The 72,089-nt window shown below is 37.8% G+C and overlaps 1 protein-coding gene and 1 pseudogene across 2 annotated transcripts; one reads left to right on the top strand and one right to left on the bottom strand.

The window, feature by feature from the left end:
* Positions 1 to 6,981: 6,981 nt before the first annotated feature.
* On the bottom strand, positions 6,982 to 7,850 carry LOC119519999 (annotated as a pseudogene).
* Positions 7,851 to 38,038: 30,188 nt separating this feature from the next.
* On the top strand, positions 38,039 to 62,417 carry ZMYM1 (zinc finger MYM-type containing 1). Of its 2 annotated transcripts, none has more exons than XM_037827764.1 (10): positions 38,039 to 38,101; positions 47,123 to 47,292; positions 48,410 to 48,482; positions 48,688 to 48,937; positions 53,476 to 53,650; positions 53,744 to 53,956; positions 56,062 to 56,215; positions 57,403 to 57,540; positions 57,711 to 57,748; positions 58,268 to 62,417. In XM_037827764.1, exons 2-10 carry the CDS (start codon positions 47,197 to 47,199, stop codon positions 60,578 to 60,580), a joined length of 3,450 nt encoding a protein of 1,149 aa, XP_037683692.1. In that variant the 5' UTR covers positions 38,039 to 38,101; positions 47,123 to 47,196; the 3' UTR covers positions 60,581 to 62,417. The 2 variants fall into 2 exon arrangements, with proteins under 2 accessions (XP_037683692.1, XP_037683693.1); XM_037827765.1 differs by having other exon boundaries at positions 38,045 to 38,825.
* Positions 62,418 to 72,089: the final 9,672 nt, after the last annotated feature.

The raw sequence follows: 72,089 nt of genomic DNA, 5'->3' as shown, positions 1-72,089 counted from the left end.
TTTTAGGCATTCGAAGTTTTAAAAAGTTTCATTTTAAATTTGTAATTGCAGTTTAACTTGTTTAAGGGAATTAAATTAATCAAATGTGTATTCTGTGTTTTAATGCCCAAGAAAAAAATGGTTTCAAAGTTTTGTTTATTTGAAGCGTGGCATTAGTAAATTGGGCAATAAACAGCAAACAAATAGCTGTGAGAATTCCTCTCTAGGCACAAAAGCCCCTCAGACATGAAAGAACCTGTCAAAACAACTGAGTCCTAAGGCACAAAGTAGATAATGTGTTCTTACTGCTCCTTAGGTAGGAGGGGAAGTAACAAATGGTACTAGAATGAAGAGTGGTTTGGTGGAAAGAATTCAGGAGACTGTGGCCCATATACTTTTTGAGAAGAAAAACGACCAAACAGATAATTAGCCTACAGTGCGGGATGCTCTGGGAGCAGAGAGGAGGGAAAAGTTAACTTAGCCCTAGACGAGAAAGAAAGTGGGAAGGGAGATAATCTTTTCTGTGCACCTATTACATGACAGACTTAGTATACTATAGAATATACTGTGTACTTTACTAGATGTTTTGTGGCCAAATATCATTTAAGCCTCAAATCAATCCAAATTCCAAGAATTTTTCATAATACAAGGAAACCAGATTAAGTCTAAAATGTCCCCATGGCTGGGATCTAGACATATCCCCCAGCCTACCTAACTGCTAGGATGACCAAGGAGTCTGTTTGCTGAGGGACTTATGGGAGAGAACTCATTTGAAGGGAAAAAGTTAACCAGCAGAAGCCTTATGTGGTAATAAGCCTCATGTAGTAATAAAGCCTCAGACAGGAGAGGAACTGAACAGAATAGTGTCTGTCTGTGGTGTTTGAAACTGTATGTACCCCAGAAAATCATGTTCTTAAAGCCAATCCATCCCTGTGGGTGTGAACCTATTATAAGTAGGACCTTTTGATTAGTAGGACCTTCACTCCAGTGGAGGCATATCCCAGGTTTTACAGGAATTCTTTATAAGAGAATAAAATTCAGATAAAGAAAGAGAAAGCCATGAAAGCAAGAAGCTGAGAGCAACGAAATCCAGAAGAGAAGGGAAAGAACAGCAGTCACTGCCATGTATCTTGCCAGGTGACAGAGGAGTCCAGGAGCTCCAGCAGCCAGTCTTCAGGGAGAAAGCATTGCCTGATGATGCCTTGATTTGGACATTTTTCTTAGCCTTGAAACAGTAAGCTTGTAAGCTAATAAAGTCCCACTGTTAAAAGTCAACCCATTTATGGTATCTGCTTTTGGCAGTCTAGCAAACTAAAACACTGTCGCTTGGATTTGATTCAACCCCAGCCCAAATGGAGTCATGTCTAGGTCTAGGGAGAGGAAGAGGGAAAGAGAGTGGGAGAATGAGGAAGAGGAATCAAGAAAGAGAGCAATAATGAAAACTTGGAAGATCAGTTTTACTAATATTCTGACAGATATTAACATTACCTTGGGACCCTAATAGAATGTACTACAAATACGGGAGAGATAGTCTCCCCACTTTAGTACCCATATTACCAGGGCAAGAGCCAGAGAAATGCAGATTACAAAAAATTTAGGAAACAGACTCAGAAACGTAAAGCAGCTTCCTCAAGTACTCCCAGGTTGTAAGTGATAGAGTTAGAATTTGGACCAAATATTGCGTGGATCCAATTCTTATCCTTTTTTCATTTCAACAGCCTCCTCTGTGGTCTCCTGGTCATGTTCATTTCATCTGCAAACTCCCTCAAGTGGATGATGCTCAGTCTGCCTGGGATCTGAAGTTGAGTCCTTATCCTCCATGATTCTCATTGCTGTTTTGTTTTTGTTTTTGTTTTTCTGATTCATTCAAACATTTATTGAGCAGCTAGGCAAATACAATGGTGATTAAAGTATGGTCAAAGAGGTGAGTCACATGCACAAGTAAAAGAAAGCAGAGTATGGTTCACTGAATCACAGCAGCCAAAAGAGAAGTACTTAGGGTGGGGCAAGATGTCAGCATAGAGAGGTGTGGAATTTAGTTAGTCCTCTAGAGCAACTAGCAAATAGCCAGGAACAACTAGTAAATAGTCTGGAACAACTGTTGGGGGACATCTGTGACCAGACACACATTGTACACTACTCTGGAATGGGTGGAACAGCTGAGATCGCAGCATAGAACTGTAAGTAAAGCTTCCCAAACTATGGAGCTAGCACCCCTCTCCCACTGGCATCACAGGCTGAGTTGGAACACTTCCCTGTGGATAAAAGGAGCAGGCTACTAGTAGAGAGGCAAGGTAACTCAACCAGGCTCCAATTGCAGTTTTAATTAACAAATTTAGACAACTGAATACAAGCTACAAGCACAGATAAACCCAGAGCAAGCAGGAAAGGAACCCTGAGGTCTCTCTCAGCAGAGAGGAGGCAGGGTTGACAGAAGAATAAATAAATAAATACAAACAAAGGCTTTTGGAAATGCCTGAGTCAGAATACTGGAAAATGGCTGTGTCCCAAGAAAAGGGGTACAGAGAACTGGGGTACCAACACTGGTCAAATGGCAAAACTGGGGGGCTGGGAACTGGCTCTGAAAAGGAACTTTCTTTCTTTTTCCTTTTTTTTCTCCCATTCTAAGTAGCTCATTAGAGAAAGCCTTGGGCATTTTCAATTGTCAGCACTGGACCAGGCAAGGGTGGAGTAAAGACAGGGAGACAAAGGAGGAACTCAAGTGTAGGAGATAATTCCCTAAAGGGTGGATCTTCCCTAAGAAAAGGAGGGCAGGGCCCAGCTCAAGTGGTCGCCCTTCCTCAGAGAATTCAGACCCCAGAGACTGGGGGTGGGGTGGAGGGAGACAGAAACAACTTAAGCTTGGCCTCTCACACCTTCAGCCCCTGGCCAGGATGAGGATTCTTTACACCAGCAGGGAGCTGTGGAGTGACAAGCACCACTTGCTGGGCAGGAAAAGAAAAGCACAGAGTCTGGAGGCCTCACAAGAAAGACTAAACACCTGTAGGGTCTCATCCTCTGGGAAACTTGATACTGATTATACCTTCTTCCTGAGACCTATGCCCCTCTGGTCTGAGAAAGTCTGATTGGGGTAATTGTGTCAGTTTGGATGTATTATGTCCCCCAAAACACCATGTTCTTTGATACAGTCTTGTGGGGGCAGGTGTATTAGTGTTGATTAGGTTGGAATCCTTTGATTGAGTGTTTTCATGGAGATGTGACTCAATCAACTGTGAGTGAGACCTTTGATTGGATAATTTCCATGGAGGTGTTATCCCACCGATTCAGGGTGGGTATTTATTGAATCACTGGAGTCCTATGAAAGTGTTCACAGACAGAAGGAGGTTCTACAGCCAAGAGGGACACTTTGAAGAATGCACAGGAGCTGAGAGAGGAGCTGGAACACAACCTGGGATCAGCAGATGCCAGCCATGTGCCATCCCAGCTAACAAATGTTTTCTAGACGCCATTGGCCTTCCTTCGGTGAAGGTATACTTGTTAACACCATAGGTTAGACACTTTTATGGCCTTCAGACTGTAACTTTGTAACCAAATAAACCCCCTTTATAAAAGCCAATCCACTTCTGGTATTTTGCATAATAGGAATGCATAATTTAGTAAAGCCTAGAGTGGTCATTGATGGTGATTAAGTGTACTAATATAAGAATGTTTTAACATGAGGGAGAACAAATGAATGTCAACATTGTAAGGTGTTGAAAACTGGATGATATGGAGAAAAATACAATCACGCAAATTAGAGTCTATAGTTAACAGTAATATCATATTATGCTTCCATTAATTGTAACAAAGGCAATATGCCAAAGCTAAAAGTCAATAAGAGGGGTATATAAGGGAGTGGCATGGGATTCTGGGTGTTGTTGTTGTGGTCTGACCTTTTCATTGTAATTTATTTTATTTTTTCTTCTATCTTTTTTTCTTCTTCATTTTTTTTCTCTTCCTCTTTCATTGCAGAAGAAATGGAAATGTCCTCATATAGATTGTGGTGGTAAGTGCATAACTACGTGACTATACCAGGAATCATTGATTGTTTACTTAGAATGGATTGTATGCTGTGTGAATAAAATTGTTTAAAAATAAACAGAGGGATACAAGTGCTGGAGAAAATGCGGAGCAAGTGATGAACCTATTCACTGCTGATGGAGAAGTAGAATGGTGCAGCCCATCTGGGGGGCAGTGTAGTGGTTCCACAGGAAGCTAAGTATGGGGTTGCCATATAGTCCTGCAACCCTGTTGTTTTAGTTTGCTAATGCTGCTGGAATGCAAAACACCAGAAATGGATTGGCTTTTATAAAAGGGGGTTATTTGGTTACACTGTTACAGTCTTAAGGCCATAGAGTGTTCAAGGTATCACATCAACAATCGGGTACGTCCACTGGAAGATGGCCAATGGCACCCAGAAAACCTCTGTTTGTTGAGAAGGCACGTGGCCAGTGTCCGCTCCAAGTTCTGGTTTCAAAATGGCTTTCTCCCAGATGTTCCTCTCTAGGCTTCAGCTCCTCAAAAATGTCACTCTTAGTTGCTCTTGGGGCATTTGTCCTCTCTTAGCTTCTCTGGAGCAAAAGTCTGCTTTCAAAGGCCGTCTCCAAAATGTCTCTCTAAGCTGAAGCTTCTCTCTCAGTTCCAGTGCATTCTTCAAAGTGTCACTTTTGGCTGTAGCTCCTCTTCAAAATGTCACTCTCAGCTGCACTGAGTTCCTTCTGTTTGTCAGCTCATTTATATGGCTCCAGTGATTTAATTTAAACCCACCCTGAATGGGTGGGTAACACCTCCATGGAAATTATCCAGAGTCATCACCCACAGTTGGGTGGGGCGCATCGCCACAGAAACACTCAAAGAATTACAATCTAATCAACACTGATACGTCTGCCCACACAAGATTACATCAAAGATAATGGTGTCTGGGGGGACATAATACATTCAAACCAGCACACCTGTTATTGATTGTATATTGGGAGGAACTGAGAGTGGGGCACAAGTGGACATTGGCACACTGCTGTTTGTGGTGGCAGTATTCACGATTTGCAAGAGATGGAGGTGGCCTAAGATACATTGACTTACAAACCTAATGGTGGGTGAACTGTATGGTGTATACATACAATGGAATACTGAGCAGCAGCAAGAAGGAATGGAATTGTGAGGTACGCAACAAGGTGAATGGACCTTGAGGACAGTATATTGAGTGAAATAAGCCAGAATTGAAAAGACAAACATTATAACACCTCACTAATATGGACTAACAATAATGTGCAAACTCTGAGAATTGAATCTGAGAGCATGAGTTATCAGGGGAAGGCTTATATAAAGGTTCCTAGATTGCAAGCTCTTATAGCAGTCACATCTATTCATGAGTTGTAACAGTTATTTCTAAATTCTGAGGTGCTGAGCTGTTTGTGTGTGACCTGGTCAGTCCACGGAGCTTTGGGTATCTATGTGGCACCTGGGCCGCAGAGCCAGAGTTCAGCAACTGTGAGTGTTGTCATTGTCCCACGCAGCAATTGTTAAAGAGGCTGAAAAGGAGATCAGACTTCGACTGGAGATATGAACGAAATGGACTTGGTTGAGATTGGTGTAGATCAGACTAAAGTATAGAGGATGATATTAACTGTGTTTTAAAACTTCAGCTTCTGTGTGGAAGCAAAGGAAGAGATGTTTATTTGGTGCAAAATTTATATTTTCTGTAGCACACTATATAGTTTAACTTGTATGGTCAATTTACTCAAACACCGTAATTAGATGGAATCTTTATATGGAATCAAATCAGTTGGTTTGTATGGGTTAGCATGAAGCCCCAATACATCCAGAGTAATTTGGGCAGAGAATAAAAAGAGAAGCCCCCTTGAGGGACTCAGGGAAAATGTGGAAATACTAAACTTCCCCAGCTGGGGAATTCCTGATGTTCTTGCAAGCATTAGGGGCTAAGAGTTTAGTAGGCCAAGCCCTCAATCTTGGGGCTTGCCCTTATGAAGCTTGTTACTGCAAAAGAGAGGCTAAGCCTACTTATAATTGTGCCTGAGAGTCACCTCCAGAGAACCTCTTTCGTTGCTCAGATGTGGCCTCTCTCGCTAAGCCAACTTGCAGGTTAACTCACTGCCCTCCCCACTACGTGGGACATTACTCCCAGGGGTGTAAATCTCCCTGGAAATGTGGGACATGGCTCCCGTGGATGAGACTGTCCCTGCCATTGTGGGATCAAGAAAGTCATCTTGACCAAAAGGGGGAAGAGAAATGGAACAAAATAAAGTTTCAGTGGCTGAGAGATTTCAAATGGAGTCGAGAGGTCATTCAGGAGGTAACTCTTATGCATATATAGGTACCCCTTTTTAGTTTTTAGTTTACTAGAATAGCTAGAAGGAAATATCTGAAACTGTTGAACTGGAAATCCAGTATCCTTGATTCTTGAAGATGATTCTATAATTATATAGCTTATCTGGGATGAATGTATGATTGTGAAAACCTTTTGGCCCCCACTCTCTTTACCCAGTGTATGGACAAATGAGTAGAAAAATGAGGACAAAAAGTAAATGAATAATAGTGGGAGAGGTGGGGTATGTGATGTTTTGGGTGTTCTTTTTTACTTTTATTCTTATTTTCATTTTTTTGAGTAATGAAAATGTTCAAAAAATGATTGTGGTGATGAATGCACAACTATATGATGATTCTGTGAACACTTGTACACTTTGGATGATTTTATGGTATGTGAATATATTTCAATAAAATTGTATTAAAAATTTTAAAAATAAAAAAATAAAATTAATAATACTAAAAATAAAGAAAGAAAAGAAAAAGAAAAATGCTTAGGAAATGAAACGATTCCTTCCAGCCTGGAAGGGGGCATGGGCAGGAGCAAATCAGGAAAGGGGATTGAGATTAAAATAGAAGACTTCAGTCTGGATTGTTGATGATACTCAGTATGGACTGTATTTGTCTCCTTTTCCTGTCCCCATCCTTGGGCTTTAATTTACCAGAAGTGCCCAGGACTGTTCAATATGCTTTTTCTATACTTACTTGCATTTTTGCTTTAATGTCTTCTATAGAACTAGGCCCTTTTTGTGTTTTAGGAGTTTTGTTTTGTTTTATTTTTTGAAGGATTCTTGACCTTTTGGTCTTGGTGTAGATGGTTTTGAGTCTTTTCCATTCTGGTTTGATTTCTGTGCATTTTTGGCTGGAATATCTCATGTAGATTCCTTCACTTTTCTTCCATTTCCTCATCATCAGAATCATCATCGGTACTGTGGACAGTTGACTGTACTCCATGGATGATTGTATGGTATGTGAACATATTTCTATAAAACTGAATTTAATTTAAAAAATCATCATCTTCTTCATCATCTTCATCTTCATCAACATCTTCTTCTTCATCATCTTCATCTCCATCATCATCATCTTCTTCAGCAGCAGCAAGTTTTACTTTTTTCTGTGGAACCTTGCTACTACTTCCAGGGGCAGCTCGTTTTCACGTCATCCTCCTCTTCATCTTCTGTCTCTGCAGCTTCCTCCACAGGTACTAAGTGCTGTCCACTAATATGCCCAGGCCCTGAACCAGACTTCAACCATTAAGACCACAGGTGGTGTTATTTCAAAGTCTCCAAGGGAAACCATTGTCTGTACAGACATTTTCAAAGTTGCCAGTATTACTTTAATTGGACTGCCTTTATAAGTCATTGCCTCTGCTTTAACAATGTGCAGCTCATCCTTTGCACCAGCCCCTAAACAGACCATTCTTAAAGAAAACTGGTGCTTGTTTTCATCATTATCCTCCTTAAAGTGATAGTGTCAGCCTTTATTTCACAACCAAAGAGATAGTTTTGGGGCCTCAGGGGACTGATGTCCACGTCCATTGAATCTTCCATGGGGTGATGCACATACTTAGGTGGGAGAGAAGGTAGACAGAGATAGACAACCACTGTTCCAGAGAACTGTCACACAGGACGGAATCACACTTCCCCATTGCTGCTTTTATGTAAAAACCCATAGTCGTTTAAAGCTGATATCATCAGTCTTTGTTAAACCCTATTCCTCCCTATTTCTGGCATCTACTCTTCTCCTAGTGGCTCTCCAACACTCACTGAAGAATTTAGCAGCTGGCTCAACTTTTCCCTCTCCATCCCCAATCCTGCCATTTCCACCATTTTCACGGACAATACTTCTAACACCTGGTCTCTCAATTTACTTAGCTTCTCATTTTCAATGAACTTCTCCCCATTCTACTTGAACTGCCCCATTCCAATGGCCACATCTTGAACCCTTTGATCATCTAAAATTGTTCCACCTCTAAAATAAAATATTAGGATATCTCAATTTCTGACTACAACTTTCTATCTTTTCTATTTTCTCACAAAGTTGCTTCCTCTAAAGCTATCCTATTTCATAAAGACCCCTGGTTCCTTGATCAGTCTACTTTCATCCTACTTACTAACCTTCTGCTGTCTTCTTTCTCCTTTTCCAATTCAGACTACAGTTCATGTTGCATCATTTCTACTAATCACTTGCCAATATCCTCAACTCTGTCTTATGGACCTTCTGTTGCACCTATGTGGAAAAACAACCCTGAATCAACTTCTCTGTGTCCACACTTAAGCTGCTCACCTTAAGCATGGTTGGTGAAAATCACCTACCAAGCTGGTTCCAAATATCAATTCAGGGTCCTCACCTCTACCAGGCTCATAGTATTGTCCAGAAATCCTTCCATGACTCTTTTATCAGTTCTCTTCCTTTCTCCACCAATTACTATTCAGAGCTTCATTCTCTTAAAATCTCTGATCCTATCACCTTCCCCTCACTCAGAGCAGATGAGCTGACCTCTTATTTCAGAGAAAAAATACTATAGGAGCCATTAGGTAAGAACTCTCTCAGTTCCTGAAACCAAACACCCAAGGTTTTCTGCAGTTAATACCTACCATTGTTTCTTTCCTACCATTACAAAGGAGAAAGTGTTTCTCAAACTATTTTATCTTCTTTTTCTCAGCCACCCCTCTTAGAAGAGCTGAATACACTGTTTTAACTTTCTCATATCACACTTATTCCCCATTCCACTGCTATCTGGCATTTGCCTTCTACAGAAACCACTCTTGGAAAGTTCACTAAAGATCTTGTGCTAAATCCTATGCCTATTTCTCAGTCCTTATTTCTCAATCAACAGTATTGCTATTGTTGACCTTATCCCTCTTTAAACACCCCCTTCACTTGGCTTTGTGATACCACAGTCTCTGAGTTTTCCTCATACCACCTTGGCCATTTCTTCCCAGTCTTTCTTGTGTTTCCATATATATATACTAATTATATACTACATATTTGTCAGTGTTCCTCCAGGTTTCTCTCTTTGGCCTTCTTTTCATCTCAGTCTACACATAATGGGGATGAAAGTGAACTTTCATCCACTCTTTGGCTGTAATCATCAACTGTATGTGATGACTCACAAAGCTATATCTCTTTATCAGATATTTCTTCTGAACTGTTTATCCAACTGCCTATTGAATATCTCCCCTGGGATGTCCCACAGCACCTCAAACTCCACATATCTAAAATTAAAACCATTATTTGCCCCTGTGTCCCACTCCTTCAACTGCTCCTCTTCCTGTGCTCCCTATCTTATGGAATAATACCACCATCCTCCAGATTGTCTAATCATTATGCTTAACTCCCTCCTTTCCCATATCCATCCATAGTGTTTCTTTCTCTTATTTTTCCTTTTAATCTGTCCATTTTTCTCTGTCCCCACTTCCACCCTCCAGGTTCAGGCCATCATCCATCTCTGGCTTGGATTACTACAATAGCATCTGAATTGGTCTTAAGAAGTTGTTTCTGTACCTAAAGTTATTTAGCCCTCCCCACCCTTACCCCCAGCAGCAGCAGCCAAAAGTAATCTTTCTAAAATGCAAATCTGATCAAGTGATTTCCTTAATTAAAGCTCTTTTTTATCTTCCCACCACTCTTCCCACTTCCTAAACTGTTTTATAATGCCCAGTATGATATGACGCTATTTACCTCCAGCCTCAATTATTGCAATTCCTTCTATGTTGCATGACAGACTTCAATAATACTGAATTTATTTCAATTCCTCAAATGCTCCAAGTTCTTTCTTGTCACTGAATCTTTGTATGTGCTATTCCTAGATATTCTTTTTCCCTCTTTTCACCTGGCTAAGTCCTGCTCAGACTTCCCATATCAACCTTTTTTTTTAATTTTGAAATAAATTCAAAGTTATAGGAACAGTTGCAAAAACAATACTACCCCCATACCCAGAATTCCATCATACCCTGTGTGCCAGTTTGAATGTATTGTGTCCCCCAAACGCCATTATCTTTGATGTAGTCTTTTGGGGCAGACGTTTTGGTGCTGATGAAATTTGCTTGGAATGTGCCCCACCCAGCTGTGGGTGATGATTCTGATGAGATATTCCCATGGAGGCATGGCCCCACCCATTCAGGGTGGGACTTGATCAGTGGAGCCATATAAATGAGCTGACTCAAAGAGAAGGGACTCAGTGCAGCTGTGAGTTACGTTTTGAAGAGGAGCAAGCTTGCTAGAGAGGAACGTCCTGGGAGAAAGTCATTTTGAAACCAGAACTTTGGAGCAGACGCCAGCCACATGCCTTCCCAGCTAACAGAGGTTTTCTGGATGCCATTGGCCATCCTCCAGTGAAGTTACCCGATAACTGATGTGTTACCTTGGACACTTTATGGCCTTAAGACTGTAACTGTGTAGCCAAATAAACTCCCTTTTTATACCAGCCAATCCATCTCTGGTGTTTTGCATTCCGCAGCATTAGCAAACTAGAACACCCTGACTCCCCTCCCCTGATAGCCCAATCCACCAACTTTAACATGCTGTCACATCACTATTTCTTTCCCTCCCTCCCTATCTATCATCCATCATCTATTGCTCTGTCTTCTGAACATATGAGAGCTAGCTGCACACATCCTTGAACAAACACTGTAATTCACATATATACTTCCCATGAATAAGAACATTCTTTTATGCAATCCCATTAAGCACAGCTAAGAAGTACAAGAGATTCAACAATGATACAAAGCTTACATTCTATATTTCCTTTTCCTTATGTCTCAGCTGTGTCCCTTTGAGCCTTCTGTCCTCCATCCCCCAATCCCATCCAGGTTCATCCTTGGCATTCAATTGTCATCTATTTAGACTGTGTTTTTTTTTTCAGTTGTGGAAACATATATACAGCCTAAATCTTCCCATTCCACCCCCTCCCTAGCCTTCCATTAGTGGGATTAAACACATTTAGAATGTTGTAATGCTCTTTCCCACCATCCATTACTAGAAATTTCCCTTCACCTCAAACAGCAACCCTACACTCATTACTTTTTTTTTTTTTTTTTTTTAAAGGGGGAAGAGGAAAGACCATGCGGCCTTGGGGCACAGGCAGGGAGTGCGGGGATGCGTGTCTGTGTGAGGCTGTCTGTTCAAGTCCTTTGCCCGGTTTTTTTTTTTTTTTTTTTTTAATTTATCCAAATTCCTTTTATTTTTTTTTATCTTCATTTTATTGAGATATATTCACATACCACGCAGTCATACAAAACAAATCGTACATTCGATTGTTCACAGTACCATTACATAGTTATACATTCATCACCTAAATCAATCCCTGAAACCTTCATTACCACACACAAAAAAATAACAAGAATAATAATTAAAGTGAAAAAGAGCAATTGAAGTAAAAAAGAACACTGGGTACCTTTGTCTGTTTGTTTGTTTGTTTCCTTCCCCTATTTTTCTACTCATCCATCCATAAACTAGACAAAGTGGAGTGTGGTCCTTATGGCTTTCCCAATCCCATTGTCACCCCTCATAAGCTACATTTTTATACAATTGTCTTTGAGATTCATGGGTTCTGGGTTGTAGTTTGATAGTTTCAGGTATCCACCACCAGCTACCCCAATTCTTAGAACCTAAAAAGGGTTGTCTAAAGTGTGCGTAAGAGTGCCCACCAGAGTGACCTCTCGGCTCCTTTTGGAATCTCTCTGCCACTGAAGCTTATTTCATTTCCTTTCACATCCCCCTTTTGGTCAAGAAGATGTTCTCCGTCCCACGATGCCAGGTCTACATTCCTCCCCGGGAGTCATATTCCACGTTGCCAGGGAGATTCATTCCCCTGGGTGTCTGATCCCACGTAGGGGGGAGGGCAGTGATTTCACCTTTCAAGTTGGCTTAGCTAGAGACAGAGGGCCACATCTGAGCAACAAAGAGGCATTCGGGAGGAGGCTCTTAGGCACAATTATAGGGAGGCCTAGCCTCTCCTTTGCAGCAACCGTCTTCCCAAGGGTAAAACCTATGGTAGAGAGCTCAACCCATCAAACCACCAGTCCCCTATGTCTGTGGTCATGTTAGCAACCATCGAGGTGGGGTAGGCCAATACCCCTGCATTCTCCACAGGCTCCTCAAGGGGGCACTACATATTTTTTTCCTTGTTTTTCTTTTTTTTTTTAACTTTCCCTTCTTTTTTGAATCAACTGTATGAAAAAAAAGTTAAAAAAAAAAACCAAACATACAATAAAAGAACATTTCAAAGAGACCATAACAAGGGAGTAAGAAAAAGACAACTAACCTAAGATAACTGCTTAACTTCCAACCTGTTCCTACTTTACCCCAAGAAAGTTACATAATATAGCAACATTTCTGTGAACTTGTTCCTACTATATCCATCAGAAATTAACAGACCATAGTCATTCCTGGGCATCCCCAGAATGTTAAATAGCTTATCTGTTCTTCTTGGATTATTGTTCCCCCTTCCTTAATTGCTCTCTATTGCTAGTTCCCCTACATTCTACATTATAAACCATTTGTTTTCCATTTTTCAAAGTTCACATTGGTGGTAGCATATAATATTTCTCTTTTTGTGCCTGGCTTATTTTGCTCAGCATTATGTCTTCAAGATTCATCCATGTTGTCATATGTTTCACGAGATCATTTCTTCTTACTGCCGCGTAGTATTCCATCGTGTGTATATGCCACATTTTCTTTATCCACTCATCTGTTGAAGGACATTTGGGTTGTTTCCATCTCTTGGCAATTGTGAATAATGCTGCTATGAACATTGGCGTGCAGATGTCTTCATGTCACTGCTTTCCGATCTTCCGGGTATATACCTAGAAGTGCAATTGATGGATCGAATGGTTACTCTATATCTAGTTTTCTAAGAAACTGCCAGACTGACTTCCAGAGTGGCTGAACCATTATACAGTCCCACCAACAATGAATAAGAGTTCCAATTTCTCCACATCCCCTCCAGCATTTGTAGTTTCCTGTTTGTTTAATGGCAGCCACTCTAATCGGTGTTAGATGGTATTTCATTGTGGTCTTCATTTCCATCTCTCTAATAGCTAGTGAAGCTGAACATTTTTTCATGTGTTTCTTGGCCATTTGTATTTCCTCTTCAGAGAACTGTCTTTTCATATCTTTTGCCCATTTTATAATTGGGCCGACTGTACTATTGTCATTGAGTTGTAGGATTTCTTTATATATGCAAGATATCAGTCTTTTGTCAGATACATGGTTTCCAAAAATTTTTTCCCATTGAGTTGGCTGCCTCTTTACCTTTTTGAGAAATTCCTTTGAGGTGCAGAAACTTCTAAGCTTGAGGAGTTCCCATTTATCTATTTTCTCTTTTGTTGCTTGTGCTTTGGGTGTAAAGTCTAGGAAGTGGCCGCCTAATACAAGGTCTTGAAGATGTTTTCCTACATTATCTTCTAGGAGTTTTATGGTACTTTCTTTTATACTGAGATCTTTCATCCATTTTGAGTTAATTTTTGTGTAGGGTGTGAGATAGGGGTCCTCTTTCATTCTTTTGGATATGGATATCCAACTCTCCCAGCCCCATTTGTTGAAAAGACCATTATGACTCAGTTCAGTGACTTTGGGGGCCTTATCAAAGATCAGTCGGCCATAGATCTGAGGGTCTATCTCTGAATTCTCAATTCAATTCCATTCATCTATATGTCTATCTTTGTGCCAGTACCATGCTGTTTTGGCAACTGTGGCTTTATAATAAGCTTCAAAGTCAGGGAGTGTAAGTCCTCCCACTTCGTTTTTCTTTTTTAGAGTGTCTTTAGCAATTCGAGGCATCTTCCCTTTCCAAATAAATTTGATAACTATCTTTTCCAAGTCTGCAAAGTAGGTTGTTGGAATTTTGATTGGGATTGCATTGAATCTGTAGATGAGTTTGGGTAGAATTGACATCTTAATGACGTTTAGCCTTCCTATCCATGAACATGGAATATTTTTCCATCTTTTAAGGTCCCCTTCTATTTCTTTTAGTAGAGTTATGTAGTTTTCTTTGTATAGGTCTTTTACATCTTTGGTTAAGTTTATTCCTACTTGATTTTTTTAGTTGCTATTGAAAATGGTATCTTTTACTTGAGTGTCTCTTCAGTTTGTTCATTTCTAGCATATAGAAACATTACTGACTTATGTGCATTCATCTTGTGTCCCGCTACTTCGCTAAATTTGTTTATTAGCTCTAGTAGCTGTATCGTCGATTTCTCAGGGTTTTCCAGATATAAGATCATATCATCTGCAAACAATGACAGTTTTACTTCTTCTTTTCCAATTTGGATGACTTTTATTTCTGTGTTTTGCCAGATTGCCCTGGCTAGCACTTCCAGCACAATGTTGAATAACAGTGGTGACAGCGGGCATCCTTGTCTTGTTCCTGATCTTAGAGGGAAGGCTTTCAGTCTCTCACCATTGAGTACTATGCTGGCTGTGGGTTTTTCATATATGCTCTTTATCATATTGAGGAAGTTTCCTTCAATTCCTACCTTTTGAAGTGTTTTTGTCAAAAACGGATGTTGGATTTTGTCAAATGCTTTTTCAGCATCTATTGAGATGATCATTTGATTGTTCCCTTTTGACTTGTTAATGTGTTGTAATACATTGATTGATTTTCTGATGTTGAACCATCCTTGCATGCCTGGAATGAACCCCACTTGGTCATGGTGTATGATTTTTTTAATGTGTCTTTGGATTCGATTTGCAAGTATTTTGTTGAGGATTTTTGCATCTATATTCATTAGGGAGATTGGCCGGTAGTTTTCCTTTCTTGTAGCATCTTTGCCTGGTTTTGGTATTAGATTGATGTTAGCTTCATAAAATGAGTTAGGTAGTGTTCCATTTTCTTCAATGTTTTGAAAGAGTTTGAGTAAGATTGGTGTCAGTTCTTTCTGGAAAGTTTGGTAGAATTCCCCTGTGAAGCCATCTGGCCCTGGGCATTTATTTGTGGGAAGATTTTTGATGACTGATTGGATCTCTTTGCTTGTGATGGGTTGGTTGAGGTCTTCTATTTCTTCTCTGGTCAGTCTAGGTTGTTCATATGTTTCCAGGAAATTGCCCATTTCCTCTACATTATCCAGTTTGTTGCCATACAGTTGTTCATAGTATCCTCTTATAATTTTTTTAATTTCTTCAGGATCTGCAGTTATGTCACCTTTTTCATTCATTATTTTGTTTATATGGGTCTTCTCTCTTTTTGATTTTGTCAGTCTAGCTAGGGGCTTGTCAATCTTGTTGATCTTCTCAAAGAACCAACTTTTGGTGATATTTATCCTCTCTATTGTTTTTTTGTTCTCTATGTCATTTATTTCTGCTTTAATCCTTGTTATTTCTTTTCTTCTACTTGGTTTAGGATTGGTTTGCTGTTCATTTTCTAGCTTCTTCAGTTGATCCATTAGTTCTTTGATTTTGGCTCTTTCTTCCTTTTTAATATATGCGTTTAGTGCTATAAATTTCCTCCTCAGCACTGCTTTTGCTGCATCCCATAGGTTTTACTATGTTGTGTTCTCATTTTCATTGGTCTCTATATATTTAGCAATTTCTCTTGCTATTTCTTCTTTAACCCACTGATTGTTTAGGAGTGTGTTGTTTAACCTCCAGGTATTTGTGAATTTTCTAAGTCTCTGATGGTTATTGACTTCTAATTGTATTCCATTGTGGTCAGAGAATGTGCTTTGAATAATTTCAATCTTTTTAAATTTATTGAGGCTTGTTTTATGTCCCAGCATATGATCTATTCTGGAGAAAGTTCCGTGAGCACTAGAAAAGTATGTGTATCCTGGTGATTTGGGGTGTAATGTCCTGTATATGTCTGTTAAATCTAATTCATTTATCAGATTGTTTAGGTTTTCAATTTCCTTATTGGTCTTCTGTCTGGTTGATCTATCTATAGGAGAGAGTGATGTGTTGAAGTCTCCCACAATTATTGTGGAAACATCAACTGCTTCCTTTAGTTTTGCCAGTGTTTCTCTCATGTATTTTGTGGCACCTTGATTGGGTGCATAGACATTTACGATTGTTATTTCTTCTTGCTGAATTGCCCCTTTTATTAGTATGTAGTGGCCTTCTTTGTCTCTCAAAACATCCCTGCATTTAAAGTCTATTTTATCTGAGATTAATATTGCTGCACCTGCTTTGTTTTGGCTGTAGCTTGCATGAAATATTTTTTTCCATCCTTTCACTTTCAATTTCTTTGTGTCCCTGTGTCTAAGATGAGTCTCTTGTATGCAACATATTGATGGTTCATTTTTTTTGATCCATTCTGCAAATCTATATCTTTTAATTGGGGAGTTTAATCCATTTACATTCAACGTTATAACCGTGAAGGCATTTCTTGAATCAGCCATCTTATCCTTTGGTTTATGTTTGTCATACTTTTCCCCTCTCTCTATTAATATCCTTAATTGTACCCATACCGAATCTTGTTAGTACTGAACCTTTCTCCAATTCTCTCTGTCCTTTCTTTGTTACTCTGTCTGTAGGGCTCCCTTTAGTATCTCCAGTAGGGCAGGTCTCTTGTTAGCAAATTCTCTCAGCATTTGTTTGTCTGTGAAAAATTTAAGCTCTCCCTCAAATTTGAAGGAGAGCTTTGCTGGATAAACCATTCTTGGCTGGAAATTTTTCTCACTCAGAATTTTAAATATATTGTGCCACTGCCTTCTCGCCTCCATGGTGGCTGCTGAGTAGTCACTACTTAGTCTTATGCTGTTTACTTTGTATGTGGTGAATTGCTTTCCTCTTGCTGTTTTCAGAACTTGCTCCTTCTCTTCCGTGTTTGACAGTGTGATCAGAATATGTCTCGGAGTGGGTTTGTTTGGATTTATTCTATTTGGAGTTCGCTGAGCATTTATGATTTGTGTATTTATGTTGTTTAGAAGATTTGGGAAGTTTTCCCCAACAATTTCTTTGAATACTCTTCCTAGACCTTTACCCTTTTCTTCCCCTTCTGGAACACCAATGAGTCTTATATTTGGACGTTTTATATTATCTATCATATCCCTGAGGTCCGTTTCGATTTTTTCAATATTTTCCCCATTCTTTCTTTTATGCTTTCATTTTCCATTCTCTCATCTTCTAGGTCACTGATTCGTTGTTCAACTTCCTCTAGTCTTGTACTATGAGTGTCCAGAATCTTTTTAATTTGGTCAACAGTTTCTTTAATTTCCATAAGATCATCTATTTTTTTATTTACTCTTGCAATGTCTTCTTTATGCTCTTCTAGGGTCTTCTTGATATCCTTTGTATCCCATACTATGGTCTCATTGTTCATCTTTAGTTCTTTGAGTAGCTGCTCTAGGTGCTGTGTCTCTTCTTATCTTTTGATTTGGGTGCTTGGGCTTGGGTTATCCATATTGTCTGGTTTTTTCATATGCTTTATAATTTTCTGTTGTTTTTGGCCTCGTGGCATTTGCTGAACTTGATAGGGTTCTTTTAGGATTTGTAGACCAATTGAAGTCCCTATCTCTAATTTATCAGATCTACAGCTTCGTGGAGTACACTTTCTCTAACTAACCAGCAGGTGGCGTCCACGAGCCACCTTTTCTCCAAGCCAGTTCTCCCCTGCTTAGCCATTGTGGTGAGTGGGGGAGTGAGTCTTGTGGGGTCCAATTGGTGTACCAAGCTTGCGTGTGTATTTGGTGTTGCCCGCCCTGTATATGGGGCATGTTTCTGGGCAGTCAGGGAGGGGGGGTGGCTCTAACAATCAAATCTCCCTGGTGATCCTGGAGTTTTAAAGCTGCTGCAATATTCTAATCCTTCAGTTCAGTTCTGCCACAGTTTGTCTCTGCCACTGACCCACAAGTCCTTGGTTTTAGCGTATGGCTCCTGAGACTTGCAAGTGGGCCCCTCTTCCAGGCTGTGTACCCCCTGGTCCTCTGTTGAGGGATGACTGTGCTATGTTACAGGTGAGTACCATCCCCCCAGGGCAGTTCTGGGCTGCTGGGCTGTGTAGGGAGGCTCCCAGTCTGCTGAAATGATGGCTGAATGGGGCTTTGTTAATTCACACTGCTCCACCTTCCAACTCTGGGACAATCAGCTGAGGGTGCAGGGAAGGCTAATGTCCATGCCCAGTTTTGTGGTGTGTGCCTGTTATTTGAAGCACTTCCATCACACTGGGTTGTCTGGGGCAGCTCTGGGCTATGGGGCTGGCAATGGGCAGAAGTGTTTCCTGTCCACCAGGATGATGGCTGTGAGTGGACACCCCCCTTTTCTTGGGAAGTTGTGGTGTTTAGTGAATTTTCTCAGCCACTGGATTATTGCCTTTTGTCTCAGAGCTCTCTTAGTTCTGCTCTTGTCTTGACCTGCCCAAATTGCAAGTCTTTGAAGCTTTCTGTATTGGGCTTCTTAGAGTAATTGTTTTAGAAACAGAAAAAAGGATTAACAAAAAAAAAGGGGGGGCCCTCCTCAGAGATCTAATGGGTTATTGAAATGCTAAGAGACAAAGCAGTTAGGGCCATTAAGGAAATGTCTACAGGGCAGAGAGATCAGCTTTTCTTTGGGATTTGCATATGAGCCTCAGGGCCTGCTCTCTGCCCTTCCCCTTTCTATGTTCACCAGAACTCCAAAAATCCTCTGCTTTTATTTTGGAGTTTTTCGTGTTGTTTTTTTCTATGCCTGTTTCCTCTCTGCTGGGGTGGCTGCTCTCAGATTCTCTGGTGTCTGGTCTCAGTCTATCTATGGTTGGAATTTGGATCAGTAGAATGAGTTTCCGATAAGGGCTGCCACTGCAGTTCTCCCTTCTCCTTCCCGGAGCTGACAGCCCCTCCTCCCACGGGACTGATCCTGGCAGGGAGGGGTGCGGGTCCCCTGGCCACAAAAACTTACAGATTTCGCTGATCTCAGCAGTTCCACATTTTCATGAGTGTTGTATGAAGTATGCCCAAAGTCAGATTGCTTTGTGGTGTCCAGTCCACGCAGTTCCTGGCTTTCTACCTACTTGCCTGGAGGAGTAACTAAAACATACAGCTCACCAGTCCGCCATCTTGCCCCGCCTCTACACTCATTTCTTAACTCCCCATTTCCCCTTCCCCCATTTCTCTTAACCCACACTCTACTTTTCATCTCTATGGTCATATTCTCTGATAATTTCTTTGTGTTTACTGTGGGGCTTAAAATTAACCTCTTAAATCCATAACAATCTTGTTTTTCTTTGATACCACCTGCAATTCAGTAAGACACATAAACTATGTTCCTATACGCCTCCATTCCCCCACCTTTATATAGTTGTCTAAAATTACATATTTTACATTGAGTTCAAAACCACTGATTTGTCTTTAGAGTTTGTGTATTTTATATCATTTAGGAAGTAAATAGTGGAGTTACAGTTCAAATATTATTGACTTCTATTTGTATTCCATTGTGGTTGGAGAATGTGCTTTCAGTATATTCATTTTTTTTTTTTTTAATTTCTTGAGGCTTGTTTTATGTCCCAGCTTATGGTCCGTTCTGGAGAAAGATCCGTGATCACTAGAGGAAAATGAGTGTCCTGGTGATTTGGGATGTAAGGTACTATATATGTCTGTTAAAATTCTCTATATCTCTTTCTCCTTTTTTTGTTTCTCCCTTTAGTATCTGAAGTAGGGCAGGTCTTTTATTGGCAAACTTTCTAAGCATTTGTTTGTCTGTGAAAAATTTAAGTTCTCCCTCAAATTTGAAGGAGAGTTTTGCTGGATAAAGTATTCTTGGTCGGAAATTTGTCTCTCTCAGAATTTTAAATATGTCATGCCACTGCCTTCTTACCTCCATGGTGGCCACTGAGTAGTCACAACTTAGTCTTATGTTGTTTCCTTTGTATGTGGTGAATTGCTTTTCTCTTGCTGCTTTCAGAACTTGCTCCTTCTCTTCAGTATTTGAGAGTCTGATCAGAATATGTCTCAGAGTGGGTTTATTTGGATTTATTCTATTTGGAGTTCACTGGGCATTTATGCTTTGTGTATTTATATCGTGTAGAAGGTTGGGGAAGTTTTCCCCAACAATTTCTTTGAATACTCTTTCTAGACCTTTACCCTTCTCTTCCTCTTCTGGGACACCAATGAGTCTTAAGTTTGCAATTTTATTTTATTTATCATATCCCTGAGATCCATTTTGATTTTTTTGGTTTTTTTCTCTATTCTTTCTTCTGTCCTTTCATTTTCTGTTCTGCGGACTTCTAGGACACTGAGACATTGTTCAACTTCCTCTAATCTTCTCTTGTGAATATCCAGACTCTTTTTAATTTGGCCAACAGTTTCTTTTATTTCCATAAGATCTTCTATTTTTTTATTTACTCTTGCAATGTCTTCTATATGCTCTTCTAGGGTCTTCTTTATGTCGTTTATATCCTGGGCCATGGTCTTCTTAATGTCCTTTAAATCCTTTGCCATGTTTTCGTTCCTCGATTGTAGTTCTTTGATTAATTGGGCCAGGTACTGTGTCTCTTCTGATATCTGGATTTGTTTGATTGGAGTTGGATTCTCCATATCACCTGGTTTTACCATATGCATTAAGATTTTCTGTTGTTTTTGGCCTCTTGGAATTTGCTTTGCTTGATAGGGTTCTTTCACGTTGTAAAAAAAAGATACCAATCTAATTTTTCAGAAACACCGTTTGGTGGCGTACACTTTCTCTAACTAACCAGCAGATGGCATCTGTGAGTGACCTATACCCCTCAAGTCATTTCTCAACCTCGTTCCTGCGGTGTGTGGGGAAATGATTCTTGTGGGGTTCAGTTGGAGAACTCAGTTTGGGTGTGTTTCTGTAGCCGTCCGCCCTGAATGTGGGGCATGTGTACGGGTGGCCAGGGAGGAAGGGCAGCTTTAATATTCAAATCCCCCAGGTTCCCAGAGATTCAAGGCTGCTGCAAGAGTCTAAGCCTTCATTTCATTTCAGCCCCAGACCCTCTCTCTCACTGTCCCACAAACCACCGGACTTGGCGTAATGTCCCTGTGTTCTCCAAGCAGGTCCCCCCTCCCAGCCGCGATCCTCCAGGACCTCTGCTGAGGGAATGCCATGCTGTGTCACCAGTGTGCGCTGTCCCTCAAGGGAAGCCCCGGGCCACCAGGCTGTGCAGGGGCACTCTCAGCCTGATGCAAAGATGGCCGAACAGCGCATCTCAACTCCCCCCTCCTCGCACAGTTCCTCCTTCCCAGCTCCGGGACAACTGGCAGGGCTCTGGGCTGTGGGCATGGCCCCAGGCAGGAGTTTATCCAGCCCTCCAGGGAGCCAGTTGCTAGCCACGGGGTTTCTTTCTGCTTCTGGCTCTCCCCTCTGTTCCCCCGGCCCCGAGAGTATCTGCAGCGGGCTATCTTCCAGGCCAGACACTGAGAGGCCGGCCCAGCCCCCTCTTGCTGTGTTTTACTGCGTGGTTCCCACTATTGCAACTGCAGCTGCTCCTGGGTTTTTTCTTTTTCTTTTTTTTTAAAAGAGACAGTCAGTCTCCAAATGCCAAGCCCTGGCTTCCCCACAATGCTGCACGGCTACAGGTCTTCCAGCTAGCTTACTCACTCGTTTCAGAATGCAGACTCCCGGTTTCACCAAGTATATGGCCCCTGTGGTACTAGGAGACCTTGTCCAGCTGGCGCATCACTGTAACCAGTATTCTGGGTCACTTTCTGGTTTTTGTCTAGTGTTTTTCACGGAGGTGTTTTTTTTGCCCTGTCTCACCTAGCCGCCATCTTAGTTTCTCCCCTGTATCAACTTTTATGTAACTTGTTCCAGGAATCCTTTCTTTACCTCCAAATCTGGGATGGACTACCCTTTTAAGGGTTTATTAGCACCCTGTACTTCATTCTCATAGCCTCATATTGGCAATACCTGTTTACATGCCCAAATCCTTCACTAAACCAGCCCCATGAAGGTATGAACTGAATCTATCTTGGTGCTTTTTTGTTATCCCCGCCATCTAGAGCAATGCCTAGCATATAGATGGCACTCCACAGATGTTTGTTAAATAATAATAATTACTAACATTTATTCAGCATGTACTTTAGGGCAGACATTATACTGTACATACTTGATCTCATCTGATCTTTTCAGCAACCCCATAAAGAAAGTACTATTGCCATTGCCATTTAACATGAGGAAACAGGGTCAGACAGTTTAATACCCAAGCTCATTCAGCTAGTAAATGACAGAGTCAGAATTTACATATAAACTGGCTCCAAAGACAGTATGTGCTACATGTCAATCTTTAAAATAGGAAGATGAGCTATCAAGAAAAGAATACTCCAGGCTGATTATCAATCCTAAAAAGTGGGAGAGTTCATATTTCAGGTGTTACCAAGTGGCTCAGCTTAGACAAGTAACCCTGAGCCTTCCTTAGAGGTCAGCATGGAAACAATGAGGAACACTGTCAGATGTATTTATTTAGCACTTGATCATTTGGATTCATAGCTCAGGAACAGTAATAATGAGACAGAAATAAAAAATCCTTAGGCAGAAAGGATTCACTCATCCATCTATTCATTAAAGAAACATTTATCAAGTGAAAACTCTTTGCCCAGTATAGTATTAGGTACTAGGAGACAGCAACTTTAAGAGACAAAAGACATGCAGTTTCAAAAACAGAAAGTGCATGTGAGGCAGAGATGCAGAACAAGACCTACCTAGAAAATTTCATTTGAATTTGTTTGATAACCAGCAACTAAAACCCAAAATATATCTCAATTGTTGTCCTGAGACAAGATGTTATACATTATTAGGGTGCTTTTAATTTTTTTTCTTTCACATAAGGAGCCTTGGAGGAGGAGAAGGGCTCATCAAAAAGACGAACAGAATTATAACTCACCCTTACTCTCCCTATTGCAAATTGTTCTACTTTCTGGCAAATAGCTATGTACTAACTATCTGATGAAATCTCACATTGCTATTTTGCATCATTCTCTGACTCTTGAATTTTTTTCAATAAATGTGTGCAGCTGTTTTTTTTTTCTATTATAAAAATGATACATAATTGTACTAGGGAGAAAAACTTAGAAATTTAAAAAGTAAAAAGGGAAGGGAAAAAGAAATCCACCCTCAGTCTTTATCAAAGGCCACTATTCTTAACATTTAGTGTATTTTCTCTCTATCTTCATTCTGTGAATTGGTTTTGTAACTGTATTGCAATTGTGCTACATATGCAATCCTCCATTCCAACCCTCCCCATTGTATGGCACTCATGTGCTTTGGATGGGACTAACCCTACCCCCAAGTTCAGGGGTGGCCCCTAACTGATATAATTCAATAACAATATCCCGGTAGCAGCACAACACTCCAAAAAGGTCAGTTGGTCCAAAAACTGTGGAAAGAGATGCCCTCTTTCTCATTTCTCAATGAGGAATAATAGCCACTTTGCTACCATGAAGGAAGCCAGCTTGGGAATAAAGCCAACGAAAGAAGGCAGAGCTGAGAAATTTACAGAAAAACAACCCAGACCTGATTGAACCAAGTCTGGGGTCTGCCTTCCTTCTTTACTTTTCAATTTTATGATTAATGAATTACCTTTATTGTTTATATATTTTAAAGTTGGATTATGTATTATTTGCAACCACCATGCTAAACAGATGCACCACCCACATGGAATAAGCGAATGAAACAATTTTAGCACCAAGCTCTTAAAAATGAATGAAGTAATGTAGTTATTTTAGGTTATTTGGTTTTTCATATGCCCTTGTTTGATTATGGTTTGTTACTTTTCTTGGGGTATGGTAGGAATATGTTGGAAGCAAAGTAGTTATTTTAGATTATTTGTTTTTCTTAATCCTTTGCTTTGTTTTGTTTGAAATGTTGTGGGTTTTCTTGTTTGTTTTTAATTTTTTGATAAATAAAGTTAAAAATAGTAAAAATAAATTAATGACATCTATTGATTTGGGTACAAAATACAAAGAATAACTCACATCCTTTCTGAATTCCCACCTTTGGAAACAAAGTAGGATACTCTTAACATTTGGGTGTTCACATAAGGGAAATGAATGTTACAGGTTATAGGTGAGATACTGTAGGTTCTTCTTGGGCTATCATTTGACTGCTACTGGGGCCTCTCCAGATACTTCTTGATTGAGGTAAGTCAAGGAACCAAGTTGGGTTCTAATGCTTTGTCCAATACTAGGGAATATTCAGGCATGTAGGAAATAGCATATTTCTTTGTTTTCTTATAGTAAACTTAAATCAAAGTCTGAGTCCTTATTCTGGCACTCTGGCAGAAAGTTTAATCTCAGTCCTTATTTGAGTTCCCAGGAAGAATGCCACTAGGACTATGCGTAGATCCTAGAGTGGGTCTGAACCAGCACCAAAGCATCATGGTATATCAAAAACAGACATATAAATAGTTACATTAAATATAGATGGTCTATAAACACCAATTAAAAGGAAGAGATTGTCAGAATGGAATTTTTTAAATGACCTAACTATATGCCATCTATAAGAAACATACTTCAAATATAATATTATAGGTAGGTTGAAGGTAAAAGGGATGAGAAGATACCATGCAAAACCAAATCAAAATATAACTGGAGTGGGCATATTAATATCAAGGTAGATTTCAGAGTGTAAAATATTATCAGATATACAGATAGACATTGCATAATAAAAGGTGAATTCACCAAGCAGACATAATAGTCCTAAATGTGTATGCACCTAGCAAGTAAATGAGCTTCAAAATACATAAAACAAAAACTGATAGAACTGAAAGGAGAAATAGACAAATTATAGATGGAAACATCAACACTCCTCTCTCAATAATTGATAGAACTAGTAGACAGAAAACCAGCAAGCATATAGAAGAACTGAACAATATCATCAAACTGGATCTAATTTACATTTATAGGCTATCCCACCCAAAAACAGTAGAACATATGGCATATGCCCTTTTCAAACACAGATGGAACACACACTGAGATACACAATGTCCTGGGTCATAAAACAAACCCTAAAAATTTTAAAAAATTGAAATCATAAATCTGTTCTCTGACTATAATGGGATTAAACTAGAACTCAATTAACAGTAAGATAGAGGGAACCTCCAAACACTTGGAAATAAAACAGTACACTTCTAAAGAATCTATAGGTCAAAGAAAATCTCAAGGGAAATTAGAAAATATTTGAACTCAATAAAAATGAAAATACAAGAGATCAAAATTTGTGTGACGCAACTAAAGCAGTGCTTAAAGGGAAATTTAGAGCATTAAATATATATCTTAGAAAAAATGGTCTCAAATCAATAATCTAAACTTCTACCTTAAGAACTTAGAAAAAGAAAAGCAAATTAAACCCAAAACAAGCTGAAGGAAAGAAATAAAAAGATAAGTGCAAAAATCAATGAAACTGAAAATAGAAAAATAATAGAGAAAATTGATGAAACTAAAAGCTGTTTTCTTGGAAAGATCAATAAAATTGATAAACCTTTAGTAAGATTGACCAAAAAAAGAGAGAGAGAGAGAGAGAGTAGCTACAGACATTAAAAGGTCAACAAGGAAATACTACAATGAACTCTACATACATAAATGCAAAAACTTCAGTGTAATGAACCAATTGTTCAAAACCAAAAACCAGCAAAACTTACCCAAGATGAAATTGATAATGTAAATAGTCCTGTAAAAATAAAAGAAATTGAACTCATAATTTAAAATCTTCCAAATAGAAATTTCTAGGCCCATATGGTTTAACCAGTTTTGATGGTTTGGTTCATGTGTCAACTTGGCCAGGTGATGGTGTCCAGGTGTCTGATCAAGCAAGCACTGGCCTAACTGTTACTTCAAGGACATTTGTGGCTGGTTAAAGAACCAGAAGGCTGGTTTATTAAATCATCAGTCAATTGGCTGCAACTGTGACTGATTACATGAATGAAGGGCATGTCTTCCACAATGGCAGAATTCAATTAGCTGGATTTAATCCAACCAGTGGAAGACTTTTAAGTGAGACAGATAGAGGACCTTCACTTCTTCAGCTAACCAGTGAAGCATTTCCTGAGGACTTCATCAAAGTTACCAGTTCATTTCCTGAGGAATTCATTGAACACCTTAATCAGAGTTGCCAGTTCGCTGCCTGTGGAGTTCATCAAACATCTTCATTGGAATTGCCAGCTTGCTGCCCACCCTATGGAATTTGGACTCATGCATACCCACAGTTGCGTGAGACACTTTTATAAAATCTTATATTTATAGATATCTCTTTTTGATTCTGTTTCCCTAGAGAACCCTAACTCATACACCGGTGAATCTCACTAAACATTTAAAAAAGAAATAACATCGTAATATCTTTCACAAAATACAAAAAGAGGGAACACTACACCCAACTCATTTTATGAGGCAAAAATTACTCTGATATAAAAATCAAGAAAAGACAGATAAGAAAACCACAAATCAAAATCCCTTATGAACATAGAAATTCTCAACAAAATATTAAGAAAATCTAATCCAGCAGCATATAAAATGAATAATACACAATGACTAAGCAGAGTTTATTCCAGGAGCAAAGTATGGTTTAATATTTGAAAATCAATCAGAGTATGGAAGATGGGGGCTAGGTAAGACAGGGCAAAAAAACACCTCCGTGAAAAATACTAGATAAAAGCCAGAAAGTGACCCAGAACACCAGTTCCAGCGATGCATCAGCCAGACAAGGTCTGCTAAATCTACAGGGACCATGCATTTGGTGAAACTGGGAGTCTGCATTTTGAAACGAGTGAGTGAGCCAGCTGAAAGTCCAGTGGCCATGCTGCAGTGTGGGGAAACCATGGGTTGGTGTTTGGAGACGGACTAATTCTTTAAAAAAAAAAAGAAAAAAGAAAAAACCTGGGACCGACTGCAGATACAATGGTGAGAACCACGCACTGAAGCACAGCAGGAGTGGGCTCTCCCAATGCCTTGGTGTCTGGCATGGAGGATAGCCCTTCCCACACCCGCTGCTGATTGTCTCGGGGCCAGGGGGGCAGAAGGGAGCCAAACGGAGAAAGAAACCATCTCCCTGGTGGGCTTGGGACGCTCCCACCTGGGGCCAGACCCACAGCCCAGAACCATGCCAAGAAACTCAGTGTGATGGGGAGTGTTTCTCACAGCACCGCGCACATGCCACAATATCGACCATGGACAGTGGCCTTTAGGGCACCCACAGATAATTGACCCAGAGCTGGGAAGGCAGAGCTGTGCAAAGAGGGGGAAATTGACATGCCCCATTCAACCATCTTTACAGCAGGCTGGGAACACCCCTGCATGGTCCGGCAGCCCAGGGCTTCCCTGGAGGGCTGGCAAGCACTTGTGATGTGGCACAGCCTTCCCTCGGCAGGGGTCCTGGAAGAGCACGGCTGAGAAGGGGGACCCGCTCGGAAATCCCAGGGACCCTACACCAGCGCCAGGGACTTGTGGGTCAGTGGCAGAGACGATCTGTGGCAGGACTGAGGTGAAAGCTTGGGCTTTTTCAACAGCCTTAAATCTCTGGAAACACCTAGGAGGTTTGATTATTAAAGCTGCCCTGTCTCCCTAACCGCTCAGACACACACCCCACATTCAGGGCGGACAGCACCAACAACACACCCAAACTTGGTACACCAATTGAACCCCACAAGAATCAGACCCCCACACACCACAAAGACAAAGTGGGGAAGAACTGACTTGAGGGGAATAGGTGACTCACGGATGCCATCTGCTGGTTAGAGAAAGTGTACGTCAACAAGCTGTAGATCTGACAAGTTAGAAAATCAATCAGTGTAAAATCACATAATAGTAATCTAAAGAAGAAGAACCACATGATCACATCAATCGATGCAAAAGTTATTTGACAAAATTTAATGTCCAGTCATGATTAAAAAAAAAAATGCAACTCTCAGCAAACTAGGAATAGAAGGGAACTTTCTCAACTTGTAAAAGAGCATCTGCAAAAACCTATAGCTGAGGGGCAAGATGGCGGCATAGAGAGGTGTGGAATTGAGTCACCTGGAACAACTAATAAACAACCAGGAACAGCTAGTACATAATCTGGAACAACTGCTGGTGGACAACCATGACTGTCTACACATTGTACATCAATCTGGATTAGGTGGAATGGCTGAGATTACAGCATAAAATCCGTAAGTAAAAACTGCAGAAGTGGAATTCTAGTAAGATGGCAGCATAGAGAGGAGTGGAAGCTAAATAGTCCCCTTGGGACAACTAAAAAAAAACAGAAATAACTAGTAAATAATCTGGAATAACTGCAGGGGGACAAACATGACCATCCACTCATCATACACCAACCTGAATTGGGAAGAATGCCCGATATCACAGCATAAAATCTCTAAGTAAAAACTGGATCCAAGCCAGGAGCCCCCTCCCCCCACAGCCTGAGCTGCAAAGCCTCGTGATGCCAGAGAGAAGCTCTCTCCCAGCAAGTGAATATAGCTCAGCTGAGCTCCAATTGGGGTTTTAATTAGTGAGTGTGAACTGCTCACTAAGAGCTATGAACCCCCAACAAGCAGACAGAGGCTTTGGGTGACGACTGACCTTGGAGAGCCAGGGGGTCACCATGGACTAGCCCTGAAGGGGACTTCCTGTTCCTTTTTTGGCTCAGTGGAGAAAGCCTCAGCCATTTTCAGTTCCCAGTGCTCTGACCCAGACAAGGGGGGAGATAGCACAAGCAGAGAGAGACCATTGAAATGCTAATGATCTCCCCCTAGGAGGTCTATCTTCTCTAAAAGGAAAGGGGTGGGGCCCAGCTTTACTATCTGCCTTCCATTCAGAACCATACCCGAGCCTGGGGGAAAACAGCCACAGGCCACAACTCCTTACACCGTCTAGAATTACAGACTGACAGGAGTCACCTGCTGGCAGAAAAGCACAGTGACCTGAGGCATCACAGGGTGTACCAATTTTCTAAGACACACTCTCAGGGAAACCAGATACTGAATATTTCTTCCTTCTGGGACCTGAGCCCATTCTGGTCTAAGAAAACCTGATTTGGGTAACCAAGGAAACCATACCTAGACAACAGAAAACTACAACCTACATTAAGAAAAATGAAGTTATGGCCCAAAGAAACAAACTTACACTTCAACTGAGATACAGGAATTGAAACAACTAATAATAAGTCAATTCAAAAAGTTTAGGGACGATATGGCGAAAAAGCTGAACTGTATAATGAAAACACTGGACATTCATAAGATAGAAATTGAAAGTTCGAAAAACCAACTGGCAGAATCTATGGAAATGAAAGGCACAACACAAGAGATGAAAGACACAATGGAAACATACAACAGCAGATCTCAAGAGGTAGAAGAAAACACTCAGGAACTGGAGAACAAGGCACCTGAAAGCCTATACACAAAAGAACAGATAGAGAAAAGAATGGAAAAATACGAGCAATGTCTCAGGAAGCTTAAGGACAAAACAAAAAGCAAGAATGTTGTGTCATTGGTGTCCCAGAAGAATAAGAGAAGGGAAAAGGGGCAGAAGCAATAATAGAGGAAAAATCAAAGAAAATTTCACATCTTTTATGAAAGACATAAAATTACAGATCCAGGAAGCACAGCATACTGCAAACAGAATAGATCTGAATAGGCCTACAGCAAGATGCTTAATAAGCAGATTATCAAATGTCAAAGATAAAGAGAGAATCCTGAAAGCAGCAAGAGAAAAGTGATCTATCACATACAAAGAAAGCTTGATAAGACTATGTGCAGATTTCTCAATAGAAACCATGGAGGCAAGAAGGAAGTGGGGTGATATATTTAAGATACTGAAAGAGAAAAACCACCAACCAAGAATCCTATATCTGGCAAAACTATCCTTCGGATATGAGGGAGAGCTTAAAATATTCTCTGACAAACAGACAATGAGCGAGTTTGTGAACAAGATACCTGCTCTACAGGAAACACTAAAGGAAGCACTGCAGACAGAAAGGAAAAGACAGGAGTGAGAGGTTTGGAAAAACAATTTTTGGAAATAGTAGCACAGCAATGTGAGTTCATTGAACAAAGATGACTGTGAATGTGAATATGGTTGAAAGTGGAAGGCTGGGACATGTGGGACTCCAGAACAAGGGACGAAGGATAAAGACTGGGAGTGTGTAACTCAGGGAAACCCAGGGTGCTCAACAATTGTAATAAAAGGTACAAATATGTTTTTATATGAGGTAGAACAAATGAATGCCAACATTGCAAGGTGTTAAAAATAGGGTGGGATTGGGAGGAAAATACAATCAATGCAAACTAAAGGCTATAAAAAAAAAAAACCTGCAGAAATGCACTGGGAGCCCCCTCCCCCCAAGAAAGGCTGAGCTGCAAGAACTCGCTGTGGGAGAAAGCAGCATTCCTGGAGCAAGCGAATATAGCTTAGCCCAGCTCCAACTTGGGTTTAATTAACAAATGTGGACTGCTGAATATAGGCTACAAACATAGACAAACCCCTAACAAGCAGCAAAATACCATGGGGTTGTTCCCAGTGGAGAGGAGGTGGGGCTGATAGAAAAAAAATAATTAAGAAAAAGAAGGAAAAATACAGAGGCTTTTAAATATGACTGACCCTCGAAAGCCAGAAAATGCCTGTGCCCTGGGAAAGGGAGCCCAGAAGACTGGGTGCTTTCTCTGACCAACAGGCCAAACTGGGGGGCTGTGGACTGGCTCTGAAAGGAGGCTTTCTTTCCCCTTTTCTCTCTCTCAACCTGAGTGGCTCAATGGATAGAGCCTCAGCCATTTTCAGTTTGCAGTGCTCTGACCCAGACAGGGGTGGAGTTAACAGAATCAGAGAGACAAAGGAGTAATTCAAATGCAGAAGATAGCTCCCTAGGGGTCATATCTTCCCTAAGAGGAAGGAGATGGGGCCCAGCTCTAGTGCTTGACCTCCCTTCAGAATTCGGACCCCAGGGCCTGGGGGGAAACAGTCAAAGCAGAAACAACCTAAGTTTGGAATTAAAGGGGCCACACATCTTTAGATCAGTCAGGAGCAAAAGGCTGACAGGCACCACCTGATGGGTAGTTAGGAAAAGCACAGCCGCTAGAGGCCTCACAGGAACCTTCTAAGATATGCCCTCAGGGAAACTTGAAACTGAATATAACCCCATTCTGAGACCTGAACCTGTTCTGGTCTGGGAAAGTTTGATTGGGGTAACCAAGGAAACCAGATGCCTAGACAACAGAAAACTACAAAGTATATTAGGAAAAATGAAGATATGGCTCAGTCAAAGGAACAAACTTAGGCCTCAATTAAGATACAGTTGAGATACTGTTTCACTTTAATGAAACAACCAATTAAAGATTTTCAGAGAAATATGCTAAATCAATTCAAAAACCAAGTCCGAGTTCAGGGAAGATATGGCAAATAGATGAAGGATATAAAGCTGTGAGAACATAAGGAAGACATCGAAAGTTTAAAAAAACAACAGAAAGAATCTATGGAAATGAAAGGCACAACACAAGAGATGAAAAATACAATGGAGACACAACAGCAGATTTCAAGAGGCAGAAGAAAACACTCAGGAACTGGAGAACAAGACAAAGAACAGATAGGGAAAGAATGGAAAAATATCAGCAACGTCCCAGGAAATTGAATGACAACATGAAGCATATGAATGTATGTGTCATGGGTGTCCCAGAAGGAGAAGAGAAGGGAAAAAGGGGCAGAAGCAATAATAGAGGAAATAATCAATGAAAATTTCCCATCTCTTATGAAAGACATAAAATTACAGATCCAAGAAGTACAGCATATCCCAACCAGAATAAATTTGAATAGCTCTATGCCAAGACACTTAATAATCAGATTATCAAATGTCAAAGACAAAGAGAGAATCCTGAAAGCAGCAAGAGAAAAGCGATCCATCACATACTAAGGAAGCTTGATAAGACTATGTGCAGATTTCTCAGCAGAAACCATGGAAGCAAAAAGGAAGTGGTGTGACATATTTAAGATACTGAAAGAGAAAAACTGCCAACCAAGAATCCTATATCCAGCAAAACTGTCCTTCAAACATGAGAGAGAGTTTAAAATATTCTTAAACAGACAATGAGTTTATGAACAAGATACCTGCTCTATAAGTAATAGGAAAGGGAGCATTACAGACAGATAGGAAAAGACAGGAGTCAGCAGTTTAGAACACAATTATGGGTGATGGTACACAACAACGTAAGTACACCGAACAAAGTTGACTGTGAGTATGGTTGAAAGAGGAAGGTTAAGAGCATGTGGGACACCAAAAGGAAAGAGAAAAGGTAAAGACTGGGACTGTATAACTCAGTGAAACCTAGAATGCTCAACAATTGTGATTAAATGTACAAATATGTTTTTACATGAGGGAGAACAAATGAATGCCAACTTTGCAAGGTATTAAAAATGGAGTGGTATTGGGGGAAAAATGCAATCAATGCGAGCTAGAGGCTATAGTTAACAGAAACATTGTACTATGCTTCCTTTAACGCAACAAAGACAATATAACAAAGCTAAATGCCTATAAAAGGGGGATATAAGAAAGGGGTATGGAAGTCTTCACATTGGTGATGTTGTCTGACTCTTTTATTGTACTTTAGTTTAATTCTATCTTTCCCTTTGTTGCTTTTTAGCTGTCAGTTTTTTCTTTCTATTCCTTTTTCTTTTGTTTGTCTACCTTCTTTGACTCTTTCGCCTTCTTTTTGGAAGAAATGGAGATGTCCTGATATAGATAGTGGTGATGGTGGTGAATACATAAATATGTGATTATACACGGAACCATTGATTGTTCACTTAAGACGGAATATATGGTAGGTGAACAAGACCATCTTAAAAAAAAATGGGTTGATGAAGAAACCTTGAGGGCACTATATTGAGTGAAATAAGTCAGACACAAAAGGACAAATATTGTACGGTCTCACTGATATGAACTAATTATAATATGTAAACTCATAGACATGAAATATAAGTTACCAGTATATAGAACGAGGCTAAAGAATGGGGAGTGGTTGCTTATTATGAGCAGAATGTTTAACTAGGTTGAGCTTAAGTGTTTGGAAATGGCAGAGGTGACCGTAGCACGTTATTGTGAGAATAACAGTGCTGAATGGTGTGTGAATATGGTGGAAAGAGGAAGCTTAGAGTCACATATGTCACCCAAAGGAAAGTTGGATGTTAAAAGATGGGAATGTATAAAACAGTGAATCTTGTGGTGGACAATGTCCGTGATTAACTGTACAAATATTAGAAATATCTTTTATGAACTAGAACAAATGTATGACACTATAACTAGAGGTTAATAATAGAAGGGTATATAGGGAAAAATATACCTATTGTAAACTATGTACTACAGTTAGTAGTATTTTAACATTCTTTCATCAACAGTAACAAATGTACTATACTAATACTGTGAGTCACTAATAGAGGGAGGCATGGTTAGAGGTATGGGAGGATTTGAGTTTTCTTTTTTATCTTTATTTATTTCTAGAGTAATGAAAACGTTCTAAAAATTGGAAAAAAAATTAATTGTGGTTATAGATGCACAGCTGTATGATGATACCATGAGCAACTGATTGTGCACTTTGGATGACTGTATGTTATTTGAACAATCTCAATAAAATTGAATTAAAAAGAAGATCTATAGCTAACATCATACCTAACAGTGAAAGACTGAATTCTGCCCTACTGTAACAAGCCAAGGAGGTCCACTCTCACTACTTCAGTTCAACATCATACTGCAAATGCTAGCTAGTGCAATAAAGCAAGAGAAACAAATAAAAGGCATACAAGCTAGAAAAGAAGAATGAAAACTCTCCCTATTCACAAATGATTGTTTATATAGAAAATCCCAAGGACTCTACAAAAACCTCCTAGAACTAATAAATTTATTTACTAAGGTTGTAGTTTACAAGGTCAACAGACAAAATCGATTGTATTGCTATATACTAAAAATGAATGATTGGAAACCAAAATTTTAAAAACAATACTATTTACAATTAATGAAAACGTGAAGTATTTCTATATAATTCTAACAAAACATGTGAAGTATCTCTATGCTGGAAACTACAAAACACTAATGAAATAAATCAAAGAAGATTTATATAAACAGCAAGATACACTGTTTTCATGGATTGTGAGACTCAATGTAGAAAAGATGTTAATTTCCTCAAATTGATCTATAGATTCCATGCAATTCCAATCAAATATCAGCAGGATTTTTTGTTGCCATAGACAAGATAATTCTAAAATGTATTTGAAAGGCAAAGGAACTAGAATAACCAAAACAATTTTGAAAGAAGTAAAGTTTTTAAAATGTTAACGACTATGATCAAGAAATTGTAGTCTTGGTAAAGAGATAGACACACAGGTCATGGAACAGGATAGTTGAGGAATAGATGCAAATACAGCCAATTAATTTTTGACAAAGGTGAAAATGAAATTCAATGAAGAAACAATAGTCTTTTCAACTAATGGTGCTGGAACAAATGGATATTCATATGCAAAGGGGGAAAAAAGAATCTTGAACTAAATCTCACAAATTCCACAACAATTAATTCAAAATGGATCATGGATCTAAATGTAGAATATAAAACTATACATTTTTTAAAAAGAAAACATAGGAGCAAAATTTTCATAATTTGGGGTTAAGCAAAGAGTTCTTAATGAGACATTAAAAGCACAATCCAGAAAAGAAAAAATTGATCAATTGAACATCAAAATTAAGATACATTGCTCAATTAAAAACACTGCTCAGAGAATTAAAAGACAAGCTCCCGACTTGGGGAAAATATTTGCAAGTCACATATCTGACAAAGGACTTGCATCCAGAATATAGAAAGAACTCTGAAAACTCAACAGTAAGAAAACAGATGAGTTAAAAAATTGCCAAAAGACTTCGACAGATTCTTCACTAAAGAGGCTATAGAGAAGGCAAATAAGCACATGAAAGGATGCTCAACTTATTATCCATTAGGGAAATGCAAATTAAAACCACGATGAGATACCACTACACACCTATTAGAATGGTTGAAAAAAATACTGACAGTATTAAGTGCTAGCAATCATGTGGAGGAACTGGAGCTCTCCTACATTGCTGGTGGGAATACGAAATAATAGATACTCTGGAAAACAGTTTGCCAGTTTCTTATAAAGTTAAACATACACTTACCATGTGACTCAGCAATCCCACCCTTATTTATTTATCCTAGAGAAAAAAAACTTATGTTCACACAAAACCTGTATATAAATGATTATAGAAGCTCTATTTATAATCACTGAAAACTGACAACCCAAATATCCTTCAGTGAGTGAATGGATGAACAATGGAATACTATTCAGAAATAAAAAAATAAACTATTGATACATGTAATAAGTTGGATGAATCCCAAAGGCAATAAGCAGAGTGAAAGAAGTAGTTTCAAGAGGCTACATTCTGCATGATTCCAAATTTTTGTCAAAGACAAACAATAGTGACAGGAGTTGATTAGTGGTTGCTAGGTCGAGGATAATGAATTGAGGGAGTTTCAGGGGGTGATGATACTGTTTTGTATTGTGATTGTGGTAATGGTTATACAAACCTATAACTGTTAAATTTCATAAAACTGTACACCCAAAAAAAGTCAATTTTATTCCATGTTAATTGAAAAAAATGAAATTAAAAACAAAACAGATGTGCCTTCTCCATAAAGCCTTCTTTCCTTTAGTTCTTGGATTCCTCTTTCTTTCTAGCCACACTGAATACTGGGGTAAATCCTCTGGAATGTTTAGCTCAGTCCGGTTTTCTCTTTTGTTTAATGGAAACTGTTTCTCTATCCTTGGCAGTTCTCCAGGCGAGACAACAAAAGATGAGCAGCCTTCAACAGGAGCTAGCATTCAAAATTCATTCATAGATAGCCTAACTGTGGGCTTTGGACCAACAGCTATGTAATGCAAAGGTAGCCTGTGGACCAGATTTAGCCCACAGAATTGCTTACTTTTGGCTTACTAAACACTTCTAAAATTTCTGATTGGTTTCTAACATTTTTTTTAATCAGGCAATTTCACAAAATTATGAAAATATTTCTAGCTTACCTTGGAAATTGGAAGCTGGGGCAACACTATGCCCTGCATTCCTGAATGGCAACAATCAGAGCCGAGAAGGAACCACCCCTTTAGGCCTAGCATGTCCTCTTCTATACAATGCAGTCTTTAACACTCCCTACTCTTATACCTAACCCACAGCTTTAATTTACTGTTATGGTCCAAGTTCCTGCAGGTTCCTGGTGTGACAAAAGTTACAATTCATTCCAGGTGCTGCACATTCTCAAGTGCATTTTCCTGAGGTGGGGAAATGCTTTCAGGCTACAACTTCTTACTGGTTTCTTAAATTTCCCACTACACAGAAGCCATCATTATCATATCATGAGGGTCATTTTTCTCTAGCTGAGATATGGAGAACAAGACTGAAAATAAGTAAATCAAGCCCCCTATCTCCCAGAGCCTCCACCAATCCTTTCTTAATTTAAAACATAATCTCTCAGTCACTGTAAACTGTTGAGGCTTCAGAGCAAGAAAGATCCAGGCAACTTGTGGCCTACATCCCGGTCTACTGTCTGAAACTTTTGACTAAATGTTCAGCTCCATGAGTGGTGGTGAAGTATGACAATATATCAAAATTATCAGACATCCTGAGAGTTCTTATCATGAATCCTCCATTTTTTCAACTCCCAAGGATGTTCCTGGTAATGACATCACTTGCCTTTGGAGGCCTGCTCGACTAGCACTCATTTCTGGGTTCTAGTTTGATCTTAGTCACTGCATCACCACAGTGTGACTTGGAGTAAATGACCTTTGCCCTCTGGCCCTCAGTTTCCCCAGTGGCAAAATGGGTGCATTAGAGGAGAGATAATTTAGTGGGGTCCTTTCCAATTGTAATGGTCTAAATGAATAGATTATTACTGTTTGGAAGGTAAGACTAATTGTTGGAAAAATCAACTTTGGTGACAAGTCTAGTACTCAAAATCAACAGGGTCTGCATTTCATATTTACTGCAGAAGATATTCAGGGGTCACAGCAGCAAGGGTCAGAAGGCCTGTTTGACCTAGAACTGTATTAACAAAGGGCCTCAAATTTAGCCTTGATATACCTCCTCAACAAGTTATGGTAATAAGTTAGGAAAAAAAATTATGGTCAAAGACAAGATTGCAATAAATTTAACATTCAACTTTATATATTTTTATAATCCTATTGTGATTTTAGGAATGGCACAATTATTTAATCCTATACTTTTTAGGTGTTGAAAGCATTAATTTGTTAACTATAAGCATTTAAAATACACCTTGATTTTTCCAACCCAGCTTTAGGATTATTTTAATTTTAATATATTAAGAGTCCCCCAAAGTGGAAGCAACCTGGATTTTTGTTTTACCTCTGCTGATAAATTCCTTTACTGGGAGTTTACCATGTACTGGCATTTTTAAAGTAACCTTCTTTAATCCTCACAAGCCTATGACGTAGGCAGGTACTATAATTACTCCCATTTCAAGGATGAAGAAATTGGGATCTAAAGAGGTTGCCAAATAGCTCCGGGTCGCAGTTAGTAAATTGGAAAGTTATCCCTTGAATCCAGGAAATCTAATTGCCCCGGTAGAGTTCTGAGTGAATGCCAAAGCTGCCCTAGCTTTTTCTGCCCTAGGGTCCAAATTTGACTGCGATCTAAAGTTGGCTTCAATGGTAAGATCCTGTGCGGATGCAAGGTGCGGATGTACCCGACACCACAGTACCTCCTCTCTTTCTCTCCTCGCCCCTCTCTCGTATCTTCTCCTACCCCAAGGTCGCTCTTCCCAAACTAGGAAGAAAAGGCCACGCCGGTTGGGCGGTGCTGCGCATGTTCAGCCGCAGAGCACGGCGGGAAAGGGGCGGGGGCGACGTGACCGTTTTGTACCGAAGTTCCTCTGAGGAGCCTTCTGCGGCGGGCGTCTCTCAGAAAAGTTAGTAAGCCTCTATGCGGCTCTGGTCTCGGTCTTTATTCCTGTCCAACACCCGTGCCTTTCCGGAGAAGGGTGGAGAGTTTCGCCTGTCGGAGGGAGGAAGAAGCGCCGGGCTCCGGCCGGGGTTCTAGGGACGGGCCCTGAGTGTGGACTCCGCCATGTGGGGGTCGGGAACTCTGGCCAGGCCCCGAGCTGGATTGTGTTCGTGAGAGTCACTTTAACCTTCCAACAAAGAATCGGGGGGTCGTTGCCTCCCACTTCCAGCGTTTCTCGCCGCCTACCGCATCTGCGTGGTAACAGCTTTCAGCGTTTGCCCTCTCTTCGCGGCCTTCGTTAGTTTCTAAAACATTGAACTGATCTTACCTGTGGCTCTCCTTCCTTAAGAAGTGGTTTTTCAAACTTAAATCACGGGACTCCTTTTGCAAATGGGAGCGTACACGGGAGCTCAGCTAAAAGAAATTAAAGAATCACTACAAATGAGTATTACCCATTTTATAAGTTTGACTCTTGATGAATTCGGACTTGAAATTGGGATTAGATGATGGTGCAATCTTTATCAGCCTTTATTTTATCACACTTTATTTCAGTATTTTGCGTTATGGTACAGGATTGAGACTTACCTTCGTTTGCATGGACTAAGTATTTGCAAACAGTAACTTTCTCAAGCTTTCTCAGGATACAGTCTCAGGATACGTCTCAAACTGAACCAGCAGTTTGGCGTAAAGTGGGTAATTTTTACTTTGAATTAAATCGCTGATAACATCTGACGACAGCTTGTTCTCCTCATGACGATTATATAAGATAAGGAGCCCCAAAACCTATAGCAAGAACTACATTTGGTGTTAATAGTATCAGGACTTAACACGTTTAGACATTCACTTCGACCATTTAATTCTTAGGTTAAGGCAAGAGCATTAGAGGAGTAGATGCATTTGCTAAAATAGTGAATTTGCTTCTAGAATTTTATGTGAATGAACATATACATGCCAGATTCAGTGCAAAGCTGTAACCTTCCTAATCAATGCCTTAGCCACAAGGATTGAATTATATTTACACAGATGTCAAGTGAAGCTGTTTTCACAAGGTCTGTTTTAATCTAGTACGAGTTAATGCTCCAGAGGTCTCCAAAATACTTAATGTTTGGTATATAACACAGTTGAGTAAAGCTCATATTTTTATTGTTTTTTAAAATAAATTTTTAGTTTGAAAATGAAATATGAATAAAATGTTTGTTGAACCCCAAAAGCACAGTTTGAAAGCTACTGACTTGTTAGATAAGTTTCTTTGGTGTTTCTTCAAGGGCCTTCCTGATCTGTCCTATGTCTGCTTTTCCAGCTTCACCTCCTTCCAGTAGTACTCTTGCATTTTACCTTCAACAATAACTCCACTCTTTGTAGCATATATTTGTGTTTTTGCTTATGTTGTCTCTATGCCTAGAATATCCCCCATCAATGCTTGATATATACAGTTACTTTAAAACCTAACTCAGATTTCCTTCCAGAAAACTTTGTCGATCATCTTCTCCCTCATTTCTGCTTTGTACCGTATATACACTTACCTTGTTGCACTTACTCTGTTGTGCTAGGCAGAGTATTATGAGGGTCAGGACTACCATGCAACTCCAGTACCCTAGGCACCTCATAAATGGTGGCTCCCTGTTGCCCACAGAAGGAAGCATGGGTGTTTTAGTTTGGTTTGAAAAGCATTTCACCACCTGCCTCCACCGTTCTTCCCATCAGGACAGTAAAAGAGCTTGCAGAAATCAGCTGAATAAAACAAATCCTTGCAGAGTGTGATGTATTAAGAAGTAACTGTACTATGAAGAAATAAAAATCTTTTTAAAGATCTGGGAAGTAGTGGGAACCCGAATGATGAAAGCAATTAATTTCTGCTCAAAGGTGGAAATGCAAGGAAGGGAAGTCAGAATGCTCTGGGGAACATGTGACATTTGCGCCTTAAAGGATGTGTAAGATTTTACCAGCCCACAACCTCCCAGCTGGAGACATGATCTTAATTTATGGCTTGTTTGCCCTTCCCTCTAATGCTTCTTCATACCTCACTGTTGTGGACACCTTTGCCTCAATTTTCTCCCCTTCTTGTTGAATGTAGACACATTCATGACTGGTAGTTGGTTAGTGAAATGGAAATGTACATTCATTTGTGGATCTTAGGTGTAGGCTCATGGCCTTTTTTTGAGTACGAAGCTACAATTATAGTTATTTTAGTTTGTTTGTTTTTTGTCTTAAACCAAACCCATAATGGATTGTTTAAAATGCTCCATTTCAGTTTCTTTAAAAGTGAAGTAAGAAATGAAAGATACTTTCAGAACTTTTGGAGTACAAAGTTTTTGGAGTTTTATGATTTTTTTCTAGTCTTCTATGATTATTTTATCCCTAATTCTCAGTTTTTATTTTTTTAATGGCTCTTGTTATTGAGTATTTTCCAAACATTTAACGTAGTTTTCAGTGAAACAGCTGTTTCTTTTTGGTTAATATGGCAACTTTGTTAAATGAAGATCAAGAGAACTGACAGAATTTATCATATATATAGTTTTCCCACATAAAAATAGGGTCAAAGTATTGTTCTACAAGTTGCTTTTCCCAGTTAACAAAATACTAGAATGCCCCTCCAGGGCAGTATTTGGACTACACAAACAACAGCCCAGTTTTCTATAATATAGAGAAGTCCAAATTTACTTAACTCCTCTTTATTTATGAACATTTAGGTTTTTACAGCTAACAATGCTGCAGGAAACATTGTACATACACATCATTATGTACATTTGCAATTATTTCTATAGGATCAGTTTCTAGAAGTACCTAGTCAGAGCACTCACATTAGATTTTAATGTGATTTTAACAGGGTATGCACGGGAGTGCTCATGTTGCCATATCTTTCCAATGTTGTATATTAGCAGTCTTTTTGAAAGATTTTTCTTTTTATTGACATGTGGGTGTATATGTAAAGTGCAGAAATCATAAGTGTATAACTAGATGAATTTTACATATGTCCATGTAACCAACATCCAGATCAAGATAATAGAACATTTCCAGCACCCCACAAGACTTCCTCATGGCTTTCCTAGTAAATATCTCCTTCTTAGACTTCTAGTATCATACATCAGTTTTGCTTGCTTTCAATCTTCATATAATTGGAATCATACAATGCATGGCTTCTTTGTGAAGTTCATCCATGTTTGTCACGTAGCATCAATTCATTCTATTTTATTGCTGTGCAATATTCCATTGTATGACTATATCACAATTTATATGTGCATTCCATTATATCCATTGTATTATTAATAGATGGTTGGGTTGTTTTGGGTTTTGACTCTTACAAATAAAGTTGCTATGAACATTCTTCCACATGTCTTTTGGTACACATAAGCACTCATTAGATATGTACCCAGGAGTGAAGTGCCTGAGTCATATATATGTTTAACTTTAGAAGATACTGCCTAACAACCTCTCACAATGATTGTTATCGCTTTAAATTTCCACCAGCATTGTATGCTCCAGAACCCCACAAACATTTGGTACTGTTAGTTCTTTTAATTTTAGCCATTCAGTGGCATCATGTGGTTTTATTTGAATTTCCTCTGAATGCTAGTGACATGGAGCACTTTTTCCTATGTTTATTGGTCATTCTGTTATCCTGTTTTAGGAAATGCCTGTTTTTTTATAAAATGCCTATTTTGTTTAATTAGATTGTATGTCTTACTGATTTTTAGGATGTTTATATTCTAGATATAAATCCTTTATTGGAGATATGGATAGATATTTTCTGCCTTATTCTTTTAACAGGGTTTTTTTTTTTCTTGTTTTTTTCAAACTTGGAGGCATTTTTTTTTCTGGCTCATGAAATGTGAACAATAGTCACTTAAAACCACAAATTCATCAAGATACATGTTTAAGAAACAATTTTCTATGACTTTGAAATATGGAAAAAGTCATTTTGTGTGATACTTGGTAGTGTCTCAATTATATCACATTGTTTTTAATATGTATTCTTCCTATTTGACATTGCTAACATGAGGAAAAAAAAACATTTGATATACACAGAAGGCCAATAAACATTTCTTGTCTCTGCCACACCAATTACAATATGGTTAGAATGATTAAAAACTTCACTCTAAATATAGATAAAAGATTGCAATGACATCTTTGTTTAAAAATTATGTAACTGCCATATATCTTTCTCTTTTTCGTTAATCATTCTGTTATTATGCTTATGTCAATACCAGACTATTTTAATTACTGTAATTTTATAGTAAGTCCTCCAACTTCTTTGTGATTGTCTTGGCTATTACAGGTTCTTTGCATTTCTGTACACATTTTACAATCATCTTGCAAGTTCCGCAAAAACCCCTGCTGGATTTTGATTGGGATTTTGATCTGCAGTTTCATTTAGGGAAAATTGGCATCTTAATATTGTCTTTCAGTCAATGAGCATGATATATCTCTCCATTTATTTTTCTTTATTTTTTCCGAGCAATGTTTTGTTTTTATGTAGAAGTCTTGACACCTTAGATTTATTTCTAGTCTTTGATGTCTATGATGCTATTGAAAATGACTTTTTTAAATTTTATTTTCAAATTGTTCTAGTACAAAGAAATATAATTGAATTTTGAATATCAACCTTGTTAAATTTACTTAATAACTCTGATAGTTACTTGGAGATTCTTTTGGGGCTTCTATGTGCACAATCATGTCATCCGTAAATAATGACAATTTTACTGCTACTTTTTCAAGATTTATGTCTTTCATTTCTTTTTCTTGTTCCATTGACCTGACTAGAACCTCTAGTACAATGTTGAAGAAATGTAATGAGAGAGGAGATTTTAAAATACTGACCTTGTATTATCCTGTGAGCCTGCTAAATTCACTTATTCTCATAGTTTTTGGGAGGTGAGGAGGGAAAAGAGGAGATTCCTTAGGATTTTTTCCATATTCAGTTTGTCTATAAATACATTTTTACTTCTTCCTTTCCAATATAGTATTTTACTTTAGCCTAAAGAATTTCCTTTAGTATTTCTACAGTGTACATTTGCTGGTGACAAATTCTTGCAGTTTTCATTTATCTAAAAATGTCTTTATTTCGCTTTCGTTTTTGGAGGATATTTTTACTGGTTATAGAATTTTGGATAGATTTATTTTTTCTAACACTTTAAAGGTCTTCCTTTGTCTTCCGCTTTCCATCACTATTGATGAGAAAACAGCCTTCATTCCTATTTTTGTTTCCCTCTATGTTGATGTGTCTTTTTTCCCTCTGGCTATTTTTGAGACTCTCCTTTTATCTTTGGTTTTCAACAGTTTGACTATGCTGTACCTAGTTGTGTTTTTCTTTGTGTTTATCTTGTTTTGGAGTCATAGAGCTTCTTAAATTCATGTGGTTTGATGTTTTCGTTCAGTTTTGGCAAATTGTCCAGCCAGTATTTCTTCATATATTGTTTCTGACCCATTGTCTATTTTCTCTCGTTTTGGAACTCTGCTAACTTGTATGTAAGACTTTTTCACCATGTCCCACATGTCTCTTACATTTATCTTTGTGCATCAGTTTGACTACTTTTTACTAACCTATCTTCTAGTTCACTGATCTGATATTAAATCATCTATTGAATTCTTAATGTCCCTATATCATTTTCTAATTCCTGAATTTCCATTTGACTCTTTTGCCAGTGGATTCTGAGTCTCTCCTGAATTTCTCCATTTTTTTCCCTGTATTTTCTTGAACATTTCAAAGTCCTTGCTTGATAACCAATATCTGAGTCACCCGTGGATCTATTTCTATTGTTTATTTTTTTTCCTTGGTTTTCAGTCAGTCTTTTTTTGTTTGTTTGTTCATTTGTATGTTTTGGCCTGTAAGTTTTTATTGGATTCTGGATGTTGTCAGTGAAACTTTTTAGAGACTGAGTGATGTTATCTCCCTTCAGAGGGGACTAAATTTTCTTTAGGCAGGCAAATAGTATCAGCAGATTATATTGATTGTATTCAGGATTGGTTTTAGGCTTTGTTAGAGCTGGTCTATTGCTAAAAGTGGTCTTTTCTCCCAGGGTATGATCCTTAACTCTTCGAGGGTGATCTCCTGGAGTCTCTACTGAAAGTCCAGGTCTTTACCGAGTCCTCTCTACCTTTACTGGAGTTGAATTTCAACATCTCTCTTCATAACTCAGCGTATCTAATATAATCTCTTCTTTGCTATTTAGCCTCCCAGTTGCTGTTTTCTGTTGGATTTTTTGGAGTCTTAAAACCCAAGTGACTTGGGGGAAGGGAACATCTGTATGCAAATTTGGGGACTCATTTCTCTGTGTTTTCTTCCTTCCCCGGATTATGCCTCATGAATTCCAGCTAATTTTGGCAATCCAGAACTAATTCAGTCTCCTTATCTCAGTACACTGCTGGTTTTTATTTGGGCTGTTTTCCACTACTGTGTCCTGGAAAGTGCCCTCAAGGATAAAGCCCATTAATTTTATAATTGATTTCAGTGGGAGATTTTAGTATGATAAAGGCTACTCTGTTGTGGCTGGATTTATCACCCTTATTTTAAAATTCTTGCCAATCTGATAACTCTGGAGCTGAGTTGGTTTAGAAGCCGAGTAGGATTTGAATAGTCAGAAATGACTTCTGTGGGAAGAACAGTATCAGCACATACATGGTGGGGAGGAATTAAAAGATTAAGGTGAAGCAATTTGAAGTTTCATGTTTATGTGAGCAATATTATACTAATTTTCCAGGAGGAAAAGTAGATACATTCCCTCTGGAATCCTGTGTGTGTAGCTGGAAATAACTCCTGGTAGTTTGCAATTTCTTTGCAGGCTCATCTTTACTTTAAAAAAGGAATGCTAATTTTGTTCTCTGTTCCATAATATATCTCTTTGTTTCAAATTAAAATGGTGTAAATTACTTACTTTCAAGCAATATTGACCAGCAGGATGATGTGCCCCATTTATCCTGTGACTATCATATTGTGGTTTAACCCCAGGGAGTATTGGTACTACAGTTTGGAAAGATGGGTGGGAGATCTGTCATTTTATTCTAATGTGGACATTACTGTAAAGAGAAGTAATGGATTTGTCATTCATGTATGTGGTTTGCTCTTTTTGTTTTTCTAATGGTTAGACAAATGTTACATACCATTTTCTCGTAGCTCAGAAAACTTGTAGATCATGACAGGTTTGAAGGGGTTCCAAGATGCCAAGCTTATAGGTGCTTGATATTTAATTGATATTTACACTTGCATGGCATATTTATTTTCAGATGAAGGGAATCTGCTTAATGACAATACAGTATTTCCAGTGTTTTGTTTTGGCTGAGTGTGTGTAATGCTCAGATGGGTTGAGCAGAGGCCATACCAGCGTTCAATTGCACTTCATAGTCTGGAGAGTCTCAAAGGTAGTTTGCTGACTTTAAATAGAGTAGAGGGAGTGCACCCTTTCATTTTGTTCTGTCTGAAGGGCATTACAGGCTTTATTTATTTCATTTCCTGTTTTGAGTTAAGGGCTTTGAATAAAAGCTGAGTTATAGATGGGGGTGGGAAGAGGTGGTTGAACCAAACCTCAGGAATAAAAACTGATGGCAGAATCCCTTGGGTCTTTTCACGTACTAACTATTGACCTGGAATAACTCCTGTTAAGAATTTTAACTTCTCCATGTTTGTTATTTTAGTTATCCCCTACCATCCATAATAATTAGTTGTAAAGCCCTTTTTAAGAAGAGGGTGTGTTTGACTTGGGGTGATCAAGGAAGGGGAATCTAGGAGACCAGGAGACTTACACTCTGCAGCCAAGCTAGGGTGGCAGGAAGGGAAAGTATTCCAAAGGATATATGATCTGAGGTAGTAGCTACCAGAAAAATGGGAAGTAGGCCTCTGTAAAGGAAAAAGAACACTGGGAGCCAGTCTGGGGCTGAACAATCAGAAGGCTCCTGTAATTTCTCAAAAACTGTAAAGTGGACTTCTTTGTAAACCTGAATGTTCAACGATCTTTTATACTGTAATTTTGGATTTTAGCTGTCTGTTTACCAAGAAGAAATCTGTTGATTTGGGGGCCATGGGATTGGGACGGAAGCAGGAATGAAGGATGATGGGAAAACAGATTTCAAGACATATTTAGAAGGTAGATTTGATCTAATTAGTGTTGAGATGTGGGGAGTCTGGAGAAAAAAAGCACTTGAGACTACTCGATTTCTGTATTGGTAAATTGGGGATTCTAATAGTACCATTTACCAAGAAAGGGAACATGTAAAAGCAGGTTTGTAGAATAATGTAAGAGTATAGTTTTAAATCTCTTGAGTTTGAGGGACCTGTGGAACATCTGGGTGAAAATATCCAATAGATAACTAGATATATGGACTGGAGCTCAGGAATGTAGGAAAAGCAGCCTATTAAGTGATAGTTGAATCTAAGGCTGTGTCCTCGGGAATTGTGTTTTGGGAAAACGTGTTTTAGAAGCAGAAGAAATGTTTGTGGAGAAGACTAGTAAAGAGGTAGGAGGAAAAATAGGAGGTCTGGAGTCATGCATCCTTGGAAGGAGAGACTTTCAAGGAAGAGGGAAAGAGTAGTCAGAAAGAAGGCAGTAGAATTTGGATCCTTGAATTATTTAAATGCTAATGTGAGAGGAACCAATAAGGAAAGGAAGAGTCGGAGACAGATAACTGGCTCTGTAGAAGGACAGAGGTGGGTAGTGAGATCCAGAGTACAGGTGATTGGATTAACCATTTTCTCTAAAACTTGATAAATTGAAAATAAACATGTAGATTTGGTTGTTTTATGTTGTAGCCAGGCCTGGGGGGAATAGAAATGGAGAAGGCTAGTCCCAGAAGGAAGGATAGAGATGTTGCCTATCAGAGGAGTGTAAAGCAAAGCTATATTGAGGAATAATGACTGAAGGAAGCCAGTGTTGGTTCTGTGAAGAAACCTTGAGGCTGAGCTAAAAAACTTTTTGTAGTTACTGAACAATTACCATATTTTAAGAGGACTAAAATTTTAAATCAGACTTTTTCTTCAATTCATATTGTATTTTAGGAATCTAGAAACTGTTCCCCAGGAAGAAACTCATTAATTTGGAACTGGAGTATTCCTTTGCATCAGATACTAAAATGAAAGACCCACCATTAAATGGTGAATGTGACAAGACAATGGTACCACCACTGAGGCGACTTGATGAAATTAAGACAGAGCCCGACAATGCTCAAGTAAATATCTTAAGCTTAATTTCTTTTTTCTAGAGCAGCATTTAATTCTAGATTTTAGTTTTGCTGTGATGGTTTATAGGTTCAAAAATTTAAATCTTATCTTTTCCAAAGCAGTTGATCAAGTAACACAAAGTATATGATGTGAAGTGCCATAATAAGTATATGCAAGAAAGGGAATTGAGAGAAGAATGTACTATTTGGAATTGGACTTTTGGATAGGTAAAAGGATTGCTTAGAGTGTTAGGGGCTTAGGTGAGGATAACACATTTTTGTTTTCATTTTTCCTAACTTGAAACAGTGCAAATAACTATATGTTTTATGTTATTGGCTTTACTGAGTAGTGGAGTCAATAAATTTTAAATTCTTAAAACTTTTTTTTATTATTTTTTATCCCAATTGGTTTCATGTTTAAATAATCTTAAACATTTTTAGACTTATCACATAAAGTGAGTATTCTGAAGTACGGCCAGCTTTCCTCAGAATATTTGTATGTGAACCTGATAAAATTCTTAATGAAACACAAAATAAATCAGAGAATTCAGTTTTAAATTTATTTCTAGTAATAGCCAAAAGTAGGTCTGTGTTAGGTAAGGGTATGACACTCATTGAGTTGGTAACAGCAGTCTGCTTCTGAATTTATGACAGGGAAATTTTTTCCATCTGGGAAGTATCATTGCTGTTTCAACCTATGGACATTCAAACACATGCAAGTTTAGATATGGTAGCCATGAGATTTTCTGCTGATCTGAAAAATCCTCTTTTGTAAGAATCATTCATCCCAATATGTTTTTGTGTTTAAGGTCTTAAGGAAGATAATTAGCTGTTAATGATTAAAACAAGAGGGAAAATAGGTGTCATTGAGTACATCTTCTCTCTGTAGGGCTACTGTGGGAGTGCACTGACAAAGATTCTGAGGTCACATCTGGATAGCATAGAAAATAATGTAGTGATTGATTGGTGTTATCAGCCAAGAGCACCAAAAGAGGGAGCGCTTACCAATTTCTTCAATTCAGTTATACAATTCACTCAGCAGACTTGAACATAAATTATCACTTTTTATTGAATAACCGATTGTTTTAATTACATGGTATTCATTGTTTTCAACTTTCTTTTTTAGGAGTATTGTCAAGCCCAACAGCCCAAAACTCAAGAAAGCGAACTGAAAATAAGCTCCACGTTTTCAGAGAGTGGTAACAAAATTGTTTAAGTTAATCACATGTATTCTGACCATTAGGATAGCCAGCTTATTCTACTTTTTTGTACAATGCCTTTGAATATTGCTTTGTTAGTGTTGGGTTTCACGTCCATGAGAATTACCACTAAAAGAAAATAAAAGAATTCATACTTAATTTTATGTAAACACTAAAGTTCTTCCTTCTTGTTTTGTTTTTATAGCTTCACAGTTGACTGCAGGCATTCAGCTTTCTCTGGCATCATCTAGCATGAGTAAAATGCTTCCTTCAGTTTCAACCACAGTTATACAAGTTTCCTGTTCCGGTTGTAAAAAAATTCTCCAAAAGGGGCAAACTGCTTATCAGAGGAAAGGATCTTCTCAGCTTTTCTGCTCCACACCATGCATCACCGGATACATTTCATCTGCCAATTCACCAGCTCCTCCCAGGAGAACTTGTTCAAACTGCTCAAAGTATATAATTCTCAGTTTTGCCCCTTTTTATTTCCCTAATAGATCTCGATCAGGGTCTTAGTTGTAATTTTCTATTTATTTTTTTCTCTGAAGAAATATCACCTTGGTTCAGTGGGGAAAAAAGCTGCTTCTGTTTAGTTCCTCTAACGGATTCTTCAGAAAAAGCTTTTTCACTGAGAGGTTTCCAGAAATTGAAACGTGAAGAGTTCTGTTACTCTTTAACTTGAAATAACATGTCTTCTAAAACTTATTTTCATATTCTTTTCAGTTGAAATTCTTCATAAGTAGGATTAATGTATGCCCCTTCTGTTTTATCATTTAACTGTGTAGGCAGCAACTACTCAAAAATGAATCATTTAACAGTTGTTTTGAAACTTCTAAAATGTTTTTCTTGTAATGGCAAATCAAGTTATTCTTTTGAAAAACTGAAGAATTAAACACAGACATATATATGTAATCTTTTAAAAACTTCTCGGCAATATTGTTGGGGTCTTTTTTGCTGACTTTTACATATGTAAAGCAGTTTAGATCAGAGAAAGGAAGTAGTGACTTCACTCAAGTTTAATAATGAATTAGTGAAAAATGTCCAGAACTTCAACCTCTACCCCAAGATGTGTGAAGGATTTCTGGCATTTTGGTTTTGAAAGTCCTATGGTAGTGTGATTGTGGGTTGTTAGTACTCATTAAATGCTAATGCTAAATTTAAAATGTCTTTTTTTCAGAGCAAGGCAACATATAGGCCACCAGGTTTGCTTCTAAATATAATTATTTCCTTTCAAATAATGTCCTGTTTTGGAATCAGACTGTAACAACTTGAATCTTGCTTTCCACATTCACAGTTACATTCTGCTACTCAAAATGTGATCCCTGAGCAGCTATGCTAGCATCACTCAGTAGCTTGTTAGAAATGCAGAATCTCATATCTCATCCAGACCTTCTGAATCAGAATCTGCATTTTAACAAGAACCGCAGGTGATTCATGTATATGCTAAAGACTGAGAAATATTGAGAACTTCTTTTGTTTCTTAGTAGTCCTGTTTTGTTAAATGTATATACAAATTATGTGAATTAAATTTATATAAATAAATAGATTAATCTATTGATCAGAACAAAACTGGAATTCAGTAAATGTTAACCTTCACTATTCTATTAACAAACTCAAAAACCCTTTTTATTGGTTGCTTCAGTTTCTCATTTAGCTGCTGCTTCAGGTGTCATCCATTACTTTAAGTCTTACTCCCATGAACTTTACTTACCTTTCTCTGTTGCTTTTTCAGCCCTTTTATACCATACTGTGTCTTTTTTCTTTTTTTGCTGTGGGCTGTTTGGCACCCTCATTACTTCAGCCTGCTTTCTTTTCTGCAGAAACATAAAATGGGAAGGGAACTTAGAGAACATCCAGTCCAAACGTTTTCTTTTAGTTTTGAGGAAACTGAGGCCCTGAGAAGTCAAGGTATCATGTTGCTATGTTTGGAGTTTATCCAATCCATATCTTCAGCACATCTCCCAAATAGATTGAAAAAGGCTGAAGCAGGAAAGGGTTAGTGTGTGAGTTGTCTCTGAGGCCAAGAAATCCAGTATGAGCAAAATTATGAGATGCATTAACTTACTTCTGGAATAAAATAATTTTTGATTAAAAAATACTATTTTATAAGTTGGTAGAAAGATAGTAGTAATACTTAGACTGGGAGAGGCCATCCGCTGATCAGAGTTAACTTTTTTTCAAATTTTTTTTTATTCCACATTCATTATCCTCTTAATCTATAGTTCTCAAGATTTTAACCAATTCTCAGTTATTGTTAAGGTTTCTTTTATAGCAAGAACTTAAAATCTGTTTGGGGTTAGTACAGTATTCTGTTTCTTTAGCCACATGAAAGATAGCTTTAAAAATGACATTTTTAAATCTTATTAGAAAGATATATATATATATATATATATATATATTTGAGAGCCAGTGTGTTCAAGAAGTGTCATTTCTGAATTTTAGTATTCCAAATCGATTCAACCAGAAATCTGGGAAATAATCATTAAAGGCCAAAATAAGCCAATGCACTAAAGTGTTAACATTTGGTTTATTTAAAGGAAAGTTGTTCAGACCCCTGCTCAGAGTTTGTTTCAGCTAATTTTAGGCACTTCTAACAAGATTCATTTTTTAATTTTTTATCTATAAGGCTTTAGTAGATTAGAAGCCAGCATTCTAGCATGCCAATAGCAGTATTTCTTCTGCCTCTCTTCCCAGCTGGCTAATTTCGTTTCTGTGTTAAAGATCTGCCTCAGATATCTTTGCCTCTTGTCTATCCCCACACCATTCCTCCCTCCTGCCTTACCCTCCAAAAATTAATTGTTCTCTGGTCTATGTTTTTGCAGTATTGTGTTTATAACTCCCACAGCATTGATCATAATATATTATAGTAATGTTTTTTAAATTTTGATTTTGTCCTATCGGACTATGAACCTCTTGAAATTGGGGATCAGCTTATACTCATCTTTACATCCTCAAAGCCTAACACTGCCTGGCACACAGTGAATCCTAGAAAATTTTTTGTCAAGTGAAGTATGAGACAACACAACCCAGGCACTACAGATAGGGCTTTATTTTAAACTAGTAAAATGACTGATGTGATAATGAAATGAAGCTGTTATTTTCAGTACCATTTGTTTAAGAAGGTGGGAAGTTTATAATATACTAAAAATCAGAAAATGTTGAAGTAGGGTTGATTTCAGGAGTGTTTCATCTGGAAAACTGTTATTGTGAAAGATTGACATCCTGTCAGTTCTACGTAGCCAGATATGTTGGTTTTTCGTGTAGGAGCATTTATCAAACTTTTCTGGTCTCAGGACTCCTTCGTACTCTTAAAAATTATTGAAGAACAAAGAGCTTTATTTTTTAAAGTTATATTTACCAATATTTACTGTTTGAAATTAAAACTGAGAAATGGTTTTAAAATTTAACTGTTAGCTCATTTAAGAACTGTAAACCCAATACATGTTAATATAAATAGCATTTTTAAAGAAAAATAACCATATTTTCCAAAACAAAAATTTAGTGAGAAGACTGACATTGTTTTAGCAGTTTTGTGAACCTCTTTAATGTCAGGCTGGGTTCTCATATCTGCTTTTGCATTCAATTTTTGTAATATGTTGTTTTGGTTGAAGTCTATGAATAAAAGCTGGCCTCAAATATGTAGTTGGTAAAGGAAGGAGTGTTTTAATAATAGCCTTCTAGATTGTTGTGGTTGTTATTCTTTGATACACCAAAAGACAAGTGGTGGTTTCTTAAAAATTAGTTACTATGTGGAATCTGAAACTATAACATTTTGTACTCTGTTACAATAAAATCCACTAGTCTTTCTTGTGCTTTGAATTGATCTTTTACCCATGAGTGATTTTTGTAACATCATGGTATGGTCATTTGGAAAATTGGTTCACTGAGTTACACAGATCTTCCAAATGTTGACATACTTTGTTATACAATATTAAAAAAAAAATCACATCTGTTGCTATAACCACCAATCTCATCAGAAAAGTCATTAGTGTTAGGAAGTGGTCAAGCTCAAGGTGGCAGATAGAGGTTTTCCAAAATTCTGATTTTTACTTGATAGCTTGAATTTTATCATTGGCTATAAATACTGTCAGTTGTTTTCCTTAAAGAGACAGTCTCACTTTGTTCATTTTTGAGAAAATATCTGCTAGATACCCACTTCTGAATGATAGTTTGTCTGCTAGTCATTCTTACACATAAAAATGTGTTCCATGAAAAAAGCTTTCAACTTGCAACTCTTAACATTTTTATACATGGTTTTTCTGGAGGCAACCAATGTACTTTGTTGTGTAAGGGAAGTACTTTGTCCCACTTTGTCACATAAAATATTAATGATGTACTCAAGGATCAAGATTTAATAATTTTTACTGCTTCATTAAGGACATTCTTAAGAAAACTGTCACGTTTGAGGTTTTTACTGCAAATGTATGACAGTGAACAATAAAGTACTAGTACATTTTGGTGTCACTGCCTTGACTGCAGTTTTACTGACCATTGCTTTTAAATCATTAGGTCAACACAGTAAAAAAGGCTTATAACATTTTAATATTATTATGAAAATAGTTTTAGTTTCCCTGAACCCCTGAAAGTATCTGGAGGATCCCCTGGAGTCCACAGAACTATCCTTTGAGATCCTCACCCCTATAGAGTCCAAAGTCACTCAAGTTCAAATATATGATTTCTCATTATCACTCTTGTATCACTAGCACCAACTAATACAGGCTGGTTATTCCTCAAATTAGCACTGTCAAATGTGTTTTGTAATTCCTTCTTTCTAATGAAGATATTAACATTGAGAGAATATGAATGACTTATCTAGGACTAGATACCAAATTTGAGTTTTCTCATTCCAAGGCTGGTGTTACTACTGTTTCACAGTTCATCATATAAATGGAATAGCAGGGGAGGAGATTGCTTGTGGGGGAGAATTAGTTTATGAAGATGAGGAAATAATCGTGTTGGAAGTGTTGAATGGTGCTCTTATTATTTATTTTAGAGACATTTTAAACCCAAAGGATGTGATCAGTATGCAGCTGGAAGATACTACCTCTAGCAAAAATTTTTGCAGCCAATCTTGTCTTTCATCTTATGAAGAAAAAAGAAAGCCCTTTGTTACCATGTGTACTAATAGCATTTTAACCAAATGCAGCATGTGTCAGAAGACTACTGGTGTAAGTTGCTTTTTTTTTTTTTTAATCTTTAGGAACTCTGATGATTCTGCTTAAATATCAAAGTTTTTGATTGACTTTTTTTTTAATTCCTAGATTCAGTATGAAGTAAAATACCAGAACACAAAACATAGTCTTTGCAGTAATGCCTGCTTTTTAAAGTTTCACTCTGCTAACAATCTCATCATGAACTGTTGTGAGAACTGTGGGACTTACTGTTACACCAGCTCTAGTCCATTCAACATACTTCAAATGGAAGGACAGACTCAGTACTTTAATAGTTCAAAGAGTGTTACAGCATACAAGCAGGTATGAGTAAAAATCTATTGCATAAAATAAGGACCGCTTCCATTTGAATTTACTGCATAGGACTAAGATGAAAAATAAAAGATAGAGTTCCTTCCATTAGATGGCCTATGAGTTGTTCCCACTCCAGGAAAATGTGGGGATATAGATCTTAGTACCATTAGGAATAATGGTGGATTAGTAAGATGAGGTTAGAAGATGAAATAAAGACTTTTACAAGTTTCTTCTTGCATAAGAATTCATGATAAATGCTGTATGGAGATTTTTCGAAAGAATCTCAGAGTAATCACCTTACCTTGAAGGAAAGACAAGCAAGTGGAAGCATGTTTATAATCTACAAATAAAGATAGCAAAAGCAGCAAAGTCTACTGATCAGTAAGACCCAGCCACAAAGACAAAAAGAGTTTTTAATTCCATGTGTTTAGCTCTTATTCCTAAGCAATGTAAAGATGAATGAAGAAAGTCATATGCTTTTGTGAATCAGTCACAGGAGGAAATAAACCAGTAAGAATTAAGCGCCTGCTTCTGATGGGAGCTTTGGGTGGGTGCTTCTGACATCAGAGAAGCTAGCCCTGCTTTGGTGTTCTAAGTGAAATTAACACTATTTTAGTGGTCTGAGCACCTTTCAGGAGATGGGACTGTCACATATTTTGCTTTTTCAGATGATGTTTGAGACCCAACTCTACCCTATAAATTCCTTAAAAACAAGCAAATTAAAGCTGGGAGTTGCAGTGAGCCACAGTTCAGGATAAGTTATTTGTGAACCATGTTTTTCTTTGGGAAAATGCCCTGCCAGGCGAGTATCCTGTGTTGGGACCGGAAACGGGAAAGAAGAGAAGTATTGTTCCTTCTTTTCCTTCTTTATCCCTCTCACTCAGTAAATAGGCCTTGTCCTATTTTTAAGAGCTTATGTTGAGTACCCAGTTATTCAGCCCATGTGATAAAGTAGGGCTGATTTGGGTAAAAAGTTAACAGGTAACACCTCACACTTTGCCCTGCATATATGCCGTGCATGTGAAATATTGTGCAATATTGGAGTGATAATGGAGAAAACCCCATATTGTTAGTGAACTAAATCCAAGAATTAGAAAATTTTTCAAATGTGTGAATCTTGAAAAATGACATTGTTTAGTGTAATTATTTTGACCATAACTCCATAATAGAGTATAATTAGTTAAGTATTAGCCTTCCCATATGAATATGAATTAATGTAATTATAGATTATTACTATTGTTGCTTAATGTTAAAGAATGGTGAATTGTTGGGGTTTCTCAAAATATAAAAATTATTCATGCTAGTAAAGGATAAAAATGGGAATTTTCAAAATTATCCTCTGCTCTTTGTTTCATTGTTCTTTGCTAGTATCTTCTGCTTTCACAGAAAAAGAAAATCTGTGTAAGATATTTTCATTTTCTTTGTGCTTTGTGTCCCCCAAAGCAGTTCTATTCCATCATTGCCATCAGTGTTGTATTCTTAAGTCCAGGAATGATGATTCCTGTTTCACCAGAAAGTATAGGTAGTGAACCTCACACTTTATACCCTTTTCTTTTGCACATTGACTGCTTACTGAACTCACTTAACTCTGTACTTCTTACTGCTTATAAACTGCTTTCTTACAATATGCTTGCAGTTTATACCATGAAGTTAATGTATAAAAACAATGATTCCCACAGTATCTCAATAATGTGTATTAAGCACCCTTTCTGGCTCCTTCTTAGCACTGATAGGAGGCTTTCTTGAGTTGATGCCCTTGCTGGCATTGAGGAGAGACCTATAATTTAAGAGCTTTGTGTATTTGTCCAGTTGAATTTAATTGCCTGGAATGATGAACATCTATGACCAGTTTCTTCATTGCACACCTATGTTTTATTATTGCTGTTAATGTATCTAACAAATAATACAAATGGTTTTCCAACAGATGTATCAGTTTCCTTCATTTCACAGTCATTGCAATCTATAGTGCTTCTTTTTCAGGTTTTTAATAAAGTATAAAAATATGACTATCGTCATTGTGATATTTCACCTAAAAGCATGGGGGTATGTTTTTGTTCGTTAACAATATATGTCATATTACCAGGAATATGAATATTATTTTAATCTCTAAACAGAAACCAGCCAAAACACTTCCATCTGTTCTTTTCAAATCATTGAAGCCCTCAGATGAAATTATTGAGACTACCAATGTCTTGGGGAAGACAGAGCTTTTCTGCTCTATTAGTTGTTTCTCTGCTTACAATAAAGCTAAGATGGAATCTTCTTCAGGTAAAGTTTGTTTTAGCAGTTTTCAGAGGTTTAGTAACTGTTGAAGAACACTTACTCTGTGCTTTAATTTATAACCTTGATTCACTTACAGATTAAAATGACTTAAAATCAAAACACATTTAAAAATGGTTTAAATGGCAAATTTTATTATATATATATATATATGTTACCACAATAAAAAAAAATTTGAGTCAGAACAATTCAAAATTTGTTACAAAGAAGTTTTCCAGTAATTTTTGTAAAGGGAAGATTACTTCACCACTAGAGATTTAATATTATTTGTAAAGACTGATACAAACCCTCTTAATTTTAAGGCAAGATTTAAGAAAACATTTACAGATACATGTCTTTAGAGTTTTTTGGACCTTTAGTAAATGAATTTATGTATATTTACATTAGTGTATTTATTGAGCACCTACCACAAGACTTGGTATACAGGAGGCACTTAATATTTATGAGTTAATATATTTAAGATAAAGAATGGTTCTGTTAGAATATAGAATGTTGTATCAAACCTAGCTCTGCTTTGTAAAAATAAGGCTATCAGTTATATTAATTTACATGCAGTAGAACTAATTGAAAATGCTTTATTTAACATGTGTTAATAGAAAAACACAAATAGTACAATGCCAACTTAGTATTTTATCAAAGAGCCTTGTATAAGACCAGGGATGCCATTCACATAAACTGCAGAATGAATGGTACCCCAGGAGATTGTAGATCATGTAAACTGGCTTATTGAAGAAATCTCTTCAGTACTAGCCTGGACACCAACCTAGCTCCATTAATGTTGAAGTTTATGAAGCCTAGAAGTGTTAGAAATGACGCTTATTAGGAGATTCCATAGGAATCTCTTCTTTGTTCTTCATGGCTAATTTCACATAAAAATTTGCTTATAGGTTATAAAAAATAATATAAAAGGACTGAGAAATTATGTGCCCAGATTGAAGATATAAAATGATGGCAAGTATTAAGTATCAGTTTAGTGCTGTTCCTGTTATTATCCTGAAGAACCTGGCCATCCCTAAGTCCTAATAGAAATTACTCCAATTAGAAAGAATTACTTAGCCCAGCAATATTTAAAGCTATTAATATTTGCCCTTTGAAATGGTTGTTATTAGACAGAGCTTTAATAACTGGTTGATTCTGCCTAGCTTACAAGAAGTCTTTTTGTTTATTTTTATCAGTAAATATTTCCATGGTGCAAGATGCTTCAACAGAGCTCCCTTCTCCAAAGAAAGATACAACTCCAGTTATAAGCAATATAATGTCATTGGCAGATACTCATGTTGACCTACCCATTGTAAACTCTGATGTTTTACAAGGTATAAATTGATTTGAGTATATTTGAAATACACATTATTTTGCCTTACTTAATGAATCTGTATTCCAAGTTTTCTTTTTATTTCTTAATGTAAAAATGAACAATTACAGTTTATCGTAGTGTTTTGTAGATTTTAGTATAACACCTTGAATTTATGCTCTATTTTAACAGATACAGTTTCTTCACTAACAGCAAATGTCATTGCAGATGTAAGTTTTATTCTTAATATTTTTGCTACTGTTTTTAGCATTTAGTTTCTTTTTTAGGCAGATTATACATGTATGTATATCTTAGCATCTTCATTCTTGTTTTCATTTTAGCTCTCAAAAAAGTAAAGATACACTTGAAAATACCTTTTGGTGTTCACATTCAATTTCCCAAGTCTTAATTTTGACATGAAATTATTAAAAGGAATGCTGAAGCAGTATTATAAGTCATTTTTCCTCTTTTTAAAATTATCATGTCTTTAATACTTGTTATACAATTCTGGTCATCTGAGCAATAAAAATTATTTTTATTACAATTACATGCAAAAGGTTATTTGAACATTTTATGCTTTATCTAGATCGCAAATAGTTATAAATAATTGTTAATGTTTCCCCCTAGTGGAGCTCATACTATAATTCACCCATGTATTTTACTGTGTTGCTAGAATAGATCTGTAAGGTATTTTAATTGATTGTTTGAAAAGTTGCTAAAATATATTATTTTATCATTTTTTCCCAAAGATTTCTAAGAGTTCACTCAGTGAATCAAGTAATGGTATTGCTAATAATAGTATGGAACAGCCAAGCCTTTCGCCATCTTCATCTGTACACAGTCAGCATACAATTGGCTCTGATATTGAAGTACAAAAGAATAAAGTATCAAGCCAGGATCCTGCATACAATATGAAATCTATGAAAATAAATGATGGGCTGTGTCATCCTAAATTTACATCTAAAGTACAGAAAGTTAAAGGGAAGTCACGAAGTATGAAAAAATCTTGGTGTTCAAATTTTCCGAGTTTTGGAAACAGTGTTAAAAAGGATGTGACATTCTGTTATTCGTGCCAGTTGTTCTGCCAAAAAAATTTTAGTTATGGAGGAGAGTCATTTGCAACCCAAGGAATTTCTAATTGGAAAAAAACTCTGGAAAAATTCAGAAAACATGAGAAAAGTGAAATGCATTTGAAGTCGTTGCAGTTTTGGAGAGAATACCATTTTTGTGATGAAACAGTTAATGATAATTTATCTATTCATTCAAAACAGGTTGAGGGAAATAAAAAGTACCTAAAGTTTATAATTGAAAATATTTTATTTCTTGGAAAGCAGTGTTTACTTTTACAAGGAAATGACCAATCTGTTTCATCTGTGAATAAAGGCAATTTTTTAGAATTGTTAGAAATCAGAGCAAAAGATAAAGGAGAAGAAATATTTCGACTTATGAATTCACAAGTTGAATTCTTTAATAGTACTCAAATTCAAAATGAAATTATTGAAATAATAAAGACTGAAATGTTGCAGGATATTGTGAATGAGATCAATGTCTCCTCAGCTTTTTCAATAATATGTGATGAGACAACTGATAGTACCACTAAAGAACAGTTTTCAGTTTGTGTAAGATACCCACAAAAAACCTCAAAGGCTATCTTAATTAAAGAAAGATTCTTGGGTTTCCTTGATACTGAAGACATATCTGGAACTAACTTACATAAGATTATCAAAACTTACCTGCAGCATATTGGAGTTGATCTGAATAAAATACGTGGCCAAGCCTATGATAGTACCACTAATTTGAGGGGAAAATTTAGTAAAATCGCAACAGAATTCAAAAAGGAGGAGCCAAGGGCTTTATACGTACATTGTTATTCACATTTTTTGGATTTAGCAGTGATTAGGTTTTGTAAAGAAGTAAAAGAACTCCGAAGTACTCTCAGTACTCTCACGTCTTTGTTCAACACTATGTATATGTCTGGGGAAATGTTGGCAAGTTTTCAAAACATTTGTAAGCTAAGCCAAAACAAAACATGCAAGAAACATTCTTCACAGTCATGTTGGACAGTCCATGATCGTACGTTACTGTCTGTGATTGAGGGTCTTCCAAAGATTATCGAAACATTGGAAGTTCTATCAAGCCATTCTTCAAACCCAACTTTGGCTGATGAATTGCGTGACTTAATAACATTGGTTTCTAAATTTGAATTTGTCTTTTGTTTAAAATTTCTTTATCGAGTGCTAAGTGTTACAGGAATTCTTTCCAAAGAGCTTCAAAGTGATACCATAGACATTTTTTCTTTGTCTTCAAAAATAGAAGCAATTTTAGAATGTTTATCATCTGAGAGGAATGATGTTTATTTCAAAACTATCTGGGATGGAGCAGAGGAAATATGTCAAAAAATAACCTGTAAAGGTTTTGATGTTGAAAAACCTTCCCCTCAAAAACGAAGAAAAATTCAGAAAATTATGGATCATGGCAGTTCAGATAGTGTGTTTTTTCCTACTTCAACAGAAGAACAATATAAAATTAATATTTACTTCCAAGGATTGGATACTGTATTACAAAATTTAAAATTGTGTTTTTCAGAGTTTGATTATTGCAAAATAAAGCAAATTTCAGAACTGTTATTTAAATGGAATGAACCATTAAATGAAGCAACAGCCAAATATGTTCAAGAGTTTTATAAACTTGATGCAGATATTATCCCAGAACTTAGATTTTATCGACACTTTGCAAAGCTCAACTTTGTTGTAGATTATGAATGTGTCAATTTTATCAGTCTTGGCTATTTGTTTATTCAACATGGTCTTCACAATAATATTCCTTGCCTCTCAAAGCTATTATATATTGCTTTGTCTTGGCCAATTACTTCACCAAGTGCCGAAGCCTCATTTTCTACACTGACCCGCCTTAAGACTTACTTATATCATACCACAGGGCAAGAAAGGCCTAGTGGCCTGGCCCTGATGGCAGTTGAGCAAGAATTGGTCAATAAGCTGATGGAGCCTGAAAGACTCAGTGGAATTGTAGAAAAGTTTATCAATCAGATGAAAAAAATATGATGTTGGCTAATTTGAACCTACCTAAAAGAATTTTTGATTTCTGTTGGAAAGTTATAGTTTGGATTTCAAAATTTTGTCTCTAAAGAAAAAATAGTTTTTCATTAGAACATGGTTCAGAATTCCAAAAAAAAAATACAGTTAAATGTCTCCTTCCTACTCTTAGCACCCAATTCTTCCTTCCTGGAACGTTATCAGTTTCTTAAATATTCAGAGGTATTTTACTTAAATGGTTCTATACACACTTTTCTTCAGCTTATCTTTTCCACTTAACATATTTTTGAGACTTAACAGTACATAAAGAGTTTCTTGATTCTTGTTTACAACTGCGTAAGATTTCATTGTATGGATGTGCTATCCTGTGAATAGACCATAATGTATTTGAGCACTTCCTACTGACAGACATTTTAATTCTTTCCATTTATATTCTTACTGGATTTAATAAACTTGTACATGAGGAAGTTTCTGTGAAATACATTCTAAAATGGAGATTACTGGATCAAAAGATTGGTGCCTTTTTATTTTTGATAGATATTGGCAAATTGCTTTTTATAGGGGTGTGCCAATTTAATCAACCACCACCAATGCCTCAGTACCTGTTTCCTCAGGTTTTCACAGTATTATCAAACTTTTTGATCTTTGCCAATCTGTTAGTTGAAAAATGGTATTTTAGTTTTTTTAGTTTTAGTTTGTATTTCTCTTAAGAATAAGGTTGGGTATCTGAGCCATTTGTATTTCCATTTCTGTGAACTGTCACATTTAAGCACAGACTAAATATTGCTCGTTTTGGTTGTGTAATATTGCCACTTGTTGGGATGATATAATAGAAATTATTAAGCTACTTTATGAAAATATTAATGTTATTTTTCAAATAAATAATTCCAGAAGGAAGGACTCTTCTGTTATTTAAACAGTTAAATGTCAAAGGAAGTGTATGTTCCTCATCGATTTGAAGGAATTTGGTGGTGGATATATCAGTACCTGGATTGGGAGGTGGGGGGATATTTCTCTGACATCTTTAGCTCTTGCATGCCTTCTCTTTCTTTTTCCTCTGGTGGTTATTGGCTTATTAATATTTCCTATCTCTTAAGTTGATTTTTATAATTTGTCATTTTTCTAGAAAGAGCTTCCATTTCATTCAGGCTTTCAAATGTATCTGCTTAGAGTTGTAGAAAGTGTTCTCTTTATTCTGGATACCTGTAGTTATTTTCTTACTGACCTTGTATTAGTCATTGTATTAGGGTTCTCCAGAAAAACAATCACAGGATATATGTATATGTATACACACACACACATAAAGAGAGATTTATTTTAAGGAATTGGCTCATGAGCCTGTGGGAGCTGGCAAATCCAAATTCTCTATTTGCAGATCAGAGGCTGGAAATTCCTGGAGGACTGATGTTAGTCTTTAGTCAGAGTTCATAGGGAGGCTAGGGAAGAGCAGAGGGTGTAGTCTTGAGGCAGAATTTCTGATCTCTGGAACTGTCAGTTTCTCCTAAAACCTCCAACTGATTAGATGTGGCCCACCCACATTATGTAGGGTAATCTCCTTGAGGTCAACTGATTGTAGATCCTAATCCTATCTACTAAATACCTCCACAGTAATCATTAGGCTGAAGTTTGACAAAACTAGAGACCATAAACCTAGCCAAGTTGACACAAAATTAACCATCACACTCATTTTTGTTTTTTTCTTTATTAGTCCAACTAGTGATTTATTTAGTTATTTTCAAACACAGTCTTGGATTTATTTATCACTTTAAAAAAATTATTCATTTTAACATAAAAGTACAGAGAATATAATGTAACCTCTAGTCCTATCAGATCCTACATTTTGTTATGCTTCAGATTTTAATTCAGAAATAAAATATTACAAATACAATTGAAGCCCCCTTGCAAATCTTTTCCTGATAACATTGCCCTTTTACTTTCTCAAGAGGCAACCATTAAATGGTGGGTATCATTCTATGCATGTCATTTTTTTGTGTGTGTGCATTTTCTTTATTGAAAATTTGAAAGGTACATCATTGTTTTACTGGCATTCTTGATTACTAGTACATTTATTTGCTCATGTTTTTCTACATACACCACTGCTTCCCTGAAATATGTTTATTTGCTTTACATATTATTATTTTTTTTATTTTGAAATAAATTCAAAGTTATAGGAACAGTTGCAAAAACAATACTAACCCCATACAAAGAATTCCATCATACCCTGACCCCCCTCCCCCGATAGCTCAATCCACCAGCCTTAACATGCTGTCACATCACTATTTCTTTCCCTCCCTCCCTATCATCCATCATCTATTGCTTTGTCTTCTGAACATATGAGAGCTAGCTGCACATGTCCTTGAACATACACTATAATTCACGTATACACTTCCCATGAACAAGAACATTCTTTTATGCAATCCCATTAAGCGCAGCTAAGTACAAGAGATTCAACAATGATACAAAGCTTACATTCTGTATTTCCTTTACCTTATGTCTCAACTGTGTCCCTTTGAGCCACCTGTCCTCTATCCTCCAATTCCATCCAAGTTCATCCTTGGCATTCAATCATCCATTTAGACTGTTTTTTTTTTAGTTGTGGGTACATATATACAGCCTAAATCTTCCCATTCCACCCCCTCCCTAGCCTTCCATTAGTGGGATTAATCACCTTTAGAATGTTGTAATGCTCTTTCCCACCACCCATTACTAGAAATTTCCCTTCACCTCAAACAGCAACTCCACCCTCATTTCTTAACTCCCCATTGCCCCTTCCCCCATTTCTCTTAACCCAAACTCTACAATTCATCTCTATGGTTATATTCTCTGATAGTTTCTTTGTGTTTGCTGTGGGTGTTAAAATTAACCTCTTATATCTATAACAATCTTGTTTTTCTTTGATACCACCTCCACTTCAATAGGACACATAAACTATGTTCCTATACTCCTCCATTCCCCTACCTTTATATAGTTGTCTAAAATTACATATTTTGCATTGAGTTCAAAACCACTGATTTGTCATTAGGTTTTGTGTAATTTATATCATGTAGGAAGTAAATAGTGGAGTTACAGTTCAAAAATTATTGACTTCTATTTGTATTCCATTGTGGTTGGAGAATGTGCTTTGAGTATATTCAATTTTTTTTTTTTTTTTTTAATTTCTTGAGGCTTGTTTTATGTCCCAGCTTATGGTCCCTTCTGGAGAAAGATCCATGATCACTAGAGAAAAATGAATGTCCTGGTGCTTTGGGATGTAAGGTAGTATATATTTCTGTTAAAATTCTCTATATCTCTTTCTTCTTTCTGTTGTTTCTCTGTTGGTAGGGTTCCCTTTAGAATCTGAAGTAGGGCAGGTCTTTTATTGGCAAAGTCTCTCAGGATTTGTTTGTGAAAATTTTAAGTTATCCCTCGAATTTGAAGGAGAGTTTTGCTGGATAAAGTATTCTTGGTTGGAAATTTTTCTCTCTCAGTATTTTAAATATGTCATGCCACTGCCTTCTCGCCTCCATGGTGGCCACTGAGTAGTCACTAAGTCTTACATTGTTTCCTTTGTAGGTGGTGAATTGCTTTTCTTTTGCTGCTTTCAGAACTTGCTCCTTCTCTTCAGTATTTGACAGTCTGATCAGAATATGTCTCGGAGTGGGTTTATTTGGATTTATTCTATTTGGAGTTCGCTGGGCATTTATGCTTTGTGTATTTATATTGTGTAGAAGGTTGGGGAAGTTTTCCCCAACAATTTCTTTGAATACTCTTTCTAGACCTTTACCCTTCTCTTCCCTTTCTGGGAAACCGATGAGTCTTAAGTTTGGACATTTTATTTTATCTGTCGTTCCCTTAGATCCATTTCGATTTTTTCAATTTTTTTCTCCATTCTTTCTTTTGTTCTTTCATTTTCTGTTCTGTGGACTTCTAGGACACTGAGATGTTGTTCAGCTTCCTCTAGTCTTGTATTGTGAATATCCAGAGTCTTTAATTTGGCCAACAGTTTCTTTTATTTCCATAAGATCTTCTGTTTGTTTATTTAGTCTTGCAATGTCTTCTTTATGCTCTTCTAGGGTCTTCTTTATGTAGCTTATATCGTGGGCCATGGTCTTCTTGATGTCCTTTAAATCCTTTGCCATGCTTTCATTCCTTGATTGTATTTCTTTGATTAATTCTGCGAGGAACTTTGTTTCTTCTGATAACTTGATTTGTGTGTTTGGAGTTGGATTCTCCATATCGTCTGGTTTTATCATATGCATTGAGATTTTCTGTTGTTTTCGGCCTCTTGGCATTTGCTCTGCTCAACAGGGTTCTTTTAATTTGTAAAAAAAAAAAAAAAAAAAACCTATCTAATTTTTCAGAAACACTGGTGACATACACTTTCTCTAACTAACCAGTAGATGGCGTCTGTGAGTCACCTATACCTCTCAAGTCACTTGTCCCCGCGGTGAGTGGGGAAATGATTCTTGTGGGGTCCAGCCGGAGAACTCAGCCTGGGTGTGTTGTTGGAGCTGTCCTCCCTGAATTCAGGGCGCTTGTACAGGTGGTCAGGGAGGAAGGACAGCCTCAATATTCAAATCCCCCCAGTTCCCAGAGATTCAAGTCTGCTGCGGGAGTCCAAGCCTTCATTTCATTTCAGCCCCAGCCCCTCTCTCTCGCTGTCCCACAAACCACTGGACTTGGTGTAGTGTCCCTGGGATCTCCGAGTGGGTCCCCCGCCCAGCCACAATCCTCCAGGACCTCTGCTGAGGGAATGCCGTGCTATGTCATCAGTGCGCACTGTCCCTCAAGGGAAGCCCCGGGCTGCCAGGCCGAGCCGGCTCGCTTTTTCAGCCTTATGCAAAAATGGCCGAACAGGGTGTCTCCACACACCCCTCCTCGCACAGTTCGTCCTTCCCAGCTCTGGGACAACTGGTGGGGCTCTGGGCTGTGGGCATGGCCCCAGGCAGGAGTTTATCCAGCCCTCCCAGGAGCAAGCTGCTAGCCGCGGGGATTCTTTTGGCTTCTGGCTCTCTGCTCTGTTCCCCCGGCCCCAGAGATACCTGCAGCGGGCTATCTTCCAGGCCAGACACCAAGAGGCCAGCCCAGCCTCCTCTTGCTGTGTTTTACTGCGTGTTTCCCACGATCACACCTGCAGCCGCTCCTGGGTTTCCCCCCCTTTTTTTTCTTTTTTTATTAAAAGAGCCCGTTGGTCTCCAGATGCCAAACCCTGGCTTCCCCGGATTGCCGCTTGGCTGCGGGACTTCCAGCCAGCTTACGCACTCGTTTTAGAATGCAGACTCGCAGTTTCACCAAGTATACAGCCCCTGGGAACTAGCAGATCTTGTCCAGCTGGCACATCACTGTAACCGGTATTCTGGGACACTCTGGTCCTTATCTAATGTTTTCCACAGAGGTGTTCCTTAGCCCTGTCTCACCTAGCCGCCATCTTGGTTTACATCTATGCATGTCATTTTATACTTAACAATACATAGGCTTGTTTTACATGTTTACAAATGTTTTAGAAAAACTAAAAGTTTCCTTCTATTCCTATTTTTCTAAGTGTTTTTATCAAGAAAGAATGCTGGATTTTAGTCAACTGCCTTTTCAGCATCAATTGAGATGGTCATATGGGTTTTTTCCTTTTGTTTCATTAATGAGTTGTGTTACCTTAATTGATTTTCCGAGGTTAAACCATCCTTGTATACATGGGATCAATCTCACTTGATTTTGGTGTATAATTCTTTTAATGAGCTGTTGGATTTGATTTGCAAGTATTTTGTTGAGGATTTTTGTGTCAATATTCATAAGAGAAATGGGTCTGTAAATTTCTTTTCTTGTAGTATCTTTATCTTCCTTTGGTATTAGGATGATGTTGGCCTCATAGAATAATTTAGGTAATGTTCCCTCATCAATTTTTTGGAAGATTTTTGAGCAACATTGGTACTGGAGTGTCTGGTAGAATTCACCTGTGAAGCCATCTGGTCCTGGGCTTTCTTTGTTGGGAGGTTTTTGATGATGATTCAGTCTCTTTGTAATTGGTCAATTGAGATCTATTTCTTCTAGAGTCAATATAGGTTTTTCTTGTGTTTCTCAGCCACTTGTGTTTTGCTCTGGGTCTCTGCAGACTTGGGTCCCTGTGCCTGAAGATGCATGAGGTTCTAACTCGCTGTTCTGAGTGGCTCTGTGGTCTTCATCTATGGCAGGAGAGACTCAAGCCATCCTACCTCTGTGTATCTCTTAAGCTGCATGGGACCAAGTGAGGGAGTGGGTCCAGGACATAAATCTCCTACCCAGTTTTGGTGTTTTATTTTTCTCCAATTCAGCATTTATGGAGCCCTACTCCAGTCTCTATAGTCTTCCCTCGACATTGTTTTTGAGATTTATACTTGAATTTCTACTCATTTATTTTAACTGCTGAATCTTACTCTATTATATAAGTATACAGTTCATCCTTTCTCCTGTTAAATGGATGCTTTATATTGTTTATAATTTTACACTTTTACAGTACTCCAGTGTACATTTTTATATGTGTTATGCACATGTGTACATTTCAGACATTTATTGAGCAGGTACTATATATACTAGACACTGTTTGAGCTACTAGAGATCCAGCCAAGAATCAAATAAGATAAAGCCCTGGTTTCCATGGAACTCAGCTTTCTACTGTGGAAACCCTAGAAAGATACTGGAGGAGGAGGTTGCTTACCAGTTCTTTTCAGTAGGTAGATAATCATACAGCAAATAATATTTGTATGGTGCACTGGAGTAAAAGATGAGGCTTTGGGAGCTGCAGCCATTTATGGCCTCATTTAACCACCCTGTGGGCCAAAGGAATATCTCAGCATAAAAAACCCATGTCTGGTCTACCAGTTGAGAAAGTCTGCTCTAGGGAACTTACCTAGAAGTGGACTTGTTGGGTCAAAGCTATGTGCATCTTCTACCTTAATCAAATATGGTCAAATGGATCTTTCTGGTATACTATTTCCTATTCCACCAACAAGGTATAAGTGTGTCTGTTTCTCCAATCCTTGCCGACATGCCAACATTTGTTACTGTCATTTTACTCTTTTTTCTTCTTCTTCAAAGAGAGAAACAGTTTATTGCTATGTGGAAAGGAGGTGATCAGATGGCCTATCGGTCCAAAAATCTGTGTCCCTGGAGTCTAAGGAGTTCAGGGTTTTTATGGATTCAAACAAGAGGAGATGGAGTTGTTACCATTACAATATCAAGTAAAAAGAGAGCTGAGACTAGGCTAGAATAACCATTACAATAGTAGGTATAAACAAGGGTGAGACTAGTTGAATTTCATTAATTTCATGTATTCTACAATATAGAAAGTCAGAAAGCATCTATAGAATGATTCAGTAATCATAATCATTAGTTCTTAATTTTTCAGTAACATATCCATAAGTCAATTTTTGGGTTCTCCTCCCCTTATCCTCTTTTACTTGGAGGCATAAACACCAGTCATTTTAACAGGTAGATTGCATCAATCCATTCTTTACTTGTCAACAAATATTTTTACTGGCTGCTACTATTAACAAGTACTTTGGCAAGGAATGCATGAGAGAAGCAGCCTCTGTCCTCAGATAGCTGAGTAAATAATGTAATTTACCTGCCATTGTGTTTCTCTCAAGTACCCTAGATAACACCAAAGCATAAAGTAAAATCATACTGGAAAAATAAATCATTTTCTTAAAAACAATGTACAGAAGGTGGGATATAAATTGTGAGGATACGTTGATTTAAGAAATATAAAATATCCTGTTTTATGTGGCATTTTACAGGGCACAAACTGTCTTTCATATATATATATATATATAATTTATTTTAAACTTCTCTCCACCCTAGGAGTAGACCCTGTTAGGACAGTTTACAAATGAGAGGTTGGGTGACCCACCCAGAGAGGCACAGCTGGGAAGTGATCCAACCAGGACTCAAATTCAGGTTTTCTGATGCCAAGAAACCCAGTGCCTCTGTCCTAAAATTCTGATGGATGTGTAAAAATACACATTCAGCCTGAGAAATTTCCAAGGGAAGAGAATTTCTAAAGGTAAAGAATATATACAATTTGAAAAAAGGAAAGAAGATACACGATTGCTAATAGACTACCCATGGCCCTATCCTGTGCTGCTATCAGGCCCAGCAGGATATGCTCACACTTAGGAGGTTGGTAGAGCAGGGCTGCAGGGGATAGGAATTGTCGAGAGACCCCTGTAGCAGGGTATAGTGGTCTTGGTGAGGTCATACACAGTCACTTCAGCAGAGGAAAGCAATAGCTGGAGCGATCTGGCAACAAACCCTGCTTTGGCATTGCCTTCCTTGAAATACATTGTTGTCATTCCTATTCTCCAGGATGTAATAAATAGAACAACCAAGAAAGGGGTGAGGCTGCATGCCTATAGTTTCTTGTGCAGTATTAGAAAAGCCAATCCATTTCTGGTGTTTAAATCTGTTCTAGTTTGCCAGTGCTGCCAGAATGCAAAACACTGGAAATGGATCGGCTTTTATAAAGGGGGTTTATTTGGTTACAAAGTTACAGTCTTGAGGCCATAAAGTGTCCAAGGTAAGTCATCAACAATCAGGTACCTTCACTGGAGGATGGCCAATGGTGTCTGGAAAACCTCTGTTAGCTGGGAAGGCATGTGGCTGGCATCTGCTCCAAAGTTCTGGTTTCAAAATGGCTTTCTCCCAGGACATTCCTCTCTAGGCTGTAGTTCCTCAAAAATGTCACTCTTAGTTGCTCCTGGGATGTTTGTCCTCTCTTAGCTTCTCCAGAGCAAGAGTCTGCTTTCAAAGGCCATCTTCAAACTGTCTTTCATTTGCAGCTACTCTCTCAGCTTCTGTGCATTCTTCAAAGTGTCCCTCTTGGCTGTAGCTCCTCTTCAAAATGTCACTCTCAGCTGCACTGAGTTCCTTCTGTTTGTCAGCTCATTTATATGGCTCCAGTGATTTAATTTAGACCCACCCTGAATGGGTGGGGTAACACCTCCATGGAAATTATCCAAACAGAGTCATCACCCACAGTTGGATGGGGCACATCACAGAAACACTCAAAGAATTACAATCTAATCAACACTGATACGTCTGCCCACACAAGATTACATCAAAGAAAATGGTGTTTTGGGGGACATAATACACTCAAACCAGCATAATACTCAATGAAAAAAAGATCTTCACCATAAGTACTAGTAGGATCCAGTGACTTAACTGCAGGTGGATGGTCTGAGAGTTACATATTTTGATACAGGAGAAAAGTCCTGAGCACAAAACAGGAGAGGATTTTTTCTCTATAGCGTCAGGTCAGGAAAGTGAAGTCAGTGTTGTGCCATTCTGCAGAGAGAGAGCTTTACTCTTTTTTTTTTTTTTAATAAAATAGAAGACAGTTAAACTTAAGTATTGAAATGTTTGCATATATTTTCATACTCTGTTTTATAATGAAAGTGCTTAATTAGGCTATGAACTTTCCTCTGTTAGCTTTATCTACCATGTGTTTTGATAAATAATTTTCATTATTTTCTAACCATTTGCAGTTATGGTTTCTGTCTGGTCATGGAAACCAGAGTAAGTATAAGAGGTTGTTGGTTATTTTTAAAAAATTTTCAAGGTTTTTGTTTTCTACTTTTTTTAGTCTAATATAAGACCTAGACCTGAAAAAGAAAACAAAAAAAACAAAAAAAAAAAAGAAAATTATAATAATTATAATAGCTATCTTTATTGAAAACTTGCTATGTAACCTGCTACTTTCTCAGTGCTTTACATATATTATTTCATTTGGTTCTCACAACAACCTATAAGATAGGTACTATTATCTTACAGAAGGAACTAAGACACAGAGAGATTATGGATCACCCAATCAGTAGTAAATGGTGGGATCAGGATTTGTACTGCGTAGTCTGATGCCACAGCTCATGCTTTCAATCACCATGCTCAACTGCCTTCTATACAAACCATTATCACTTACAAATATTCCAAAGTAAAAGACTGACAAACAGTACCAGTAGTGCATTAAAGAATAGGACAGTTTGGCAGAAATAATGTAGTATTGAAATTTCCCCAGATCATTCCATAAAAACAGCAATTAGGATAGAGCAAAAAAAAAAGGCTACAACAAAACTTGGTGACAAAGTATTCCCACAAATCCCAGTGTATGATCAGGTAGTAGTGACAAACTCAAAGGCAGACACATTGGCCATCAATAGGGAAGGACATGGGGAAAGGACAGAGGTATATCTGATGGCCCTGAGACCAGCAGTTTCCCCAAATCACCAAAAGGGTTTCACTGCAAGGAGTGGCAGGAAAATTTGAAGACAGTAGTTAAAACTGAAGGTTTCTGCAGACTCCAATTTGTGGGTCAGTTTAAAAGGATTGTAGTAAGCTGTGATGATATTGGAGTCATCTAGGCCCTTAAGAACTTTTAAAATGAACAAACTTAAACTTCCTCCTGGAACAAAGCCCCTCTAAGAATAAACTGTTGGTTCTAGAATCCAAATTGAGCAAAACAGGGACAATAGGGGCTAAAGAAGAAGATACAGATAGAAGTGGGGGAGAAAAGCAGAGGAAGTAGATCTAAGGAAGTACTAGGCCATCTATTTTAGTTATTTTGTGAAAATATAATAGATTTTCTTCAGCCTTGAGGCCAGAAAAGCTATTCTGGCCCAACTCTCCTTCAGGAAAGTACAGGAAAACATATTTCATATAAAGATGAGTAACAGAAAAGAACGGTGGTGGAATATGATATAAATTATAAGATAAAATAGGGTAAAAGTAAATCAAATCCCTACAAAACAGATGGAAATTAACCTAATGTTTCAAAACAAGCTAACAAATTCTGAAAATTATAAAACTTATGAAAGAATATAAATCAGAAAAACTCAGAAATATGATAATTTGATAAAATATTTGAAAAGAGAAGTGACAAGAATTCAGGAAAGCATTAAAAATAAAAGGAAAAAAATCACTTTAAAAGTGAAAACCAAACTAGAAGGCACCCAAAAGAGAATAAAAGGATTCAAGAGAAAGTATATATACTTGAATATATATAATATATATATTGAATATATATATTCTAGTCTTTTCCTATATTTGTATATACATAGAATAGGAACTCTCAAGAAATCCAAAGCAATGAAAAAGAACATATACTAAAAACTACATAGAAATCCAAAGCAGTAGAAATGGGCAAATAGTAAGAACTACTTATGCCGGTTATTAGGATAGGATCTCAGCTCCCTTCTATACTCTGCTTGGTGGTGATGGAATTAGAAATCTGTAAATCACAGTTCTTGGCCAGCTGTATCTGTGTTAGCCTTTGCCAACAGGTGTCACTAGAGGAGACCATAAGGTGGAGGAGAAAGAAAGGATTTGTTTCATTCTGTGTGCTTCCTGTGGGATTCATGTCTGCTTGTTGTTCTGGTGAACATAATGTCAGCAATGCTTCTAAATCTGAGCAGTAGCACTTCCCGCACCCGCAGCTGATTCTAGGTTGCAGTTTTTACAACACTTGCAGAACCCGTTTCCTCATGCCACCTCCCCCTCAGAGACACCAAGGGACAAG

This window comes from Choloepus didactylus, chromosome 2 (genome assembly GCF_015220235.1).
Source record: "Choloepus didactylus isolate mChoDid1 chromosome 2, mChoDid1.pri, whole genome shotgun sequence".
Taxonomy (NCBI): Eukaryota; Metazoa; Chordata; class Mammalia; order Pilosa; family Megalonychidae; genus Choloepus; species Choloepus didactylus.
This window is presented reverse-complemented; position numbering and strand designations above follow the sequence as displayed.

Bases quoted from the DNA above. Each gene is read 5' to 3' on its own strand.
- ZMYM1 (XM_037827764.1), top strand. From the start codon at position 47,197: ATGAAAGACCCACCATTAAATGGTGAATGTGACAAGACAATGGTACCA. The intron at 53,957-56,061 runs GTATGAGTAAAA...ATCTCTAAACAG, and splicing joins GTGTTACAGCATACAAGCAG to AAACCAGCCAAAACACTTCC. The intron at 56,216-57,402 runs GTAAAGTTTGTT...TATTTTTATCAG, and splicing joins TAAGATGGAATCTTCTTCAG to TAAATATTTCCATGGTGCAA.